This window comes from Cornus florida, unplaced genomic scaffold (genome assembly GCF_030987335.1).
Source record: "Cornus florida cultivar Cherokee Brave unplaced genomic scaffold, ASM3098733v1 CherokeeBrave_3.0.0_Hap2_Chr11, whole genome shotgun sequence".
NCBI classification, from domain to species: Eukaryota; Viridiplantae; Streptophyta; class Magnoliopsida; order Cornales; family Cornaceae; genus Cornus; species Cornus florida.
In genome coordinates, this window is record NW_026775581.1 from 88765536 (window position 1) to 88837624 (window position 72089).

Sequence of the window (72089 nt, forward strand, 5' to 3'; positions counted from 1 at the left end):
ATGCTACCTGCTGGGTGTTCACCGGAATTGTGCTCTTACACCCTTGTTTTGGAAAACCGTTAATGTAGGTTGTTTGTTTAGTTTGGGCTTATCTCTTGTAGGCTCTTTTTTGGGCTTGTTCATTCAGTCCAATGGACTGGTTTGGCCTAATGGTCCTTTTTGTAATTAGCATTATTTTTCATATATATATATATATATATATATTTCAGTGGCTTAAAATAATAATAATAAATAAATAAAATACATAGTATTTAGTTTGTGCTAGCTATTGCAACTGATTTAGAGCATTCAGAGTCGAGGCTAAATTGTTAAAGCTTCGAAGTACCTACAATGCGTGAACTAGCATCAACAAATGGTCATGGAAGATTCTACGGACTCTTAAAAATGTGAGAAAAGTCCAAAGAGTTGACCGTAGAAAGTGACAAAATGTATATATATATATATATTTTGGAAAAAAACAATCATGTGGTAAACATATTTCAAAACAAGTGTGAATCTAGGGTAGATGAAATATAACATGTCAGACTCAGAAATGGAGAAAAACACATTCTAAGGTAAATTTATCATTAGCCAAACATGATGTCTGACTTAATAGCATAGTAAGAAAGCATACACACACAAAAATAATAAGGAAATATTATATATGCAGGGTTACATAAAGACATAATAAAAAAATTCTAAGAGAGAAATGTCCTGCAAGCTTGATTTCATCATTTACATACTAACACTCTATCCCAAAAAAACAAAAAAAAAATAGTTTAAATGCTTGTTTTAGGAAATTGGGTACTCTTACGGTTTTATAACATTAGTTTTAATAAGATAGTAATTATGTTTAATATTATTAATTGACGATTACAATGTTTAGTTTATTATTAATTGACGAAGAAATTCTACATAACAATTACAGTATTGGATATGTTGTTCTTCCATATATCTCTAGTCAATTGTGTATTATAAACTCTAATTAAGAAGACATAAATATAGCTCTAAAGTGAGGTACAAGGAAGACTTGAGACTTTTTGGTGCTAATTGTTTAATACTACTTTCAAAGGCCATGTGTTGTTTTTCTTTTCTTAGTTAACCCGAGTATTTGGAAAGATACGAATTTTTAGTGTCCCTCGACAATTTGATTATTTTTGAAAATTTAGAAAGGCACCTTCGCATTCGGGCTGGATAAGTCACTATAGATGTAGCGGAGATTAGTCACAAAGAACATCTAACAGGACTCGAACCACCAAGGGCGGATCGAGGAATTGTCAATGGAATGGGTTAATATTTCTTTGGGTGTGCTAATATTAGTAATATTATATTTTTTATTTTTTGTGTTGTGCTAAAATTAGGTATAGTAAATTTATTATTATTATTATTCTTTTGCTGTGCTTGAGCACGCCCAAGCCCCCCCCCCCCCCTTAGATCCGTCAATGCGAACTGCAGACCTTAGGCTTGCTAAACACCAAAGTCCAGTAAGAAACCGCTGGATCATATCCGAAGTGAATAGGTGTAACAAGGGTTATTTGTCCCACATCAGATCTGGATGGAAAAATGATTGGGTATAATGGATGGGTATGTAGCATTACCCAATAGTTTGAGTTTTTGGATAAATGGACAAGCTCCCACCCGTTACAGTTGGTATCAAAGTCAGACTCACTCCTTAATTCGGTGTCACACCAAACACCAGGTCCGAAAGGCGTCCGGGTGAGCTACCCCCGGTTAGGTAGGGTGGTCCGATCGCAACGAGGGTATTATAGTACGTCACTGTAGGCTTCTTGCATATTATGATGAAGTATTGTAATTTGCGTTGAAAGACCCTAGAAACACTACAATTAAATTCAACCAAAAAACTTATTAGCTTTTCTTATCGCCAGGGTGTTGTTTCACCAATTTAATTTCTAATGATGAAGTATTGTGTCAATTTTTGTGCGTATAAAAATGCTTTTGCATCATCTAAGAATTTTTTCGATTTACTAATTTTGAGAACCGATGCTTAGGTTTTTATTTATTATTCAATAAGTATTCACACACATTTCATAACAAATTCTCTACTATGCTATGGAGTTTAAATTCCTCCTCTTGAGCGAGGAGACCAATGGCTCATTGATAATTGTCGATACTTAGTTTACCGGTAAGAACATCAATGTTTTCGAATTCACAAAATGACCACATGCTAAAATAACAAAGATTAAGTCTCTATCGAATTCTCTCTATCTACAACATTGTCATGGCCTAACCAAGACGAATAATGCCCTTTTAATTTTACTAATTAATTTTGTTATCGTCCCTTTCTCTACCTTCCTAGGGTTTGTCAATTGGGTGATAAAATGAACAATTAAACCTTCAATATTTTGAGTAGTTGATCAACTTGTCCATTCATGGAAGGGTACAGAATTCATTTCGGTTACGCATGCAATTGCTAGCCCTATCAGCCTGCTGGTCTACGCAATGGAAAAACAGGCAAGTAATTAAACACGGTAATTAAGTGGAGTTGACAAATGCTTTTGCTGCAAAATGAGAGTTGAATCCTTTAAAATTCAATTAATTGAGCTGAAAATTTCAAAATGTGCTAGGTCAAAACTTTGTCGTGTTCTTATATGAATAATAATCAACAATTATTATTATATCCTCAATATATATCTCCCAGATATTGATTTCGTAATCAAAACGTATTCCAGAACAATTCTCAACATTGGACATTGAGAAATACTATATTATAAACTATGACATTATTATATAACATCTGCGATAGACTGTCACTACTTTTCATTTCTTATTAATTAATTAGTATTGGTAATATATAATAAGTCAAACTAGGTGCATGCATGGGGTGTAACTGTAAATGTTAACAACATTTAACTGTTTTTCATTATTTCGTCTAGGCTTTTTAATTTTACGCGGTAACTTTAGTGTTAAAACCCTGTCAGTCATTTCATAGTTTTAATTAACCTAATGTTCTTCGCCGGTTGAAAGATTATTCTCTGTTTATAAAGAATGATTATTAAAAAGATAGTGGTTAAGACCGATACAAGATCCACTCAAGACTTGAGAATTTATTAATCCAACCACTACCATAAGACTTATTCCATGTCCTTCAACAAAACATAAATAAAACACAAGCTTCTGTTAAGAACATGGCCAAAATTAATTTGGATTTATGTTTTCTATATCGATCTTGTTTGGATTTCAGAATCTCATCTATATACTTGGAATTTTAAAATGAAGATTTTGCAAGAACTGGTCTTCTCGGAGCAAAACAAGAAACTATATATATATATATATATATATTGTTCTCTTCTCGATCTGTCTCATTGCTTAGCCAAAAAAACAAAAAAAACAAAAACAAAACAAAATGAAAATGTATTTTTAATGTTACACTCATTACAAGAAAATGGAAATACTCGGTTTCACGTTGATTTAAATCACCTTGAATATTATTAATTAAAACATGAAGAGTTCATTTTGGATTCTATACAATTGCTCAGTCAATTCTCAATGTGAAGAGTAACACGAGCACGTATTTAATTTTAAATTATTTTACTTAGTTGTTTCACATTAATGGAGACGGTGGATTCTTTATATATACATATGTGTGTGTGTGTGTTTGTTGTTGAAAAGGCAGCATCATAAGCAATACACGCTTGCTTAATGGTGACAACTTTAATCTTTCTAGAATATATATAGCTATTATCACAGCTTCAATATTAAGACAACTTTAATCTTTATGGAATCGAATATCACATGCAGCTTCAATAATAAGACAAAATACCCACCTATTAATTCCAATTTAAGTCTGTTTCATCATATGCTTTTGTATTTTTCCCTTAATATATATATATATTGTCAATGTGTACATATTGTGCATACATATATATATATATATATATATATATATATATATATATATAGGAGTGCATATTACTCCTTATATGTATAAATATCATATATTTAAGTATGTTTCAACATATGCTTTTGTATTTTTCCCTTAATATATTTTTTTCTTGTCCAAGTGTGAACACCATTGTACATATATAGGAGTACATGTTACTCCTTCCTGGTATATATAAAGATTATCCAAAAGTACACTGTTTGGAAGTATCTTTGAATTGTAATATATATCGTTGCATTATTAATTCTTTCTATTTATTAAAATATCATTAGTGCCTTTTCCTCACTAAAATACAAATTATGCTCTCAACTTTCAATATTTTTTAACTAATTCCTTTTTAAGAAATAGTAATTGGTACCAAAACTGGCACTCCTATTAAAAAAATTATTTCAAATTTCATGTCCATAACAAACTACTCAACAGCATGTGAACATTCAATGAATACTGTTTTCATGCACTAAATCTATGAATAATAAATAAATTATTTTCATTAATTTTAAATATTTCCTTTAAAAATTCTCAAGAATAAAAAGTAGATCTCTATACATTTCAGACAATCTTATCTAAAATTTGCATCGAATTGATCTTAATGAATAAAAAATAAATGGATTTAAAACTTGAAAAGACTTGAATCTTCTACCTTAATTTTGAAAGGAGAAGAGGCATCACTAAGCCATGAGTCTTATTTTTTAAAACGTTGTTATGAATTTTTTTTCACTTGACCAAGAAATCTTAGGTCCTCGTAGTCACTTGGTGTTTTATACAAACAATTTCTTGTATAATTCGTTATTTCATTTGTCCTTGTTTGCATTATAAAAAAAATTGTTTCTCGATTTTCATTTCAATCTCAAATGAACACAGGACAAAAATATTATTTCTATTTTAGATAAAACGAAAATACAAAATAGCATTGTAAAATTTTGTAGCTCTTATTTAATATTTGAGTATTAAAATAGGAACAACAACTCATATTCTCTCTCTTTTTTTTTCTTTTTTTTTTTTTGGGTATATAAACGGAATTAATTTACTTTAAAGGCCGACGGTGTTGATGATTGCTTTGAGTTGAGATATTCAAACCTTGGAGAGAATCAGACGGTCAAAATTGAAGGATGACCTACTCCACTACTCCTATTGTGCAACCCATTGTATCTTTTCCCCCAAGGACGACTTTTCCTTCTTCCTTTCGCTAATAATCCCTTTTTGAGGAAGTCAATTTCGTCTCCCTTATGGGCTCTATATATACATTTCCACTCCTCATCCACTCTCGCGGCTCTCCCAATTCAAATTAACTACTTCTCTCTCTAGCCTCTCTCTCTCCTTATTTTCTCTCTCTAAACCTCTCCATACATAATCTTCATACAGTATTATTACCAGAACAACTTACCTTGACTATGGCGTCTCTAGATGAAGTTTCAGCTCTCGAATTCATCAAACATCATCTTCTAGGTGAATTCTCTCCTGTTTCCAGCTTCGCCACTGATCTGAGTGACGATGGTTCCATATTCTCTTCGTACAGTGCCGTTGTTAGCGTGAAATCTGAAGTTTCAAGCTCTCAATCTGTTTCTCTTTGTTCACAAACCGCAAGTTGTGATTCTCCGATCACAATCTCCTATCTTAACTCAGATGAGTTTAAAGGGATTAAAGTATTCGATTTTGTTCCCAATTCGATCAATTACGAGCAAAATCGCAGCGATTTCTTTGAGTTTGAGTCGAAACAGCAAATAGTAGACCTTACAACACCGAAATCAGTAAATTTGAGTTTTGATTTGAGATCTCAGTCGAGCTTGAGCGATCGCAAGCCGTCGTTGAAAATTGATCTGCCTCCGGTGAAGAAATTCGAGTGGTTGGAGTTTACCGAGTCGACTCAGCCGTCGATGGCGGTGTGTGAACAAAAACCGTCGAATTCAGATGAGAGGACGCGCTACAGAGGCGTCCGACGAAGGCCGTGGGGCAAGTTCGCGGCGGAGATCCGTGATCCCAAGCGCCGAGGGTCTAGGGTTTGGCTCGGGACTTTTGACACCGCTATTGAAGCTGCGAAAGCTTACGATCGAGCCGCGTTCAAGATGCGTGGAAGCAAAGCGATTCTGAACTTCCCTCTCGAGGCCGGAAAGTCGTATGACACGCTGTCTTCTGCCACCGTGGACGGCGGCCGGAAAAGGTGCAGAGGCGGTGAGGAAGGAGTAGAGCAGAAGCCAGTGAAGAAGGAAAGGTCGTCGGAATCTAACACTTCTTCTTCATTAAGTGGTCAAGCGGCTTGTCCGTTAACGCCGTCGAGTTGGAAGGCGGTTTGGGATCAGAGTGTCAATGGCATCTTTAACCTCTCCCCGTTATCGCCGTTATCTCCCCACCCGCCGTTAGGTTATTCTCAGCTCACAGTCATATGAAATTGTACTTTTGGAGTGTATAATAATTTTCTGAAAATGGCAACCTTAGTTATTTACCACGTAAAAATCTTTTGCAAAATGTATACGTTTGATTCAGGTTTCTCTTTACTTCTGGGATTAAACGATTAATTTATTTAATGAAAAGAAAAATATATGGTGATGTTTTTGAACTAAAAAGGTTCTATTCTAAATCTTAACATGAACTAAAATGAACCTGAACTAAATTGATTCGAACAATTTTATAAGAAATGAAACCAGATCGGACAGTGAAGACTAGGTAATCTACTGATTCGATTTTATAATTTTGACGTCTTTGATCATTGAGTCTAATAATTAATTGGGACCGAATAATTTAACAAATAAATTCAAACAAAAATTTTGCATGATTTGATTAAAAATAAAAAAAATTCCCACACAAAGAAATAAGAAAAAATTACATATAAATGGAGTCAAAGTTTCATATTTACTTAGAGGCTGAGTCAAAATTTCATATTTCTCTAAAATGGATTGCTGAGGTGGCACATGGTTTTTTACTGTTTAGAAATTGTGGTACCTAAAATACCCTTTCGCGAAGGTACTACTTTTTCTTCAAAGGTACTACTTTTTTGAACTGAAGGTACTACTTTTTGGCGTCCAGGTACCATATTTTTTAAACACCCGTGAAGGTACTACTTTTTCTCCGAAGGTACTACTTTTTTGAATTGAAGGTACTACTTTTTTAAACTGAAGGTACCACTTTTTTGTTAGGGAAGGGCATTTTAGGCACCATAATTTTCTAAACAGTAAAAAATCATGTGCCACCTCAGCAATCTATTTTAGAGAAATATGAAACTTTGACTCAGTTTCTAAGTAAATATGAAACTTTGACTCCATTTATATGTAATTATCCCAAGAAATAAAGATCCATAACAAAATTAATAATGACATAATAAGCTCAAAGTATTCCTTTACAACGTATGGTACTTCATAATTACATTATTGTGTCCCAGCTTGAAATTGCGACTGAACTGAATACTAGATCATGTTCCTTAACATAAGAGGCTACACACAGTTCACACTTCACCTCTACCGTCCGCTTTCCTCCACCGTCCACAGCTTTGGTCACACACACAGTTCAGACTTCACCGTCCACCGTCCATAGGTGGATAACTGTTTGTCTGCACACGAGAGGGATGATGGTAGAAAGTCTAGAACACAAAACAGTAGAGAGAGGTTGAGGATTGAAATTTTTTTAAATTAAGATTAAAAACTTAGGATAAAATTTTATTATCGGTTCAGTTCGGTTTTATTGGACTACAAATAAAAAATCGGACTTCTAATTAAAGATTTTTTATTTTTAAAATTAACACGCACTGAATCATAAGAGAACCTGTCCGACTCGGTTTGATTTAACGCTTTATTAAGGTTTTTTTTAATACCTCAGTCACCAACTCAAGTTGAATTCATAAATCATAGATGATATGATGATATTAAAGTGTGGCATGGGAATGGCACTGTGTTTGGTATAAAATGCCTTTTCTTCTTCCGGTTACATATCGGAAAGGTGCTAACCCTTTGAATTTTTTTTTTTAAAAGAAACAAATCAAACTCAATTTTCATCAGCAGTGAAGGGTAACAAGTATTGGTTATAACAATTTAAAATAAAGTTGCCCTACATCCTCATTTCATGGCTTTTACGGTCAAACTAACAGATTTCAGTCATCTCAATTTATCGATTTAATAATTGAATTCATAATGGAGAGAGAGATAGCGATATAGTTACCAAAAAAAAAAATAGTGCGAATTAAACAAAATTGATTTATTAAATAACGTTATTTTGTTTCACCTCTCCCATAATTACACGTGTGTAAATCTCTTAATTACGCAGACGTCTCCTGAATATTATAAAAATATGTATATAAAATGAACAATAACTCCGGTGATAGAATTACATACTCTTCATAATTTAAGCGTTTACTTCATGTCAAAGTTTTCCCCAATATGAAAGAAAACACATTATATTAGTTGAGGTTTCATCAATCACTGTCCCAACTCAAAAATGAAGATATGAGCCTTGATCTTCGGCAATAAAAAACCCAACTAAATCATTTGAATGCATTAAATTCGACCTGGAAATTCAGATTCAGTTCCTAGCTTGACTTGGGAATCTTCAATCCTCAAAGTCAAAGTCATTTGTAGTCCCTTCATGGAATCGGTTTGTTTTCTTCACATGACTTGGTCAATCTCAATGTACGTACACTTGCGGATGCCTACTTATGTTTTTTGCAATTTTGTCTGGCTTTCACAAGTAATAACATATTTGTCCACACGTTTGCTCCAACAGCTAAACATTCCATCAAAATAAATTGAACTTATAATAGAATTAAAAAATTAATATAAGTGTTTTGGTAGAGTGTTTACAGCCTTCCGTTATACTATATCATCGTTGTAACGATTGTGATGAATGATTTCTTTGTGTAGTTATTTAACAGTAGAATTTTCAACTCTTTTCTAATTTTTAGTTAAATATTCTATATATACATAAGATAATAATTTGAAGTTCGAAAATATTTATTTAAGTGAAGGTTGATATTATGATTATGCCATTAATATTTATAACGTTACAATGACATCAATTTTTATTCATATAAAATTGAACGAATGTGTTCAACTGTTAACTCTTTATCATTAAATATACAAATATCATAACTTTTTGTTTAATTAATTAATTAAATTTTTTTTTTTTCTTTTTTTTTTTTTTCACTTTACTCAAAAATAAAAGAAGTCACACGAAACATTCCATATATGCAATTTCATGAATTCCCATGTACCAAAATGTTATGTAGATGTCATTGTTACTTTCATTTGGCTATTTGACTTCTATTTTGCTGTTTATGAACGGCATTCATGTTTTGAAAAGCAATTAAGAGGCCAACTTGGGTTACGGACATGTGAGAGATATAATTGAGTGACAGACACGAGATGTATTTTAGTTGGATGACATGATTTAATAGTGTGTGTTAATTTAAATAAAAGAAAAAATGTTAATGGTATACTGTAATGGGTGCACATTTATATAATTATTAAAAAAATTTAAGTTACAGGTAAGTACTCCCTATTCATTTTTTTAGTCAGATTCAATGTGGGACAAACTCCCTCTTGTAATATTCTTCCTCACTTGAACTCGTAATGCCCTCGTTGGCGTGATACCGGATTAAGAATTGTGTATGATCATGATATTAACTGTAAAGAGCGGACACTTGTCCATTTATCAAAAAATTTAAACTATTGAATAGTACTACATACCTACCCATTTATGCTATTCATTTTTCCATCTAAATTCGACGTGGGATAAACTCCTCCTTGTAACATACACCAAGATTATAGTCCAATTTTATAATCTTCTCTTTTAAAAAACAAAGAAGGAAAAAATTAATAAATGACAACTTATATTCAATACGTTATAGTTATATTGTTCCATTTGATTTCCGTAAATGGTTAGGTCTTATTATTGGACAAAACCGTCAGACATTCTGGTACACAAGACATAGGATCCAAAGTCCTTACGAATATTCTTCAGAGTTGATTTATTGCAGAAGTTACATATACGATGATATGCCTTAAAATTGAATATTTGGTTTAAAGGTCTGATCAAAGAAAATGTTACAAGGAGCCTTTTGAATGGTAGATTTGCTTCGAAGGCACTGCTTGGCAAGATGTGATGTTCAATAATTGAAAGGGTTTGAGGGAGCTCTTGGACTAGTCTCAAAATTGTCCCTCCTTGCACTATTCGTTCAAATAAGGAGGGCCACGGGACCCTCAATAAGCTAGTTGATAAAGAATTTGCAATAATGACAAATTTAATATTTTTTGGAAGTCTTAATGACAAGAAATCAATGTATGAAAAAGATGGACGAAAGGAAAAAAAATTCAGAGAAATTATTTGATGGTTCTAGATTATTGTGGACTAGCTTAATCTAGATTGTTGTTTGGATTTCTTTGTAATTGTAGAGGAAGTTTATGCTTAGCATGCATTAGAATATAAATTACTTGGCTTCTCGAGAAGGATTAAGGGGGTATCTCGACGAAGGACACTGTGCAAAGGAAAGTGCACATATGTTATCCTCTGATTTGGCAATCCTATTGGAGAGGGGAGTCATATGTACAGTAATATATTGCACGAGGCCCTTAGCACAATCTTGAGTCATAAGTCAACCTTTACTTGTTTAACGTAAAGATACGCCACTAAGACGAGAAACTTTATTTACCTCTGACTCTCGCGAAACAGTCATATAAAATATTCGCGGTAGTCAGGTAATATAGTGAACCTATGGCTTAGATCTTCACTCGAGAGGTATTGACTATGACGGGAGGCTATGTAACAGAGCGTGTTAGTAATGCTCAGTGAGATAGTAACATGTTTCGCGACACAATGCTATCCCACCTAGCATCACTCTCATGGTCTAATATACAGATCAGGGGGTTATGATGTTGGTGCGTAACAACTTCTAACTCAAGCATTCATGGTGTGTCGTTATGTCGCAGCATGCTATGATCCCAAAACAGAAAACGGGGAAAGGGATCTGTCGTGGCATGGAGGCTTGAAGGAGGGGTTCGCTGGGTGTGTCACGTAACCATGGTATATGGACCAGGGACCTCAGTGGAGAGGGTGACCACGCTTCAGCCAAGGATGGCTAAAGTGCATGGGTGCTAGTACCGAATAAACTAAGGCACGTGTCAGCATGTGCTAGGACTCTTATAAATAAGGGTACCGGGTGATACAAAGGATAGTTTTTCCGGAAGCTGTATTCCCTTCCATGCACTTATGACATTTTTGCCTAAATTCTCTCCCCTGCCATTACAACTTTCTTCCTTCAATCCGATAAATGGTCCACTCAGGCTTTTCCGAAGCTTTATTTTCGAATCTATAAACCATCCGGCCTCTACAGTATTATAATAATACACTCTTGTGGGGTTATTTTCTCAATCGGAGAGTCTGAATTGAATTGGTCCACCAAGTATTAATAGTCCGGGACCATCTAATAATTTCTGAAAAAATTGTGTTTTTGGGACAATAGCTAATGATCATGTTGCGTAGTCACAAATGCAGTGTAAATGTACTTGGCTCCATATCTGCTCGATTATCACGGTCTTGAATTTTTTTAACCTCACACATAAATAAAAAAATACACTCATACATTACTTTTTATAATATAATTTAATAAAAATGAGTATTTAATGAATTTTGATTATTTTTTTTGAAGTTTTGAAGACCATTTACTACAAACAATGACCTATATAAGACCATTTCATAAATATTTTTTAAAATCTCAAAAATAAAAAAATAAATCTCTATAAAATTGAGATACTGTTATCTAAAAAAGTGCATCAAATTATTCCAGTGTATCAAATATAACGTGAATTTAAAATAAAGTTTGTTTTTTCTTTTTTTTTCGTAAAATCCTTAAATCAATCAAAATTTTAGCACAAATATTTGGAGAAATTTAGTTACACAAAATACATGATATATGAAAAAGGTAAAAGAGGGGTTGTATTAGTTATAAAACTTTGATGTATTTGCTTATGAAAAATAGGACTTTATTGTCCTATACAAATTTTTATGAGACTTATAAAAAATAAAAAACAACCTATTTTAATAAATCTTTCAATTCAACTATTAAATAATTAAAACTCAGGACTCTTTTCATGAGATCAAGAGTCTTGTAGGCCCAACTTTTCCCCATGGGTATAATGGTGTTGGCAGAGATTTGAGAGGTAAGTCCTTGAAGTATCATTTTCGAATCACACTCTTAAATTGAATGGTGCGTGTTTTGTCTAGTCGATACATGTGTTCTAAGAAGAAGAAAAAAATGTAGTCCCAACTTTTTTCCTTTGTTCCTTCCGTAACAAAAGGAATGTCTTCAATTTTAAATATTGGATTGAAAGATATATTAAATAATTTATTTAGCTTTTCACATATTTTAAACAATAATATTAATTAAATGGTTAAATATAGAGTTAATAACTCGATTTTCTGACCAATCATTTTCTAACGATCTTACAGTTTTGTTGTCCTCATTTTGAAGAGAATTTTTTTTTTTTTTTTTTTACGCCTTGCACCGTGCAATGAGTACATTCGGATCGTTCCTGTAGCACTCGTGCAATAATAAACTATTGAACGTGCACAATAATTATCGATCCAACAGCTTTGTTTTCCTTATTTTAAAGAGATTTTTATTTTATTTTTTATATTTGTTATACCGTATAACAAGAATTCAGACCATTTGTATAATACACGTGCGATAATAAACCATAGAATGTGGCGGCAGATTTGATTTCAATTCACGAAGAAGTTGGAACACACTTTGACCAAGCTAAATAATGCAGTTGGGAAGTGGAAAAGTCTGAGTTGACCCACCTGAAATGACCACGTGGTTGTGCTTCAAACCCACAGCTTCCTTTAAAAAATACTCGTAAAAAATAAAAATAAAAAGAGAAAATTACGCAATTACACTTCCTATTTGACACACAATGATTTGTTAGAAAAGTCCATCTATCAACCTGATGATACAGACATTTTAGCTCTGTTTACTACTACTTTTCCACAAACACATTAATTATTATCCTTTTAAATAGTATTTTTATTTATATTTTTATTTTCATAAATAATTATCAGGAGTATTATTTTTCTTATTATTAAATATCTCATACTTTAATTTAAAATCTCAAGCTAGCACTGCAATATTATTTAGCTTTTGAACATCCACTCCAAATTCAAAGTCTACACATTTTCTTCTATTTTTAATACATTTTTTTTTTTTTTTTTTTTTTAACTTTTTATATCTGGAGGAGATCAACATAAGTCAAACAAAAAAGAAAAAAATGAAAAGGCAAAAAGAAGCATAAAAATAATAATAAAAAAAAGACCTAAGCATTAAACTTCATATATGGATTAAACTTTTGAATTAATTCAATTGGGGCCATATTTATTTTATAAAAAACTCTTGCAGAAATTTAAAAAGATAATAATAATAAAATTTTTAGGTTGAGGAAAGCACGTATTAATATGTTAGTAAGGCTGAAATTTAGATACATTAGTCAAAAGTTTGATTAAAAGTTGAAAAGAGTAGAAAAAATTCACTTTTTCTAATAATTCAACCATTTGAATAGAATTCAGATTTAAAAATTCAAACCTTTGCCATGTCCCATGTGAGCATGTCACTTTGCAGCCTAGCTGTCCATGTGAACGCTGACCAAGAAAGTCAGAAATATTGACGAGGAATGTTGTTAATAAGGTATAATTAAATTATGGGTTTGAAAAGAGTTAGATATATGTAATTTTATTTTTGTATATGAAAAATTATTTTTTTGTTTCGAACTCTTGACCTCCATGTCTTAGTGGAAGAGCAGCAACATTTTTATTGCGTCAAGACTCACCCTGAAATCCCACAAACTTGTATGGTGAAATTTAATTGGTCCAGATGACACCACATTTGCATGATGAGATGATATCATTGTTCTTATGATTCTTATCCTTAGATGTCTTCCTCCACTAGGAGGTTTTTCTTCCGGAAAACTCTATTTATTATAGTATATGTATATCGTAAATTATTCTCGTGTGTATATATATATACATGTGTTTGTGGGTTCATGGCTTCATGCAAATTTTATTGATGCTTGATGAATGTATTGAACTGGATTTGCCAATGAGCCCGTATAAGAGTCCATAAAAAGGGCCCATATTATTTTGGAAGCTAGATTAGTTTCTCCTTTATAACGGGAATCCAAGATTCAACGACAAACTCCTTGATCCAATGTAAGAATTTGTATGAGCACAATTATAACTTAAAGCCCATATTTGAATTGAATTTGGGCTTGTTAGCCCATTTTACATCTTAAGCCATTTACTACTCGTATTTAGTGTAAATTATAATTATTCGCGTCAAACATTAATCACAAATAAACATGTTATAATATTTGTGTGAGAACATTAAACACAAATCATAATTGTAGGAAATTGAACTTCATTATTTTCACAAGTTTATAAAGCATAAATAAATAGTTAGACTCGATGCATAATAGCAAACCTCGTAGAGATCAAGTTAAACGTCGAGATCCTTTCTGCGAAACAAACAATGTGCTAAACTGCAACTCCAAACAATAGACAAAACGTGGAAACCGATTTCTCTCTCTTACCTTTTTGCACACATAAAACATTAGTGTATATAATTGATGGGAATATACACTTTATAAAGGATTAGGAAAAACACTTCTCTAATAATTAATTATCAAAAAGTTATTGATAAGTTAACCAAATAATATAATATATATCTATTTACTTAACCACAAACTAATAAAATATGTCATATGTTTAAATCATGTGGGCCATAATTAATAAATAATCCTACATCTAGAAGCACAAATATGGATACACAACTAAATGACAAATTTCAAATAAACAGGATATAGACTCACTCAATTCATCAGTTTGTTCATTTTGAGAAACCTAAGCGCAAGAGCATCATGATCATGCTAAGAACAAGAGGATCATGACATGCCAATAACACTATATCTGTCTTTGTAGACATCATTCTTTAAATACTTCATTAGTAAGACCTTAAATTATATTCTTGTTTGGATCTTTTGGTTGTAAGAATATAATAAATGTCCACCCAAAATGTCCACAATATTGATATTATAAGTTCAACATAATCTCATTCTCTTGTAAGCTTCTGCCTTTTGAAAGGGAATAGATTGCATTAATTATGTGGCTTCTAGTATTTTCTTTGTAGCCAATCAATCACCTTGTTTCTATGATATTTTCCTTGCAGCCAACCACCACTTCAGCATCATTTCTAGGTTCGCATTTATTGTTGTAATAAATACATCATGTCATTTTCTTGTTGTTAGATCTTATAGATATATGTTAATAAATCTGAAATTTTTAATAATTGAATTTTATTAGGGTTGAGATTAAAAGAGCTAATTATAAATTAAGAATTCTTTGAGATTAAAGGTTAATGTAATTTTATATGGATTGTAAATATGTACAAGGCCCAACAGGGCAAACATAAGCAGGCCTAAGCCTTTAAGCATGGGCCAAGGCCCCCAAGGGTGTAATCTACTATGCATAACAACCAGGGGACCAGAGTGAAGCACCTAAGCCTGCCAAGACTTTAAAAAATACGGATAAATTTTATTTATTTTGTCAATATTTCACATACACTCTCTTTACATTTTATTATTTTAGTTACCTCCTATGAGTTTTTAGTTTATGTAACAAATTCTTCCTGCCGTTAGGCGCCTCACGGATTCTTCTGATGTTAGCAAGAGAAGTTTGATAGAGGTCAATTTTGTTCTTCTAATACTTTAAATAACATCTTTAATTAATATACAATTCATAACTAAAACCGTAAAAAAACACACTATCTTTATTAAATTGGATGGTCATCACTGATAGGAATTTATGTGTTATATTGACAAACCTCACAAGAGGTAATTGAAATTTATTTTAAAAATTTATTAAGTGCACTTATTTTTAAATTCGTCAAATGAGTTTAATTTTAAACATAGATTGAAGTTATCAAAAAGGGTGTTATTCTTTTAAGTGATGTATGTATATAGCACGCATTATTGAATTGAGTTATTAAATAATGCTTTAAGAATTCTCGAAAACGGATTTCTCAATTTTGATGTGTTGTTAAATTATAGCATGATATCCTCTAAGACCATCTTTAATGCAAAATATTATTTTTGCATGTCAAATCTATATTTTGAGAGGAATTACAGTGTCAAAATGTTATATTTTAGCAATGCTGCTGTAATGGAGCATTTCATCCAAAATGCTATTTTTTAACACAAGTATCATTATTTTTCAACTACCATTCCCAACTATCAATTTTCAATAACCATTTTTTTATTTTTTATTTTTTTATTTTTGTAAGTATTTGTATTTTATTTAGCTTATTTGCCTTATTAAAAATAAATAAAAAATAATAATCATCAAATTCAACTGAGTTTTGAAATTTAGGTAACTTTTGATTAGCATATATATATATAAACACACATATATATACATACACATATATATACCAACACTGACATATATATATACACAAGCACAACACCAAACTTCAAAATCTACAAGAATCAGAAGTTCAAAACCCATATATTTCAGTTTGACAGAAGCAATAACAATAATATAGTTTGTGTTATATTTGGCACAAGATTTGGCAAAACTATATTTTGACCGCCCATTAAAGAGCTCATGTTAAACTCACCTGCTATATTTTGAAATTGATAGCCCATTTAGTATTGCATTGGAATTGCTCTAGCTCGCAATAGTCCGTTGGTAGTTTATGAAAAAATGATAAACAAATTATCAATGGCCTATTTTATGTTCGCATGGTATATTATCATAAGATGGTGGTAATATATGCTCTTTTAATACAAGTAGATAATGATCATAAATTCATAATTAGATGTTTTTTTTTTTTTTTTTTTGTTAACTCGAGGTGTCCTGGAAAGGCATGAACCCTTAAGATCCCTCAACAATACGACTAATCTTCGAGGACTCGGAAGGGCACCTCCCCATCCGAGTCGGGTAAGTCACTGCAGAGGCAGTGGAGGTTAGCCACAAAGGACACCTAGTGGGACGACTTATAACTATATAAGTATATATATGGGTTAAGTGCAAAAAAAAAATCCCCTCATATATAGGGTTTGTGCATAAATAATTTCTACTTTTTGAAATGTGCATTTAGTGTATAAAATAATTAAAAAAAGATACAAATAAACCCCTCTAACTACTTTTTGATCAAAATTGACATAAAATAAATTCAAAAACCCTATTTTGTTTTTGGGTTAGGTGCAAAAAAACCCCTCTACTATATAAAAACCCCCTATACTATTTATTTGGTGCAATTACCCCCGTGTCTGCATAAAAAGACATTAATACACTCTCTAATATAAATGAAATAATATTTAGAAAAATTAGACAATGTAAAAAATTCATGCTAAACAAAAATAGAATATAACCACTATTAATTTTCATTTAACCAGACCGAGCCTAAAAATTTCAAAAATTTCTATTAATTTAAGACCAATAACTTTAATTTTTGAATTTTTTTTTTCACATAAATTTTATACTAATAGTTACAAAATTCAATATTATCCAATTAAGATCATTAACCCTAAAATAAATATATTTAAGATATTCAATAAGTAATGACAAAACTATAAATAATTAATTACTAATGAATTCTGAACTAAATTAAAGATATATTCAAAAATAGAACTTTATTCTTCTTGATTCTTGATTATTACATTAAAATGGATTTTTTTTTTAATTTTTTATTTACTCATTGTAAAGTTAATAAATTTTCAACAAATAATGCATTTGGTTTATATAGTAATTATGATAAGTTTTAAGGATAATTACTATTCTTTATATTTGGAAATTACAATCATTGTAATTTCAAAATTGCATGCATTTGCTCACTTTACATTTTTAAGGGACCCAAAAGGGTGTTGTGGGTCCTACTTTCTTCAACTCGAGGGCAATGAAATTACTTTTTCGTACAACACTTATCGACCTGGTCTAATATGAATTCTTTTAAGAGAAAATTATGATATTGTGTGTGTATACACACATACGTATAATATATGATTTTTTAAATGAGGATAAAATGTCATTTTTTTATTTATTTATTTTTATTTAAAAGAGTTAAGTGTAAAAATCCCGCTGATATATAAGGTATGTGCAGAACTAGTCCTTACTTTTTGAAAATGTGCATATTAGTACATAAAATTTAAAAAAGGTGCAAATAAGCTCATCTGACTACTTGTTAGTCAAAATTGACATTAAATAAATTTAAAAACCCTAATTTACCCTTTTCTATTCCTATTCTACTCTTTTCTAAGGCACTGCTTCTCTCTTACATGCTTCTCTCTTACACCCCTCACCACTTTGCATCACAGCCACCGCCAAATCTTACGCCCCTCACCACTGTGCATCACAGCCACCACCAAAAACAGAGTGTAGCTGGCAACGCCCATCTCTTAAGATTTCTTCAACAATGAAACAGACTTTGTTGAAATGGGCAAGGATTAATTATTCTGTTGAGATAATTTATTATAGTTAAAAATAGAGGAAAGTGAAGCAAATGGACATTCTTTTATGTATGTGTACACAATATACAGAGTAAAGCAAGCAAGAATTTACATAGGTGAAGTTTCAGAAATCAAACAAATTATTGTAAAAAATAAAAAATAAAGAAATTGATAACCTTGTTTACTGAATCAAAACTTGTAGCAACACATCTACACCAACTGTTGCTCAAAATTTTAACACATCTTCTTGGTTAGGTCGCCGGTAGGAACCTAGAAAATTTTAGAGATCAACGCCGGCAAGATTACAAAGCTTCGGTGACCATGGCTTTGCAATCAGTTCAGGCGATCATTGTGAACAGCTCCTTTCCGGCGTGTTTCAGTTCTATCTCCGGTGAACACCATTGAAAACCCAAAACGAGTGAAGAATTTCAGTGTACAGTCCGGCAAGCTAGCTTCCCTTTGTATCAGTCCGGTGATGAGTACAGAGCTCAGTTCCGGCTAGCCTTGGGTGACCCAATTCAGGTGAGCTCCAAACGTACCGACGGCCACCCTTGGATCGGCGGCGATGAGGGCCTCTGCGACGGACTGATACAAAAATAATAATTAATGGTATCATTATCTCTGTCACTTTTGCAAGCAAGTTTGTTTGTTTGTTTTTTTTTTTTTTTTTCCATCATTTAATGCTGATATGGCGATTTCTCTCTTCAGGGCAGTTTCAATTTAAAAAGGCAATCTCCATTTTCATTCTCTCTCTTCCTCAGTTTGTAATTGCGACGTACATGTGATCTCACTGCACATGCTGTTTCATTCTCTCTTCCTCAGTATGTGCTCTGGACATGGTGAATCAGAGAGAATTTCTAAAATAGTAACATTGTCTGATTTTTTTACTATTATTTTGTTTTATTAACAAGAGGATATTAATATCTTTTTATGTAACGGAAGTTAATTGCACCAAATTAAAAGTATATGGGGTTTTATATCATACAGTAACTTTTTTGCACTATATAGATAGTAGAGGTTTATTTTATTTTATTTTATTTTTTTTACACTTAACTCTTTTTAAAATTTATTTTATGTCAATTTTGACTAAAAAGGATCGGAGTGATTTATTTGTATATTTTTTGAATTTTATAGACTGAAATGTACATTTTTAAAAAATAAGGAGCATTTCTGCATAAACACCATATATCATGGAATTTTTGCACTTAACCAAAAAATTTATATTAGAGAGATATTAATGTCTTTTTATGCTAATAGGATAATTGCACCAAATTGATACGGAACTGTTTTGCTCTCCCTCTCTCTCTCTCTCTGTGTATATATATATATATCCAATTAGGACAAAAACAGGCAACCAACAACAAAATTAGAGAACATAATACTTCTTTTGGTGCAATTGCATAGGGACACTTCGGATACAAGAAGGGGTCATCTCATATTGTGATGTACCTCGTCAGCTCTGTATGGGACACCCGACAAACAATTACTTAGGACTAGTCTCACTTGGTCGGCACGAACTTTACAGCATTTGCAATGTTGGACTTGTGGTCGGGGATATCACACGTGTTCATTTTTTAATGAATGATTCGGATTTTATTATTTGATAATGACAAATCAGTGTCTTAAAAGTTTGTTTTGACTTATAATCTAATATATTCATTGTCCATCTTAGCCTCTTGTTGGCGTTTGAGTTTGGAATTGACCACTCTAAACTACGAAATGATCCAGATCCAACTCGAATACAGTTATTCCAAAGTTATCAGCAAGCTAAAGAAGAACGAAGATTCAAAAACAGACTTAATTTTTAATATTAATCGTATTATTATTATTATTATTGAAGGCAATTTTTGGTGAAACAATAACGGTGCCTTATTATGACACACTGGTTACAGTTTTAGTAAAAAAAAAAAAAAAAAAAAAAAAAAAACTTTTTGTTATATATTTAATCATTTAATACCCCACTATTATTATTAAAATTCTAAATACTCGATAAAATGCAAGTTCATTATTACAAATTGCTAATCCATCTACAAGTAGACGTGTGTAATATCTATTATATAAATTCAAAAGAAAAAAATAAGAAAATTGTATTATATAAATTCAAGAGAGAAAAAAGAAGAAAATTGTATTAATGTCAGTCAGGTCTAATAAAAAATAAAGTATTATAAAAACAGGAAGGAAAATTAAAATTTTTGAAAAATTAAAACAATTGCTAAAGAGAAATTAATTTTTCTTTTTCCTCATATTATTTTTTCATCTATTTTATTCACACTGTACCATAATACCATTCTCTTTTTTGGATTCTATTTTTTCAAAATATATACACATAGATTAATATTACATTAAATATTATATTTCAATTGTTTATACTAACTCCGTCTCACGTTAGAGGTCCATTTTAAAAAATGGGAAGTTTTAAGGAGACATGCATTGTCTACTTTTAAAATTATCAATTTGTCCCTTCTAATTTAAATATATATAATTACAAAGTTTGAAATTTTTTAAAAAGTTAAGGATAATGATAAAAATATAAAATTGATTTATTTAATTTTTTAAAGAGTACAACTAATTTAGGAAATGTAAAAGACAAAAATAGATTACTAATATGGGACGAGGGTGTAATTTTTTAAAATTACACAGTACTTCAAAGCCAAAATTGCCGACAACACAGTACTTAGAAGGAAAAAAACATTCTTGGCGGCGGAGCTTCACAAGCTGGTGTTTCGTCTTCAATCCAATGCAGTCTATGTTCATCTCTATCTCTCTAACTCTGTGGAATGTCCTTTGTGTTTGTTCTCATTAACATAGAATTTTGTGCCAGTATGTCTCTCGTGGCAGGTTATATATTCAAACACTCTGCATGTCATATAATTCTCTCAAACTCTTGGGGAGCATACGTGACTTCAACTGGTTTCTTGTTGATCAAATCCATTCTTTGGATCTCTTTACACAAACGTGGTCGGTTTAAAACTTTTGATTCTGATTTTGTTCTTCCTGTGTTTTTTTAATTTGTTGCATTTTAAATGAATGTTATTTTATTCTGAAACAGTTAAATGAAATATTAGCTGATGGGTTTGGATAATTAGCTTCATTTCTACTTTAATTTTGGTGATTATGATGATACAGTAATGCTGCACCAGTTAGTGTGTGCTCAAATAGTATACATGAATTTGTATGTGTATATATGCCAGACCACTAGAATCAATTGATCTTAGGTGAGGTACTAGATGAACTTTATCTTTCGTGAATATTAATTTTGTTGATTTATATGGTATTTCTAAGAAAAATGTAGATCAGAGAAATGAATAAAAGCTTTAAATTTTGGCTAAAGGGGTTTGTTTAGCTATTCATATACAATTCTGTGGCTTTTAAATGTGAGAGGAATATGAAATGCAGATACGAAATATTTGTGTTTTCATTACCTTTTTTCAGTTAAGTTTCCAAATATGTGGGTTTCTTTTCCCAGTGTTGGCTAGGTTTTGAAGGAGCCGAACCACAATGGACATGGACAAGACAGCAATTGCACTCGAAGCTATCAGCAAAGAAGCTATTGATTTGGTACATATGTTAACATTACTGTGTTTTTATGGTGCACCTAATTATGATTTAAATTGTTCCATAATTTTGATCATTGAGATCATGTATCTGCAAATTAACCGGCATCATTGTCAGTCTAAAATGTGCCACAATTACTTGTTTGGTGATATAATCTTACGAATGCATACTCAGTAAGGCACCCTCGCTTCTTGTCAAATAGCTCATCTCTTTAAGGACAAAACCAGTATTTTGGAATAACCATGTTTTTTTATTTTTTATGTATGTGATGTCGCCAACATGGCTTTTCGGTGTCCTTGCTATGTGGAGATGCACAAATTAGCAGCCTCCCATTTATTGCTGGATCTGAATGAAAACATTATCCTTGTTGAAGCGAGACCGGATAGAGACTTGTATAAGATTTGAAAAGTCCATTTAAGCTTATAATACTTCATTCCAGTTACAAGCATTATGATTAATATGTTTATTAGTTTCTACAGCAGCAACACAGAATGAAAGAAAGGAAAATTTCATTTCTGATAATTTCTTAGCGGCATCCTGTATAATATTAATAGTATATACGAACTGGCAGATTAGATTGTAATTCTTGTTGCAGAATCAATTATATTAAGTGATGACTATTCTATCACCAATATCAGCTTCCATGTCTGAGCTTGAGAGTTCATTGCTATAGCTCAACCTCTAGTACTAATTTGCTAACCTATCATTTTTCCATGGCAGGAGAACATTCCCATCGAAGAAGTTTTTGAAAAGTTGAAATGCACTAAAGAGGGTCTCAAGTCCCATGAGATTCAAAAGCGTTTGGACATTTTTGGACAAAACAAACTTGAAGAGAAAAAGGTATCTTGTAATTTGATTCAGCTCGTGTTTCTCTTGTATACTTGTATTACTTATTTTTATATTAACCTTAAGAAGACAATTTTCCTATTTTTCAGTTTCCACCATGTCTCTAAACTTGTTAATCTGTCATTTTTTTCGCAGGAGAATAAAGTACTCAAGTTTTTGGGCTTTATGTGGAATCCTTTGTCATGGGTTATGGAAGCAGCTGCCATCATGGCTATTTCTCTAGCACACGGAGGAGTAAGTCCACATAAATCTCTCATATTATTTTGCAAATCTCTATTTACGAAATTTAACTACAATTCAAAATTTATGATTGCTGTTATAAAACTTATGTGCACAGGGAAAGCAAACGGATTACCATGATTTTGTTGGCATTCTGCTGCTACTTATAATCAATTCGACCATAAGTTTTATTGAGGAAAATAATGCCGGAAATGCAGCTGCAGCCCTTATGGCACGGTTGGCTCCAAAAGCTAAGGTTTACTTCGCAAAATTTTGGGATTTATTTCCACTTCTTATTCTTTTCAATTTTATTTTGTTGCACTAATAGCATTGCTTTCCTTGCCCTCGTCCTATTTGAAATTTTTTATGTTGCTTTGGTTTGAAATCTATTTGTTCTTGTCAGGTTTTACGTGATGGAAAGTGGAGTGAGGAGGATGCATCTGTATTGGTTCCAGGAGACATTGTTAGTATCAAACTAGGCGATATAATTCCCGCTGATGCACGGCTTCTTGAAGGAGATCCTCTGAAAATTGATCAAGTATGTAGTCATATTAGTTCATAATACCGATGATCAGTAGCTTATAGTTGCTTATGTATTGGTTGGTGTTATTCTGTTTGGAGTTTGTACTGATGAGATGGTTAAGAACTATAATTTAATATGTTAAATGGATATAATTAAAAATGACAAATATTGAAATGTTTTATATCGTTCTCGTTTTTTTACATTATTAGAGCATAATGAGTTCAAATTTATAAACTTGCAATCTAGAACATTTCCCCTTAAATGAACGGACAATATTTTCACTGATTGATCAGTTAGCTATTGCTATTCTTTTCCCGATAGGAGGTCACATGTATCAGACAAACTTGGGCACCCTGCTTAAAGTAAATCCTTTGAACATTAATCCAATGTCCAGTGATGTTAAGCTGTGATATTGCTAATGGATACATCTTTCAATCTGATAATCAACCATTTTTATGATACTGAAATTATTGTTGTTATATTATGAAAACAATCTAGAGTCAAATAATTGTAAGCAAGATGCATGTTTAAATTTAAGTAATGTATAAGGGAAAATAATTCATGCCAATGTTCCTATAGAGGGTATATATGTATAGACTACCATTCATGTACTTTTAACATCTATAGAACACCAGGATGAAGTAAATTTATACAAGAAGTTTAACTTCACTACTGGTCAATACGTTAATGATCTAAGAAGCTTGAAGCAAGCTATCATCCATGTATACCCTATATGTTTGTTGGATAGTACTTCTTTTAAATAAACTGACCTAAATGTTTATGAAAGCAACTTAATAGATTCTGCGAAATTGGCCTTTATGCATAATTACAAAAACTTACACAAACTGTATATTATGATAAAGTAGACTGTAGGTTTATTAGATCAACAAAAAGAAGCAAAGATTAAAAAAAGATTCCAATGTAATGAAATTTGAGATTTTAACAACATGCTCAATAATTTACTCTAAATAGTTAATATTTTTTATTGGCAAGGCTTGAACCTAACATGCTTACCTCCCCTCTCCCAACCAAAAAATAAAGTTCCGCACCTTAGACCTCCCCAGCCTCAACCACCCTTAACACCTGAGCCAAGGCCTAGGGGCAAATAGGATTTCGTAGATGAGAGATTAAATTGAAGCTAACAATGGGTTTTCACTTGATTTTTCAAGATCATTTTAGAAAATCATGCTTTATGTGTTTGCCTTGAGCTTCCGTATTGTAGCCAAAGAGTTATGTTTCAATGTGTTCCCATGGTAATGTTGTGGCATTGCTGAATTCAATAAACTTTGGATTCTTTGGTACACAAAACCAACTGCTTAACTAAAAATTTACTATATGTTTCGTAAATGATGAATGTGCCATATACCGTCCCTAGTTTTTCCCATGTAACAGACATAAACAGTTAAATGTTTGCATAACAATGATTTATTGAAGTTAATTGTCATACTTAAATCTCCAGGGTTTTGATCATGTAGTCTTCATTTTCAGTCTGCCCTTACAGGAGAGTCGCTTCCGGTAACCAAAGGTCCAGGTAGTGGGGTATACTCAGGTTCAACATGTAAACAAGGTGAAATTGAAGCAGTTGTCATTGCAACTGGAGTTCATACTTTCTTTGGAAAGGCAGCTCATCTTGTGGATAATACTACCCATGTTGGGCATTTCCAGAAGGTTTGTTTTAGAAACTCCTTATATCTTGATTATACGCTATAATCTGACGATCCATATACTGGTGGAATTTTAACCTTTTCCTGGTGTTGCTAGCGTGAATTAAATGACCTAACATTAGCATTCAGTGACAAGAAAGATTTATATGTGATGCTTATAGACCAGTAGAAACTATAACACGTGAGGGTCCTGCATGTAACATGTGAGAGAGAATCTATAATTGCTTATTTTCATAATTTTCATTTTTCTTGATGGTTTCAGGTATTGACTGCAATTGGCAACTTCTGCATTTGCTCAATTGCCATCGGGATGTTAATCGAAATAATAGTAATATTTGGGCGTCAAAAGAGGCCTTATCGTGAAGGTATAGATAACCTTCTCGTTCTACTCATTGGTGGCATCCCCATTGCAATGCCAACAGTTCTTTCTGTTACCATGGCCATTGGTTCCCATCGCTTCTCTCAGCAGGTTTGTGAAGCTTTCATTGATATACTGTTGCATATAGTGCCATTGCCTCAAACTCTCTTCATTAATGTATAGATAATATTAATTTGTAGACGACTTTTTTCTTTATATTTTTATTAGATTGGCCTTAACTACTTGCTTGTTATAGATAAGACCAGATATTTCTGGTTGTTGCTCTTGCATTTTGTAGCTAGCTATTTTGTTTGAGAGCTCTCTTAGCTCTTCCTTTTTTTATTGTATCTAGTAAAAATCTTACTTTTCAAAAGAAAAATGCGAACGATTTGAGATAATATACATCAACTTTTTGTGCAGGGTGCCATAACAAAGAGAATGACAGCAATTGAGGAAATGGCTGGGATGGATGTGTTATGCAGTGACAAAACAGGCACTTTAACTCTTAACAAACTTACGGTTGATAAAAATATGATTGAGGTCGTATCTTTGTTCTCTCTTTATTGCTTAGTTTGCCTGACTAACATCGAAACAAACTCTATAACATAGCTTCGCCTATAGAAACTAGGCTAAAGGCATGCTCTTCTTACAATATTAATGTTGCGTGCTACAAGTACAATCCTATAAGGAAGATTTTTCTACACTAAAATATTCAAGAGAATTTGTAAAAATTTGATTGTATTCCTGCTAAATATCTTCCTGATTGTTAGTTTTGTAACTAGGCACAACACTCTAAAATAATTTTTTTTCTTATCTGGAGTACATAAAGACTGCACATGCGAGAGATGCATGGTGTTGTATGTAGAAGAAGAATGAAATCATTCAGACTTCCGCTGCTTTACTTTTTCTTAGAATTAATGTTGATGGATATATGCGTAACAATTCACCACGTGAGAGCTTGTATATTAAGAATCGTTTATGTCTTCCATGTCACTACAGGTTTTTGCCAAAGATGTTGACAAAGACATGGTCGTGCTGATGGCTGCAAGAGCCTCAAGGTTGGAGAATCAAGATGCAATTGATACTGCAATTGTTTCAATGCTGGCTGATCCTAAGGAGGTATTATTTCATACGGAGTACTGATTAGAAAATTTCGGTAACTATTGTCTGAACTTGAAAATGAGTATACATCTGATTTTAGTAGTCCAGTTGGAAGCTGTTTGTTTTGCATAACCTCTGGCTTAATTATATTTGCATCCATTGAGGATTGACTATTTAAGTTTATATTTTAACTAGTTTAGCAGCTTGCTAATATTGAATTGCTTTCCTTATGGCTGTAAAATGTGCTCAAAACAGGGATAATATATTCTGTTAATCTCTTGTTAGGCACGAACTGGAATTACAGAAGTTCACTTCCTTCCGTTCAATCCAACTGACAAGCGGACCGCACTTACATACACAGACAAATTGGGTAATATGCACAGAGTGAGCAAAGGTGCACCTGAACAGGTACAGCGTGTATCACTTTGAGATGTTAAATTTTTATCAGTTCATGACTACTTCAATGTATAATGATAGTTCATGGATTTTACCGGTTGTGAAAACATGAGTAATTGTTTGAATAATCTCATCTCCAATTATTACAACTAGAGGACATGACCAATTAATTAAATTGCCCAATTTTCATCTTTTTCTACCTTAGGGTATAATGAAGATTTCAAGATGCCATTGTCAGAAATGGGTAATTCACTCACTTAGATATATAGTGAGGCAAAAAAGAGGCAGGTTAAAAAGATATCCAAACAAACTTGTAATAAACTAGGAATGTGTTCTTATCTTCCTTTGTCAAGAACTCTTCTTTGGTATGTGTCCTAGGGTAGACGTTCAGAATAATATCATGTCACTTTTGGCACGACTATTTCTCACAATTTTAACTATCCGTGTAATACAGCCACATGCTCAAGTATATTGAACTCTTTTTATGTGTGACTTTTAGATTCTCAATCTGGCAAAGAACAAATCAGAAATTGAGAAAAGGGTGCACTCAATAATAGATAGATTTGCAGAGCGTGGACTTCGATCCCTTGGAGTTGCTCGCCAGGTAATTAAGCTTTTATTCACTCAAGCGTATCGTTAAAGTATTATTCTCCATTGCCTTCATGGATGAAAATTATATATTTTGTACAGAAAGTACCTGATGGTAGCAAAGACAGTCCTGGTGGACCCTGGGAATTTATTGGTCTTCTCCCTCTCTTCGATCCACCTCGTCATGACAGTGCTGAAACAATTAGAAGAGCTCTAGATCTTGGAGTGAGTGTCAAGATGATCACAGGTGTGCATCACAACTGTTTAGCTCCATTATTTAACTAATGCAACTTTTTTTTTAAGGTATTTACAATTTTGAGACTTGGTTATGCTGTCAAGAGCCTTTTAGTTATCAAGAGATCAAAAGGGGTCAATTTATAAGATGAGGTTGTAATTAGATACTCTTGTGTCCCCCCGCAAATGGTGGGTGTGTGGCATGTGGAGTAGATTGGACACATAAATAGAACTACCCTTTGGCATTATTAAAAAAATTTACTGCTATCATATAAAAATGAAAGAAGTTCTTCAAATCGGTTGCTTGGTTGAGTTTGAACTTATCCAATTTGACTCAGCTAAGATTTTAGTTTGATGTAAAATTTTGTCCAACTGGTTCTTTTCAGATAAATCTGCCACTTGCTGCAATTGCTAAAATTACATGCTTCTCAATTTTTTCCCTATGGGTCAATTTTTAGGTGATCAACTGGCAATTGCTAAGGAGACAGGGAGACGCCTTGGAATGGGCACAAACATGTACCCTTCATCATCTTTGCTTGGCGACCATATGGATGCATCAGTTGCAGCTCTCCCAGTTGAAGAGCTCATTGAGAAAGCTGATGGTTTCGCTGGTGTTTTTCCTGGTAATTATATTAGCTATTCATGGAACCTTGTGAATCTCCTTTTATATCCCATTTCTAAATCCCCATACTTTCATGCAGAGCACAAATATGAGATTGTGAAGATATTACAAGGTAGAAAACACATATGTGGAATGACGGGTGATGGAGTGAATGATGCACCTGCATTAAAGATAGCGGACATAGGAATTGCCGTGGATGATGCAACGGATGCTGCTCGAAGTGCCTCTGATATAGTTCTGACTGAGCCTGGGCTGAGTGTAATCATTAGTGCTGTCTTAACAAGCCGTGCCATCTTTCAAAGAATGAAGAACTACACAGTAAATTTTTTTATATGTCATTCCTAAAGGAAGTGAAATGTTTGTTAAGATGTAGTTTCTTGAATATAAATGCTGACGTTCTTCTCCTTTCTCCCCAGATATATGCAGTGTCTATCACGATACGTATTGTGGTACGTGATCCTTGGCTACTATTTTCCAAAATTTGAACTACATGGGAAGTTTAACAAGTGTACCCACTGCAGTAGTAATTTCTAATTGGCATCTTGATTTGTAAACAGTTGGGGTTTTTGTTGCTGACTGCCTTTTGGGAGTTCAACTTCCCTCCTTTCATGGTCCTTGTCATTGCCATTCTTAATGATGGTAAGCATTACTACTCTTTAAGTTCCATTGTCTTTCATGGTTAACAGCAAGTGTTTGCAGTTTTATGACCATTGTATTTCTTGTTGAGCTCTTGATTTGCGTTTTGATCATCTTCTAGATATATCTCACGAAGAACTTGTTTCCAGGCACTATCATGACAATATCTAAAGACAGGGTTAAGCCATCTCCACTTCCTGACAGTTGGAAGCTCAGTGAAATTTTTGCAACTGGGATTGTCATAGGCAGTTACCTCGCCCTGACGACCGTTTTATTTTTCTTTGCTGCTTATGAAACCAGTTTCTTTGCGGTAAATCGTGTACCTTGTCTCACATCTTCTCCTCCACATTCTCAGATATATTTCTGGTGAAGTGAACAAATTTTACTGGTGTATATAAGTGAGAACTGCACAAAGATATCAATTTTGCAAATTTGTCTGGTCAATCATAAGTAATGAAACCAATTTATTTAGGCACCAGGGTGTGTACTTCAGCTGTGTGAAATATTGAAAAAGGGACCAAGATGAACACTTCTAATCCTTCTCATTTTTCTTCCTCAGAAACATTTCCATGTAACAGATTTCAACAAGAACCTTTACAATCTCAAAGATGCCGCCACATCCAAAGCTCTGAATGCACAGCTAGCATCTGCTGTATACCTTCAAGTTAGCACCATAAGCCAGGCATTAATATTTGTGACGCGCTCTAGGGGTTGGTCGTTCATGGAAAGACCCGGTCTTCTTCTCGTCTCTGCTTTCCTCATTGCTCAGCTGGTAAGAAAACTTACTTTAGGTTCCACATATAAAGATAATAGAGAATAATTACATATATTAAATTTTATGGGAATTATGTGCATGCTTCATGACACACTCTTCAGATTTTAAAGTCAAACAGAAGGGAAGAGAGAGAATGACACCTTATCCAAATTTTACAAATGCCTTCCTGTTCTTTTAGCATCTACAAAATATGCTCTTAAATATTATGAACTTCCTTCACCCCATGTTTTTGTAAATTATATTTGAAGGGCGTGTTCTAACTTTCATTTATTTATTTATTTATTTTCATTGAGTATAGTTTCTTTATGCGATTTACTTCAGTTTTGATGCTTAGTTCTGAAATTGATTATGCACTCTCTTTGTAGTTTGCAACTTTATTATCTGCAGTGGTTTCATCGGATTTTGCTGAGATTAGAAAGATTGGCTGGCGTTGGACTGGTGTTATTTGGCTGTACAACATATTAACCTACTTGCTTCTTGATCCTATCAAATTTGGTGTCCGATATGCACTCAGCGGGAGAGCCTGGAATCTGCTACTAAACCAAAAAGTGAGTGAAACTGAATCACAATCATATTTATTTAATTGTTTGTTGCTGAGATAATCCATATGCATTTCAAAATTTAATGATGATTTAGCTCCAATATTCATTAGTTCCATTGACATAATTTGCTTTTAGTGGGGTAAGATTATGATGTTTTACTGTAAACCTATTTTACCAGACGGCTTTCTCCACCGCAAAGGACTTTGGTAAGGAAGCTCGCGAGGCGGCATGGGCAACCGAACAGCGGACCCTTCATGGCCTCGAGTCTAAGGGAAAAAAGTTGTTTGCTGAACCACACACTTTCAGGGACATCAATATCATGGCCGAAGAAGCCAAAAGGCGTGCGGAGATTGCAAGGTCAGTCTCTTTCTTGAATTTCTTACTTAAGATTCATACTCTACAAGGTTACGTAATATCCACTTTCCTGAGTAGACTCCAGTAGTATCTCTCAAATGCGTTAGTTCAAACCATCTCTACTGTAGAGACTAACTCAGGATTATAGTGAGCATCCTCATGCTCAAAACCTGTATGAAATCATGATTCATGGATTATGGGAGAAACTACTAGAAACTACTTGAGGTCATTTGATTTGAACGCTAAAAAACCCCTTGAAAGTATATATGATATTCTCTCATTTTTTTTCCATATCGCTTGTGCTCTTGAAGAAGGGAAGACCACAATTATTTCAACTCAGAAAATAGAGGGTCTGTTTGTTTCAGTTTTTTGAGAATAGTTTTTTGTTTTTTTTTTTTAAAAGTGAAAAGCATAAAACCGTTCAAAAGTTTGTTTATTTGATAGTGTGACGGAAACTGTTCTATGAAAACCTTCTCAGAAAAGCAAAAAACCATTCAAAAGTTCATTATTTGATAGTGTTATGGAAATTGTTCTATAAAAACCGAATTAAAAAAGGTCTAATTTCTTAAAAGTGTCTTTTTAGTTATCTTTTTTTTAAAAAATAATAAATAATAAAAAATTGAACCAAACAGGGCAGAGTATGCCATTACATTTATCCCAAATTTCATAAGCTATAGAGCCTTCAAGTCTGAGAATAGTCAATTGGTGAGGATGATATATATATATATATATATATATATATATGTATGTATGTAAGTTTTTGTATCCATGTAGACAGGACTTCTTCGAAAATAGCATTTTAGTTGCAGAAGCTTGTACAATTTGGATGCCTTAATTTTAATACCACATGTATGCATGTTCCTACACAACCTAAAACTTGTAATTTTAAACTCTTGCCTTGCAGATTAAGGGAGATTCACACTTTAAAAGGTAGGGTTGAGTCCTTTGCGAAGCTAAGGGGCTTAGATATTGATGTCAACCCACATTATACACTCTGATCGGCATTTTGGCCACGACTGTCTTTTTTATTGTTGTTCATTTCGGTATCTGATTTTACTTTTTTATGTAATCTTCCCCTCCTGTTTTTTTTTGGTCCATCATTGTTTGGGGGTTTAATTGTGCACAAAGCTCAGACATTCTGATCATCATCAATAACAGAGCTGTTCTAATTTTCAAGTTAAACCATCTCTGCATGCAGTCCCTTCATTAATATTTCAGTATAATAGTTATGGCTTTTCTTTTTTCGTCAGTTTTTTTTTTTTTTTTTTTTTTTTTTTGGGTAAATAGAAAATATTTATTAATAACAAAAAAAATTATACGGAGTAATAAATAGCACGCATTTAGCATTTGTAAAATGTAATGGCTTCACGGATGCATTGATTGAGGGTACCTTTTTTATTCTGAGCAATTTGGATGGTTTCTCATTGTTGGACGTCCAAATAATTCACGTGGTGAAATTAACGAATGATATTGATCCATCTTTTGTCACTCAAGATGGGAATTGGTTAGAAGATAAGTGTAAACAATTATATATTTTATATATGATCTTGACTTCAACATTTGGTTTATGCAACTTATGTCATTATCTCCCCTGTATATGATTCCTCTCTCTCTTTTTATTTTTTATTTTGTGATAGCAACTATCCTTTGGTGCAATAATATTTTTTTGCGGGGCCAAATATGGACAAATACATCTAAATCCCTTTTACAAAATAGAGAATATAATTGTCCTTGCAAAATACATTATAGAATGAAAGTAATGGAACTAATTTATTGATTGAATATATTTCTATCTTATAATAATTGTTTTTAGAAAAAATGGAGTATTACATTGGGTAGTCGAAATCAATGTACATAAAAATTGGAGAGATTCGAACTCTCTATATTTTATTTTTAAAAAAGAGGAGATATCATTAGACCATAAATTTTGATAATCGTGAAAAATAAGTCACCCACCCATCTATTCATGTGAAAATTTAATACTTCAATTTTTTATTTTGAGAGGTAAAAAGAGATCTATAAGGTACAACCTGATAATTAAGGTCTTATATACTACCTAATCTTGGGCCTTGACAGGAATTTTTAATTCAAATAATATGGGCTTGGGTCCATATAATGGTTCCCCTTATTGGTTTGGGCTGGACCCATGTCTGCCACGGGGGAGACACGTGATTACCATCATAATGTCCTTATCCAACCAATTCTCATCATCACACTGTTCACACCTGGATATCACAATAAAAAATAAAATATTTGATATGCTGATTTTGTAACATCTTTCTTGATATACAATCTGATTTGTAGTCCATTAGATATAAGGTTGTGATAGCAAAACTCAAATAGGTTCAAATGTAGGTTTTGATCTTATCTCATTGTCCGTTGCTGATATTGTATTGCAAGATATTAGTGTAGTCCAATGTAGCTCACGGTAAAACCTCTTGGGATACTCAGAAAGGTCAGCCAGATATCGGCAAATCCCGTGCTTTTCATGCGCTTCACACATTTTTAGTTGACAAAAATTCAAAACTCCACGCGCGTTTCTAAAGTGTGCATATCACATGGTGACTATTAAAAGAAAAAGGTGTTGGTACTAAACTTCACATGGTGACTATTAAATTACAATTAAGCCATCGATGCTCATTCTCTCTCTCTAAAGAAATGAATCACATTCTCATCTCAATTTTAGTGGAGCTCAATCTAATGCTTTTGTATTGCCAGAAAAAAAAAAAAAAAAAAATTAATAATGTTGCGCCTATTCGACTTTCAATTATTAGATAATTGTGAATTATGTGATATATTTTGATCAAAGTTCATAAATTGAAAAAAAAAACTATTCACATAAGTGTGATGATATATTATAAGGAGTTGAAAATTTAATCTCTGAACGTCCTTTTTTTATTTTATTCTATTGTACTTGCATTTTGAAGTCCTTTTTTTAATTCCCTTACTAAAAAAATCCTTCCCATCTTTTTCTACGGCTGCCATAGCCTTCCATTCCCTTTCTCATCGCTACTACTATTTTCACCGCCTTCTACCATTTGATTATCATTTTATTCATTCAACATTTCATATCTCCATTTCATTTTCATTCACTCCATTTTTTTGTGACCTATCAAAATAGGCCTAAGTTCATACACAGTGATCGTAAAGAACTTAAGGTTACATAATCCTTCTCACACAGGTGTGAAAGCAGCTTTCACGTTCTGCGTCCGCTCCCACTTTCGCTCAAATTCTCACTATTTATAAATTAATTCTACCGCTTTCTCTCAAATTCATACACATTGTGATTGTGAAGTCTAACTTAAGGTCACATAATTCTTCTCATACAGGTGTGGCATTTACGCTCGTTTCGCTCTAGTTCTTCCTCTCACTTTATGTGACATGACAGTGTGACACCATGGCTTCCCATTTTTTCACTATTCCAGGCTCCTAAAAGACGCGTTGTACTAACACTGTCATTTTTAAGACTCTCTCTCTTCCTCACAAATTCCATTTCTGTTACTTTCCGAGAAAAAAAAAAAAAATTCCATTTCTGTTACGAGACGTTATTTACTCCCTCGTTTTCTTCGTTTCCATTCGAGCTATACACACTCATCAGGAAGATCTTTCACGTTGATTTTATGCGTTTGTCACTCCCACACAACGACCCATTTCAGACCACAAGCTTAACAACATATCCACATGATTTAATCCCTACTCATTTAGGATAATAATTCACGAGCTCAATCATGTCTTTAATGCCTTGTCTTCATCTAATGTTTATTCAAAAAGTTTCCTAGCCTTCGTTTCATTGTATACAAATCTTTAGTTGCTCCGACAGGCGAAGTATCCCAAGAATTTTCTTGTTCTTAAGCGTGCAATTCAGAGAAAAATCCAGATATTTCTAGAGAAAATTTGAGATAGTCATTGACTACCCGGGAAAAAAAAAAATGAGATAATCATTGTTTATATTAAAATCCTGGCTATTTATACATTCAGATTTTGATTTCATTTGAAGAATTAATTGTAGTGGCAGTGAAGTAGTTGAGATTTGCAAGTTGATTTTAATGGAGATGAAGCTTTTTTATTTGAAGTCCATATCTGGTTCTAAACTAGTTGGTCCAGAGATGATGTTTTCTAGCCCATCTCTGAACTCAAATCAGCTGTTTGGTGTCAAAATCTCTCCACAGTCATGTTCTTGCAGAGGTAATTGTTTTGCTTTCCATTGTTGAATTAGGATTTTCTTTTTGTGCTTAATTGGGTTTCTGAGAAAATCAGAAAAGAAAATAAAACTTGGGTCACTTCCAACAACCATTTTAATCCCATTTTGTTGTAAGATTTCCATGTTTTCTTTTCTTTTCCTCCAGATTTTCAGCTGTACCAATCACAAAAGTATTTGCTTTCAATCATTTTGTTCAGTATAAAAAAATTTAAGCTTAACAATTAACTGTTGAAAGTTCTGAGTGTAGAATTTAGTTGTTATTTTCTGATTGGTAAGTGAAGGTGGTATGGTTTTGAAACAGAACTATACATCAACAGAAAGCAAAATCCATAGTGGGTTTTCAAGAACAGATACACTAATGTTGATGAGTAACTATTAAAGTTATTTTTTGTCCTAAATTTCAAAACCGTAATTGGAATTTATAATTTTACCAATTAATGAAGTCAAATTCTTTAGAACTATTTGGGGCTTATCTCATTGTGTATTTGTGTGGTCAGAGTTGCACCAACTAAATTTGCAGAGTGAATGTTTTTCTTTCTTTTTTCTGGCTTCTTTATTCAGGCATTTCATCAGAGGCTTCTTATTCAAGTACTTCTAATAAAGCAATTAAGTCAGTTGGCCAACAAAATTTTATGGTGGGCACTGATTCATGTCGTATCAATGGAACTAATGGTTCAAGCTCAACTCAGTATTTTAAAGAGATGAGACCACTTGATGCGTACCATGACAAGTATGGAGGAGTCATTGTTAACCCTAAAGGATTACCGTCCGATCCAGATGTTTTTGCCTCTATACTTCATTCATCTCTTTCTCACTGGAAAATTAAGGTAATTTCTTCTTCTAAGTCCTAATGTGCTTCAATTGTCATTTGGTAGTTTCATTTTCTATACAAGAAGCTGAATGTTACTTACAAAGTCTAGCTATTATTGAGATCCAGTGTATGCAACTGTCTTGTCATGAAGACTTCTCTTGCAAATAATTTCATCAGGATTTGTTCTGAATTTTGGACTTCCAGAATCACTATGCTCACGAATTCGTCACTGATTAGGCCAAAATATTCACATACGAGATAACACACTAAAAATTTTTGACTCGTTTTCCTTCCTGAGTAATTATGACTTCAGATGAGCTTCTGTTTTGAGATTTCATACAAGCGATCATTTGTCAAAAGTGCAAAGTGCTAATTTGTTCCGTATAGGTGGAAGATTTCGTAGTTTCCCTACATGAGAATTCAAATGCATGACCAAACACGTTATGCTTCTGTTGTTTCCACTGTTTCTTTTATTTCTGCAGAGCTGCTAGCCATGAGATCTTTTTGCACAACTAGATAAAGTCCTTTTTTTCGCTGTTCGAAATATATCCAGTTTATTCAGGGCACTCACTGCCTTTCGAGATTTAACTGCAGGGAAAGAAGGGAGTTTGGCTTAAGCTGCCACTTGAGAGATCCGAGCTTGTTCCTATAGCAGTAAAGGTAAACCTCCATATCCTTTGTTTTCTCAGAATAAACTGTTTTCAAATTGAAATGGAAGTATAAGAATTTAATAGCTGAATCACTTTCATTAAAGCCGTGTGAAGAGCCTCCACACACTAATGCCTAAACGATTTATTGGTATCGAATACCAAACTACTCTTTGGTTTTTATTATCCATAATTCAGGGCTATCTCTGAGATCAGTGATTTTGATTATAGGAAGGATTCCAGTACCACCATGCAGAAAGAGGCTATGTCATGTTGACGTATTGGATCCCTGACGGACCTTGCATGCTTCCTGCCAATGCTTCTCATCAAGTGGGAGTTGGGGGATTTGTGATCAATGACAAAAACGAGGTGTGCTTGCTTGTTTTAAGACTCTAGGAAAGATTACGCTAACCAAAAGCTGCCTAGCTTAGAGGACACTCACAGTTTTATTTAGTTAGTTTGAATGGAACTTTCTTTTATTTATTTTGTATTGTGGCTACTATCTACCGAATGTTTTGGTATATATAATTTCCTCAGATTTAGTTTTGATTTGTAAAGGAATCCCTCTAGTTATACGTCAATGGAATATTGGCACCAGAGGGAATTACTCAACTAAGTGTTTGAGAACTCTTCTGCTCATTGTCAATATTGCCTAGAAATGGTTTTGGTTCTTGAATTCTCTAAAGCCTTCAAGTCCCTGTACTTTCAGATACCTTCCATCTTTAGAACCACACATCATATGCCATTTTTTTTTTTCAAAATAAGTTTTGGGGTTTGTTTTGATTTACTCGTGGATTATGTCAAACCAGAAAGTTCGTGATTGCAGTGCAAACACCAAAAATCGGGTTGCTCTTTCATGTGTCTGTCTTGATATCTGTCCATAAGAAACAGCCCTAAGATTAGCAAGCCACACAAAAAACCCATGTTTCCTTCTCCGTTTTCCTTTTTTGTTTTGGTCAAGGGGATGTGGGAGAGGGAAGAGGATGTGGTTGGCTTCACCATGCATCATTTAGTTCTTTTTTGTTGGAAGATTTCTGTAAAATGTGTCTTGTGATTGTTTGAGATTTTGAATAGCTGAGGTAGACTATATCTTGCTCTGCATAATTCTTTAGGTAAACCTATTAGGTATATCCTTGATTCTAATCCTTATGTCATAACTTAGATTGCATGTCTCACTTTTCTGTTAACAACCTTTGAATTGCTTCTTTCATAGACCAACCTCATTTCTATCACCTTGTCATAATTTAGGAAATTATTGTGGTCATATATATTGTTTTCGATGAACTGGTTATATTTTCTTAGTTAAAAATGGAACATAAGAGCCTTTTCAATCTACTCACTAATGTCCTCTTCTTTTTATTGTTAATTTGTATTAATGACCTGGTGTTACCTTAATATTGTACATACACTGAAAAATTCTAGTATTGTATAACTAAGAATTCTAATGACCACAACAGGTGCTTGTAGTACAAGAGAAGCACTGTGCCCCATCACTTCTTGGCCTTTGGAAATTACCAACTGGTTTCATTCATGAGGTATATCTTGCATTTTGCATGTTGATCTCACTGGTTTCAGATGCCTCTAAAACAAAGTAAAAATTTGAACACGAAAAGTTTCCATTTGTTTAGGCTTGATATGTTTTAATTGCTTTATATGCTTTAATCAGTCGGAGGAGATCTTTACGGGAGCTATAAGAGAAGTCAAGGAAGAAACTGGTGTAGGAACTTTCTACTGGATAAATTTCTTCTGTATATTCTTTACTTGGATAGTATAGGTCATTCTGCATAATTTTGTAATTGAGCTATTTGTATTATTGATAATTATTATTTCCTTTTGGTTCAATTATGCAGATTGATACTGAATTCTTGGAAGTTATAGCTTTCAGGTAATAATGATACCATTTCTTCTATATCCATATGAAAATTTCAATTGGATATTAAAAGTTTAAAACTACAATATCATCCCAGTTAAAAGAAAATGGTCACGCAATTACTGTATGAGTCACATGTCACTCATAAGCTCATAATAGTAGCATTATCTGTTTCACTAGCTACAGATGAATTACTCGAACCAACATTAGAAGAAAAATTAGAACTTTGGACCAATGGGCATTGGCTCATATAGTATGATCTCTCCTCCCCGAAGGGGCGGTTGAGTCTTTGAGCCCTGCTAGGGGCAATATTGTGGGGATGTGAGTTTTTTTGTTTGTTTGAACTTTCGAAAAAAAACACACTAGAACTATGGAAAATGACACTTATTAAAGACACTTACACTCTGTATAGGCTGTAATACTATCTTGACATTTGAAATGAGTGCTATGGTGTACTTTCTCTAAGTCAAAATGACATGATGTTTTTCTATAAGCTTCCACTGCTGTTCTAATCTCATCCGTGTGACTACAATTCCAGGCATGCTCACAATGTGGCTTTTGGGAAGTCAGATTTATTCTTCATCTGCATGTTAAGACCCCTGTCAACTCATATCATTGTTGATGATCACGAACTTCAAGCAGCCAAGGTGAATACCTTACCTCACAAAACCATCCAATCTACTTCACACAATCCATTTCTCTGTGACTACTCAATGCTCACTACACCACTTAACCACCACTTTTTACCAATTTACCTTCACAAACTATCTAGGATACTTGATTGGTTTACACATGACAAAATTGTTTGACTAATTAGATTATCTGACCGTGATCAGATGCTATGTCAACGGTATTGTTTTCCTTATAGTATTGATTTGAGAAAAATCCATTTGTTGTCACGCAGTGGATGCCTTTATTGGAGTTCGTAGAGCAGCCACTGATCCAGGGAGACTCAATGTTTAAGAAAATCATTGACATTTGCATTGCACGGCTGGGGAAGCGTTATTGTGGGTTATCTGCCCATCTAGTGGTGTCCAAATTTGATGGCAGACTATCCTCATTGTACTATAACACAGTTGATGCCGGAGATTTCAATTGTCAAACCAGTTAAAACTACTCAGACACTACTCTTGGATGCTCCCATGTGCGGAATGTATTTCTTGTTATTCTCCATCTTCCCCTTTTCTAATTGAGAATGTAACTACAGTTGCGTGAAGCTTGACAGCAGTAATTCTGTTTGTTCATATATCATGACGGATCTACAAAATGTAAATGCATCGATCTTCCTAATGTAAATGCTTTGTAATATAATATGTTGCTATTGTACATGTTTGACAGTCGCCTTCCGTTTGCTTCTATTGATTTCCCTTGTTAATTCTACTCAGACTTACTTCCCTTTTGGTGTATTGGAGCTTTTTCATGGAAAATTTTCTGGTCTTTGTATGCTAGCACTCATTGGAAATGCAAAATGCTCCTAATGAAAATGAACAAATTGAACTACCAAATGCGCTAATTTTAAGAAACTTTTAATTAGAATGAATAGACAATGCAATGGACTGATTCATAAATTTAAGGCTTGATCAATCACTGAAGTCCTAGTCAAAACTACTCTGAAAATTGCTTGTTCTGTTAGAGGTGAGCGTCAACTTGGTCCATCTGTAATGTGATTTTCAGCAATTTTACAAGTTGTGAATTTGTTTCTTGAATTCAAAATGTGGAAATGCTTGTCCCATTTGCAATTAGGACCAAAAAATGGTTGTTGCTGGATAGGTCAGTTTTGAAACAGCCAAGTCGGCTCAGTCTCCGGTCTCCAACCAACATTTACTGGTCAGAGGCAAAAGAAACAAACAAACAATGCCATGTGTGGGTATGCTCACAGCCAAAAGAGGATGGTCCAGGCATTGCATTCAAATGGACCCTGGTGAATTATTTATGAGACAAATTAAAGGTCATGTTCAAGTGAACCTTCTGCCTTCAAATGCTGAAGTGAGCATGTATTCTGCGATGTGATGTCTTGTTTTATAAACCAAATTTCTTGCCATGGCTTGTTGCAGCAACTAAGTTTACTGGTTCAAACTTAAAATTCTCTTCCATGACCTTTCCATTTTAAGGTACTTAACCTTTCTTTCTAAGGTGTGGGTAGAAAAGACCCAACTCTTGAAACCATTTTCTTAATAAAAATGATTCTGGGATAATGATTCCGGATCCCAGATCCACTGCAGTATAGCACGAGTGTTGTACTGCATTGAACGGTTCACAGTACACACATGTGATCTTGCACAAACTTGTATAATCTATAGGCAGATATATTTAGGACAATATATCCGGTTAAATGGTAATATATATATATATATATATATATATATATATATATATATATATATATATTGGTCATAAAATACATAATAAAGTATCTTCCTATAAACATAACAAAATGATAAAAGTGTAATCAAGGGGTGGTCATCTTTCTAATATGTGATCCATGAATTTATGAAATTAGAGGAAGATGTCTATAATGGTAACTGGTGATCAAATTAGATCTAGATTTACTACATTGAGGTCATGATTTGTGTTAAAATGAAACCTGCTTATGATGTTAGCTTTATTTGCACGACAAGAATCACCAAGATTTGAAAGTTAAGTAAACTCACATATCCATATCTTTACTGGGGCTTGAACCGTGACTTCCCAATTGAAGAGATGGGTTCGTGCCAATCGAGACTATAGTCTATTTAGTGATATCCTTTCATTTTTGAAACGATCGGTAAATTACGAAATCTCCATTATGTCAATTTGATGATTTTTATATCAATAGCTAAATGGTTGATAGTTTTGGCAAAAGTATATAAAAATCAAACTAATATGAGATATATAAGGGCTATACATACAAAGTATACAACAATATGAAATACTAAAAGAGTAAATAAAACATAGCTGTAAGCTGCTTATTTTGTATTCAACATCTCATATACATTGTATGCGCCAGAACTTCTGCCGAAACCACCACTCCCACATGCCGAAATTCCGGAACATTAGCCATATGTAGCTTGGACTATTGTCGGGAGAGCGGCAATATACCAGGCATGGAATTAATAAAAATTTCAAAATTACCACTGTTTTGCTGGGTCAGTGCTCTCTCAAAATAGCTGTTCTGTTTGAAGTGTTCAATATGAAATAATGTAAACAAAGTCTTAATTTATGAAAGAGCAATTTAAAATTGGTGTCATGATTTTAAAAACTCAAGCTTGCATTAGTTCAAGCCATAACTAGTAGTATGGAAAAAAAGAAGAAGCTATTTTAAATATTTTGCAGTATTTTTATTATTATTAGTATTATTATTAGCATTATATTTTTTGCAGGTAAAATGTTAAGTTTTGTGGACAATTGATTGTATAAAGCTTGCATGTGACGCATTAACCATTGTTTGGAATAGTTCCTACTAAAAGTGAATATGTTTGAATTTGAAGGGCAAGCTCGAAACACTCATCTTAATAATTCTTGAAAATTGAAACAAAATCAAACTAACAACAATTTACGTTTAAAATTATTTCGATTGTATAAGAATGATTAGAATAGATTACTAAGTCATATTATTGGTTATAGATTTGAATGTACAATAATATGACTTAGTATATATAATAGTTTCACTATATTTGAAATTAGAATTCAAACAATTGACCTTTAAACTAGACCAAAACATCTAATCTGGATTGCAGTTTCAACTTGATAGGTACATTTGGCAAAAAGATACCGACGGAAAGGGTATTTTTGTAATTGAGCACAAAGAGAAGGGCCTTTTCTCATCATAGTTCTTCAACTCATTTTCTTTAATCAGTCAAAATCATTCTTGAAGAGCCCTTTTTAAAATTCACTTCTTGTTGAGTTCTTTCTCGCTCTGATCTGAGGGCAACGCCACCCCCACTCTCACACAGTGTTTACACGCACATAACATCTGTAAGCTCTCTCTCTACAATTTTGTATTTATATATGTGTATGTGTATATGTATAACTAGCGTTCAGATTCTATTTCATTTCCTGTTCCCATTCCAATAATCTAGGGTTTCTAGCTTCAATCCACTGCCGTTTGAGTCACTTCAATTGAAATATTCTATTCTCTGTTGAAACTGTTGTATTTAGGGTTTATTTATGTGTTAATATCTTGTTCAATTTTTGAAGTTGAGTTTGTGGTTTAAAGTAGTGAGCTGTTACTAAACTTTTTAGTTATTGCAATTGTTTTAGGGTTCTATCTTCTTAAAAGTTCGCTAGAACCGAATGTTGAGCTTGGGGTTATAGGAGTGTGTATTTGTTGGAGCATTGAGGGGCGGGTGAAAGATAAAATGCGGTTGTTTCCGTCTTGCTCGAGTTCGTCCAAGGGTCAGAGTAATGGAGGAAGCAATCGTGCTATGATGTATCTCAATGTATATGATCTCACACCTATAAACAGCTACCTTTACTGGTTTGGGTTCGGAATTTTCCACTCGGGCATCGAAGGTACACAATTTTGTTTTTACATGTTCTAAATTCTGTAGAAGTTATTGCTGTTGAATTTTGGATCTATCTTCGGTTTGTTTTAGGGTAATTTGAGTTTTGGGTGATAGAAACCAATTAGTATGTTGTGATAATATTATTATACCTATATCTATCTCTATATTTTCCCTTTGAGGGGTATAGTATATTATTCTTGAGGATTATTGCTGCACACGTGTAAGTTTTCTCATATATTGTCTTCTGTAACAAGAATTGAGATGCCAATAAGAAAGAGGTCCATTATCTATTGCTGATCTAGCCTACATGGATTGTTCACGGGGAAAACCAGTGACAAACTACCATGTTACATTTGTTCTACATAAAAGTTACTGCTTTGAAACTTGAACCCGTTTCCTCACCCTTGTTACTCCGAGCTTTATGATAATTGTTGACACTGAAAGATTAAAAAAAAGTCGACAGTGGATAGGTTCAGCCATTTTTTTAGTGTGCTTTTACCAGTGGAACCTCTTTTCAATTAAAAAGGCATGTTTTTTAAGTTTGACACCCATATTTTGTGACGGGTCACTCAGAACTGGAAATGTTGAAAACAATTTGATTGAAATGAGACAAACTTTTGATCCATGGATGCCAAATACTTTTCTTTTAGTATGATTGTTGTTATGGCCATTAACTTATCTGCAGTTCAATTTGAGTGTAGCTATAATCTGCAAAAGGTTGTGCATTCATTTCCATTAAAATCCTAGAACTGGCTAACCTTGAATGTCTGAGGTTCCATGTTCTCGTTGAGCATAGTTTCTACTAATTAACTTCTGGATACCATGGTTGGTTATAATCGTATAAAATCATATCACTTTTTCATTGATGAACTCAATAGAATGTATATCTTGACTAAAATTCTTGTTTAGTCATATTGATATGTGGAACATAACATTTGTATAGATTGATAGATGGTTAAGCAATGACTAATAGAGGAACCTCTCCATGTATTTGAGTACTCAATTCTTCAAATTTTAATGTTGGTGTTAGCTTTGTTGTGGTAATCTCAGGTGGGGCTTCAATGTTCATTTGTGCCATGCTAGGTTCCTCTATTGCTAGATGTAGGCATTTTTCCTACTTAAAACTCTCTGTTGTGTGCAACCGTTTTAAAGAGAATAGGATTGGTGATTGATAGCATCATTAAAATGCATCTACGACGAGTGCTAGTTTATTTTGTTAGGTCTAAAACTTGTGCTTCTGCATTGATGTTAAATTATATGGAATGCCACTCTTGAGTCTTGGAAAATTTAATATTTGTTGCATATCTTGTACTAGCTTGCTCTGTGTGTGTGTGTGTGTGTGTGTAAATTTATATTTATCATAGGGATGATAGAGATGTATGTTTAGGATAGGGAGAATCCCACTTGTGTTTAACCCAAACCCAACATTGGTTTGTGATTAATCAAAATATTTTTGAACACATGTATGATATATTTGTATGTGTGTGTATGAGATCTCTCTGTCTCTATCTCTCCCCCCAGTGAGTGTCTCCTAAAGCTTCTATCCCCAATTAAGAACTCTCTAATCTGTATATGTGTGTTTATTTTATGCTGTATTGGACATTTATTGTCTGAGTTTATTTAATATTATAGTACACTACTGCCCCAGTGCCAATCTTGGCCTTGTTTATAATGGTAACTTTCATTTGACAACTGCATCACATTCTTATATTTTAGATTTATTATTTCTTAAAAGGAAATTGCCCCATTTTTATTGTAGTGTTGTGTCTACCTGAAGATTTTCATGAGATGTTGAAACTATTTTGTCCTGGAGCCCATCAAAATATGTCTGAGATTTTGACTCTGGCGTATTCATGCTTTATCCATGAACTTACACATAATTCTGTTTCCAAAGTGGCGGTCTTTCTAAAATTGAAATAACTTTCATGTGTGGAGTGGTAGAAGCCGAACATGCAGTAGGAGTTCAGAACCTTGATTAATTCAGTATAAACAGAAAGCAAACTTTGAATCCTTTTGATTTGGAACTTACAATTGAAACAGGGGTAAATTTGTAAAATATACTCTCCTTTAATTTCAAGTGGAGATGATCCTTAATATGCTTCTTCTTATCAAATTTGCTACTTTATTTCACTGTCATCATGATTTGTTTTACTTAAAACCATTTTGAACTGCTCTGGAATTGGTGATTCATCAGTGAACGCATCTTCTCTTCCCTTGAGCTTCTTACTCATCATCACTAATCAACTTCCCTTGGATCCCGAGTCAAGCTGGTTCCTCACTTTTCACAACCAATTATTGTGCAAGTTACGGATTTAATTTGGCATGAAGGTTACATACAGACAAGTATGTGCAACATTTTTAGTGACATGGTTTACTTTATTAATCTACACAACATCCAACTGCTGTTATTGTAAATGTTGTTTTATTAAGATTGTCAGCATTACACGTTGACATCATGCATGTGAGATTTTCCATGTTTACTATCAGTTAATGCTTATGTTAGTCACTAGCATTAATATGCTTTCACTTGATTTGATAAACAGTACATGGATTGGAGTATGGATTTGGAGCTCATGAGTACCCAACCAGTGGGGTGTTTGAGGTGGAACCAAGAAGTTGCCCTGGCTTTATTTTTAGAAGGTCGGTGCTTTTAGGTAGTACTGAGATGTCTCGTTCAGAATTCCGGTCGTTCATGGAGCATATTTCTGGAAAATATCATGGGGACACTTATCATTTGATTGCCAAGAATTGCAACCATTTTACTGAAGAAGTTTGTTTACGTCTCACTGGAAAGCCTATTCCTGGATGGGTGAATCGGCTTGCCCGAGTAGGTAAGACTGAATATCCCTTGCTTGCTTTTGCAAAATACTTCTTCTTTGCAAGGTTAATTTGAAACATCATAATTGCTTGTCAAGTTACTTGGTTATGGATGTGTCACTATTCCCAAAATATGAGGGAATGAGTCTCAAAATTGGTTGGCTCTATAATTACATAAAACTAGTCTTTTATTTATAATATTTGTTGTTTTCTTCAGCGTTTAAGAAAATATGAGTGCCTCTAAGCCATATATATATTTTTTTGATAAGTAAAGTGCCTCTAAGCCATATTGACACAAAATCCACATTATAGAGTGTTATTGTTCTAAGTAGGTACAGAAGGGTCCTGAGGGTCTGGTGAATGCAGCTGCTGTGTTTCTTGGACATGTGAATATAGGCCTTGTGGCCCACATGTGATTAGTTTCTCTCTGTATCTAATGCTATGGCTTTTTTGGAGTTTCAGGTTCTTTTTGCAACTGTCTACTTCCTGAAAGTATTCAGGTTACAGCAGTCAGACATTTGCCTGATCATTCAGCATATTCTGGTTAGTTTCCCTCTCTTTTTTTTGTCCCTTTTGTACAACCATTGATCTTTTTTCAAGCCTCTACTTCTCTGGAGTTATAATTTTGCTGAAACTGGCTATACGAGAAATAGAGGATCAAATACATCAAAGCCTATCATATGTTACTAGATATGGTGAACTTGAAAGAGGAAATGAATAGAAGGAATTTATGTATGTGAAATACAACAATCACAATAAAATAAAGTGTGTTAACATTTTGTAGGTTTATGCTGATAAGTACTAATAAGTGGAGGTATTACTACAATAAGGTAGAGGTTTAGGTGGACTGGGCTAAGTGGAAGTTGAAACTGACTTGTAAGAAGAGAGAGGGAACAGTATCGGATATAACAGACTCCTTGAGGTCAGGATGTAGCTAGGTGTTATCCTAGGTCTCGGGGGGTCTGGTCGGTCTGGCCTAGTTCTCTGGTCCTTTCTAAATGTGGGTCAGAGGCTTATTTTTACTTAAACATTGTGAGCAAAGCGGTGATCATGCCTTGCCAGCATGGTGTTCTAATGAGGTCATGTCACATTCCCTTACCACAGTTGAATGGGATGTCACCACATGCATATGGGGATGGTATAACTGTACTGAGCTATTGAAGCTTATGTCCTGCTCCCTATATGTACTGATTTTCCTTGCAAAATTGTCTTTGGAGAAGGCAACAACCTTATTTGAGGAGAGGAAAAACTTGCAGCAAGGCTTAACCTAAAAGAGATCCTTGCAAAATCACTTCTATGCCATGTACAGATGGCTGAATAGCTGCCTCTATGGGCTTGAGGCACTCCTGCCAATATTGTGCTGCCTGGTAATTACATTTTACATTGTGATTACGCGTAGCATTTTTGGGAAATAAAGTTGAATTGATTATAAGAGATTGAACCTGACATGAGTTGGATTCCTGATTATCTGGACTAAGAAAATTGGAGCTCTCTTGCCTGTACAAGCTGCCATTGATTCATAACTGCAACAGAGTATCTATGATGTGGAATCTAGGATATTTTCATTTGATTTGTTGCTGAACTCCTTTACAATGACTCAAATTTTAGTGGAATAGATCTTAATCTATATATGTGTGATGATGGTGTTTGTCTATAAAAAATCTATGAAAAAAGTGAGAGAGAAAAATAAAAAAATTATATAAATTTTTTGTTTCTGAACGTTTATTGAGATATTAAGTCAACAAAATATCTAACCCAATATATATATATATATATAGTGATTTCACTAATTAAAATATTTTGCTAAAACAGAAGATGGGTCAGATTCTGGTGTGTCATCTGTATCAGCGGAGAGTGAAGAGGAGGAGCTGGATCATCATCTGCTGACTAAGCCAAATGCTGATGTGGCATTTCTAAAAGAAAAACCAGTGAGAGTAGCGAAAGAGCAGCTCTGATTTATATTCTTTTGCTCCAATTCATTAATATCCTGTCCTGGGTCTTCTTGTTTGTACTTGTAGTATATTATCTATAATGTCAAGTGTATCAGTAAAAATCTGTCTCAATTAAATTGATGATTCCCAAGACCCAGTAGTGTATTGACCACTGTTTCTAATTGTATGATATGTTTGGCTTTCCAAATTCTATATGAAATGATGTCTGCTTTGCAGTATAAAACCGATGTTTACAAATTATTAATTGCTGTTTCTAGTTCTTAAAAATTATCGAGTTCCTGTACTTAAATTATTTGATGGAGTTTGAGATCCCAGGTGAACAAAATCTGATAAAAAAGGATGAGGAAAAGCAAGATGTTAATTCACTTTTCATTCAAAGAATTTGCAGTGTAGTTGAGTTCCCAGGTCAACTTTTGTTTGGATTGTTAGCGTGGGGTGTGATTCGTGGTCATCTGTAGACTCATGCATTGCTTATGAAAGGTTTTCATACGCAGGAAACAAACACAAGTTGTAGATTTATAAATAATTTGCATTGATAAATAATAACTAATAAGTTAGAAATATGGTAGTCGATATTTAATTGCTAAAACTTAAAGACAAATGGTGAAAAGCAACACAATAGTAAGTAAAATATGCAGTCATTTCAGAATATAATTCATTCTAGTTTTGAAATTTCACATAGGGACAATTTTTAGGTCCTCGTTGGTGATCACCTACCTACACCATTCTATCATATTGTCAATTAAAAAAATAAATAAAAAAGGAATGAAAATTAAGTGAGCCCATTTCATCTTTGGATGTCATTATTTCCTTTTATTTTATGTTCACCAAGATATGTCATAATAAGATTGTGTCACAAATGTGCTGAGGATTGTATAGGTCATTACTGGTGAGAACTTATGTAATTTGTCTTGATTGAACATGAGAATGTAAATACAAGAGTAGAGAGCTAACAGTTTTTCTCTTTCCTAAAAATTTGAAAATTTAGGCTAAATTCAATTAGTGGCAACCCAAATAAAGGTGCTGCGAAATGGATAGATTGTTCAAAATAAAGAAATGTTAAGAGAAAAAAAAAAAAGAAAAAAAAAACAGGGAATTAAAGGGATTCCCACACTGTTTTGGCTCGCTTTAACTTTTTTGTGGTCCAATACTCAAAAAGTGAGTAGTGTGGACTATTTTCTTTTGACAATTTGGAGCCCAGTTTTCTAAGGCCTCCACCAAAGCGTCGTGGCCAAGCTTCAGACACAGAATAAATCATTGTCGAATACTTGACTAATGACGTGACCTAAATCCCATGGCTGTGTGAACCATAGACCTCTAAGTGTGGAACACCATCTCTGTGTCTGTCATTTTCTCCAGCACCGTTTTCCTTTTACATTCTCTTTCCTTCTACTTATTCTTTCCTTTTCTTTCTTCCGTTGATTTTTTCTAGATTACTTTGTGCGTGGTATTTTGAATTGAACTTGCATATATAATTCATGTCTTAATTGAAAAGAAAAGTTACTGATTGAAAACAAAGTTGATACGAAAACCAAAAAAAACCCCATTATGGAAAGGTGGTGCACCTATGAGCAACTGGTGGCAAGTATTAAAGTTTAGTTGCAAACTGGTAGTTCCCACCACACCACATTCCCGTTTTCCTCCCTACCAAACATAGAGTTGGAAATGGAGATTCAACATTCCTACCAATACCATGAGCGTCCCCTGACCAACCGTAACGTGTGTTCTGTTGTCTGTTCCGTCTGTGGCCTACTCATTTCAGGTCCGGCCTACTGTTGCACCAAAGATGACTGCAAGTATTGCATCCACAAATACTGTTTCGAATTGCCGTCTAATATCAGACACCCCTTTCATCCTCAACACCTTCTCACCCTCGAAGAAGGAAATGATGACAGCTTTTGCAATGCCTGTGGAGGTGAAACAACGGACTTATTCTTCCAGTGTTCTGAGTGTGAATTTGATCTTGATGCTGATTGCGCTTCGCTTACACCCACAAATATTAATAATCACGGAGGAGGTAATGAGCACCCCTTGATTCAACATCTTGGCAAAGTGCATCCCTTGATTCTCTGCAATATGAATAAGAATTTTAAGTTTTACTGCAATGCTTGCACGCTCCCTTTTGAGGATTCGATGATCTATGTCTGTCTTGACTGCAATTATTTGCTGCACAAATCATGTGTTGAATTGCCACCAACCATCAAACACCCCTTTCACCCACAGCACCCTCTCACCCTCTGTTCCAGAGCGCGTAATTCTTATAATCAAAAGTGCAATGCCTGTGGGAGCCTAATTATGGAGTGCTACTTCGGTTGTTATGAGTGTTTATTTCAACTTGATGTTAGATGTGCTTCAATGATGCCCGCCAATAATCATGATGAGTACCATATTCAACATCTCGGCCAAACGCATCCCATGATTCTATGTAACATGAATAAGAATTTTAAGCTTTACTGTTCTCTGTGCACACTCCCTTTTGAGGACTTGATCTATGTTTGCCTCGAATGCAATCTTTTGCTGCACGAATCATGCTTTGAATTGGCAGCGGAGATCAAACACTCTTTCCACCCACAACACCCTCTCAACCTCGTTCTAAAACCACTGGAATTCAATAAGGCGTGCTCGGCTTGTGGAGACTCAATAGATTGCTGCCATTACAAATGTTTAAGAGATGAATGCTTCTTTAATTCTACTTTCTCTATGCATACTAGATGTGCTTCTTCACTAGTGCCCACCATAAGGTCTAAACTTCACAATCACCCTCTTGCTTTCTTCAACAATATAGGTCCGGACATACCCAAAAGTGAGTTCTTTTCCTGTAGTGTTTGTTCTGGCGACATCATCTCCTCTTTTTTTCGTTGTGTGAAATGCAATTTCAGTCTCCAGGCGCATTGTTATCCAACATTACCGCAAACCATCAAATATGAATGTCATCGACATTCCCTCACCTTCACCAATTCTCCAATCAAAGACTACGAGGATGAAGATGAGGAGGACGCAGAATTCTACTGTGGTTTATGCAAGGAAAGAAGAAACCTATTTGAACCAACCTATTATTGTGTAGAATGCCAGGGAGATGGAAGACACTATGTTGCTCATTTTGATTGCATGATCTCTGAGGTATGTCCACAACCCATGTTGTTCTTTTATGGTTTCACTTTCTTTTCGATCACTCAAAAATCATGCGGATTACGCACAAATATTTTATAGACAAATGTACTCCGTCATATAAATTGAAGAGTAATGTAATTATGAGGTCTCGCTCATGACACTTATCACGAGCTCTCTTTATGACTCTTATAGATAATTTCCCATATTATCTTGATCTGTTTTTCTTATTTATTTATTGACTTAATGTTTGGGTCCTTGTTAGATTTTACGAGCACTAGAGGAAGAGTGGGCCTTGACTCGCAATCCCGGGGATAAGGAGTTGGAGACTTCAACTGATCATGTGGTTAAAAAGAACATTGAAGAAATGGTCAGTAGTAGTGATGTTGTGATAACAAAGATGGAGAGTAGTGATGAGGGTGCAACTACAGAAAAGGTAGAGGTTGGAGATACCAAAACCCCTGCCCTTGTCGAACTAGACAATGAAATCTTGGTGCTTCGAAGAGAGATAGAGGCACAAAAGGCAAAACTAGAGGCACTTGAGGAGAGGCGTGCACAACTTCATGCACTTGAAATGTCAGATTTTGGTAACAAATCAGATTGATAGTTGGACAGACAGCAAAACATGACATTATTGCTATTGTGAACATGACTTTTTTCTATAATTTGTATAGATATTAGTATTGCTATTGTAAATTTGTAATTATCAAAATTTCGCTAATGACCAAAAGGGGGGAAAACAACTTGACTTACAAAAAGGGGAGACCTTGACTCTATAGGCGTGTGGAAAGGTTTTGTTGGCTGTCTCATTTCACGATTACTTGATTGATGCTTTTCATATCGTAATTTCTTTCCTAAAACGGACCTACTAACATTTGAATCTCCAACATTTCATATTCTAAGCGAATATAGTTTTTTTGTAGCTGCAAAACAGGTTGGGATGGATCCCCAGCTTATTCAGAGGTTGAATGTTGCTGCTCAAGATGGAAGTATCGAGGAGTTGTACGCAGTGATTGGGGAAGATCCGGATGTATTGGAGGAAATTGATAAGAAACAGTTTGTTCAAACTCCTCTTCACATAGCTGCATCTGCTGGGCGTGCCCATTTCGCCATTGAAATTATGAGCTTAAGGCCATCGTTTGGTCGGAAGCTAAATCCAAGTGGGCAAAGCCCTCTGCACCTGGCTGTCCCCTTAGGCCTGGCTGGGCCACTCACACAAGCGCAAGATGAGACTGAGAAACGGCAAACTGAAACTGCTATACGGCTCATCAATATCGACAATGAGCTCATCCGTGTCCAAGGGAAGGAGAGAGTGACTCCATTGCATTATGCAGCTGTAAGAAATAAATTCCATCTCGTGGCTGAATTTCTGTGCGCTTGTCCACTGTCCATCGAGGATTTGACAATCCGAGCTGAAACTGCTTTACATGTTGCAGCCAGAAACGACAGTCTTGAAACTGTTAAACTCATCTCCGGATGCCATGGCCAGAGTTGCGGTGATCGAATTATAGATTGGATGCTGAATTCTCCCCTCCCATGGGTTAGGGGATTAACCCACAATGGGGTACTGACATGAAAGAACGAGGATGGTGACACCGCGTTGCATATTGCAGCATCTAATGACCGACCTAAGGCTTGACATTTTCTCTCTTTAATTTGCTCAACTTTAGCATTTAGTACTATAGTTAATACAGTTTTCTATTTTTTGAATTTTTGAGAACTATTTTTTGAATAATAAACCAAGTACGTCCTTAATCTCTCGCAAAAGTAATATATTTGTTTATTTTGAAAATTGACTGTTTTAGTAATACAGCTTTTTGTGAATATATAATTATTTAATTTCAGGTTGTGAAGTTGTTGATCAGGCGCAACTCAGTGTATATGAATGATAAGAATTTAGAGGGTAAGACGGCGCTTGATTTAGGCGATGGACACCAAGAGGTGAAAGCTATTTTAGTGAGAGCAGGAGCTTCAAGCGGTGCTAGTAATTCGAGAAGGACCAGTGGTAGTCTTGCAGACTATATGAGTCGGGGGAGAGTGGCTCGTATTCTACCAAGCAATTTGTCGGGGGAGATGGGCAATGTCATACTAGTGGTAACGCTTGTACTAGTGCCGGTGTATTCACTCCTCCCGACAAAAACAACAACAGTAATACCATTACCACCACGAATTATGATGATGTGCAGCTGGGATTAAACAATCATTCCGGTATGGAAACAAAAATTATGGTATGGAACTCAATGGCATTTTTCACCTCAATTGCAGTGATTAGTTTTACCCTCCCGACAATTACAGATAAAAATCAATTTTCCCTGGGGACTACTCTTGTCAATGTCACTAATCTGCTGCAACTTTGTCTACATGTATTGACAAGCACATACCTTGTTTTGGTGGTTTCACTTGGCGACTCTCTTGCCACTTCGGCGTGTCTTGCTATGTTAATGTTTTTTTTGGTCCCTGTCAATCTTAACTTTGCCGTTCACACTGTGGAATTGAAGAAATTCTCAGCCATACCAGTTAGCAGGGGTAACCCTTCTCGATTCTTCGAGATGCGTCGCCAAATGGTTGGCCTGTAAAAGTTTCCCGGCGGGATAATATACGTTGCTCCTTGAGAGCATTGCACTGTTGTTATTTCATGCACCTAATTAAATATTTTTCTAATTACTCGATTTCTTGCTTGATTAGTTCAATTAATTTCAAAGATGCACGTGTAGCTTAGTGTTACTTTTTCATTCTTTTAAAGTAGTTGTTCCACTTCTAATTAAATCCCAAAGACAATTATACAAATGAGTTCTGTTTACTCCATTATTTTTGCTTAATGGAAAAATGACAAATGGTGAGTTTTAACGAGCTTGCCATATTGGATTAATACTCTAATTATCCAAAAGAAGAAGGTGTGACATGGAATTATTGACATAATCTACTAATAGAGAAGAGGTACATGGCAAGTTCCAATGGAACTTGTCACGCCGGAGCGTAGCTTTGATAAATTTCCTTTGGAATATTAAAACTACGGGGAATTGTTGATTGAAAGTGGAAAGTCCTATTAGGACTTACCAACTTTGGATATAATGTCCTAAAAGTATAGGAAGGTGACATGGAGACACTATCATGAGTGCAACCTCATATGAATATTCAAGTCAAAGATCAACCAACCAATGGTTTATTTACACGTGGCGAGTTCTACTAAACTTGCCATGGTAGATCAATTCTTTTAAGAATTGATTTTATGGGAAGTCCTATTCTTATAGCAAAACAATTATATGGATATTTTTTCCATTTAAATTACGAAATTAAGGTTAACTAAGCAGGACGTGGGGCTGGATTTCCTCCTAAAATCTAGGGGGTTCTCAACAACTATGTCTGACTAAGTCAAGCAACGAGGAAGTAGGGTGTTGTTTCCAGAAATATAAAATATATTCCCAAATATATATGTATATTTTATATAGCCCACGATGGGATAAAGGAGTTGCTATAATTTTGGGGGCCACGACACCATAAACTCTGAATATGGAAAAAAGTTTCAAGAAGAGAAGCTACAGTGTGGACGTTAATCCACGTTAGGAAGAATGCTGAAATCTAGGAGTTCATGGCGTCGTGGAGTCTAAAGCCGCAAAGGAAAAGGAGTATGGGTGATGATTTGCATCATGGAGGTATATATATTCATACATATGTGCACATTCATGATGAGGAAAAGTGGTTAATTTTGGATATGATGCCATGAAATGAAGGAAGTCCAGCTGGAAGAGGTTACCTAAAGCCAAGGGAACGTGTTCTATATACATGAATTATATATAGAAGTTGTATAGAAGGAAGGATTCTGCAGAAGGAAAGATTTTAAAGAACGTGGGATAAATGGCTAAACAAAGTACATCAGTTGAAAGTAGTGGTCTTGCACATAACTACTACCACTAACTGAAGTGGTTGTCGGATAATTTGGATGATAGGGCCACTAAAATCGTGCTTGAAAAAAGAAGAACAAGAAGACATGGGGCATGTGTCAGTTTATGGAGAAGACAAGTGGAAGACCCACTTTAAAACTACCCACGATATAAGTTCATGGAAGAGAAAAGGGACATGGTTCAAGTGAAACATCAGAAGAAATCTACAACAAGAGAAAGGAGGAAGAAGATGGTGGCAGAAATAAAAGGAACTGCCGAGAACATGGGACAGTTGGCAGCGTCGGACCAGGCCAAGTGGAAGTTGCTGAAGTCGCCACGTCTTAGTTATTGCATGTAAGGAGGTTTATAAATAGAGCACTCAAGGCTAGTTTGCAAACCTTGCCTGTCACGTCCCACAATTCCAATAAAATCCCCGATTTATTCAAAATCAGATACATCAAAATACACCCAAGATCACAAAAAAATGACCTCCTTTATACAAAGTTGTTTTCCTCAAATATACAAAAAATTCTCCAAATAAAAAAATAAATGCCTGTAACGCCAACTCTTCATCCTAAGCCCGAATATAACAATTCCCGTCCATCTTCGGTACCTGAAACTGGATGGTGGTGAGACAAAAGTCCCAGTAGGAAAAACCATAACAAGAATCTCATGGAGGTTTAATAAAACAGCTTCACAATATAAACATATATATTTAATACATATGCATTTAATTAAAAATATTTAATAAAAACATTAAAGCAAAACCTCCCCACACTCTTTCTGTCTCGAAACTCTCTGTCTTTACTCTATTTTTCTCTCTCAAACTTCTCAAATTTTCTATTCTGTCATTGAATGCTCACAAGTCACAAGAACGCACCCAATATATAGACAAAATATACCGACCTCAACTCACCAACTGCTATCCACCGACTCCATCTCCATACACACGTCAATCTGCTCACCACACACTCAAAAGTAAAATGTTAGACAACATCATGTCTTTCAAGCAAAACAGCCTACGTGACCAACCTGCTCCTCCTTTCTTTTCATTCCTTTAATCCCACATACAAGCACCCAAACAGCCCACGTGAACTGTACCAAAGTTAAAGAAATTTACCCATTAAAACCACAAGTGGGACCCGCGAATTACCAATACCATTACCCATTCACCAACTCCATCAGATCACACACACACACACACATATATATATAAACTCATCTTACATCCAAATCAATTTCAAGCCACGTAATAAAAAAAACAAAGTCAAAAAGTCTTACTCATTTAATAACTAAGTGGAGGCCACCAACATCACAATTGTTTTTTTTTCTTCTCCTTTTTCCATTTCTCAGCCTACTCTATATACATATATAATGTACCTCCATATAACATATATGTATATATATAATATAACAAAATTAAATAAAAAAATCAAAACCCATTAATCTCTCTTTATTGCACCACACCTAAAACAAATTCCTTATTTCCCTTCCATTTCGTTGCTGCCCACTTCCTTTATTATAAATATAATACATATATATAAATATATATATTAAATTACAAATCTAAATTAAATTTCAAAGCCGACCAACCTTAATAAATAATTAATTTAGATAGTCGAAAAAATAATAAAATAATTAAAATCTCAAAAAATCGAGTCATCACAATCTCCACCACTTAAAAAGAATTTCGTCCTCGAAATTCAAGTCCAACTGTCCGTATACCTGAAAACACCAATAACCACGCTTCCGCTGCGCCACTCTGATTCCAATAATCACAAAACCAAATCCATAAATCCTCAACCCAGGCGATGTGAGATACAGTGATATGTAGGACGTTGTGGTAGCTGATAGTGCTAGTCACCCGCCCACACACTCCGTAACCGTTGTGGTAGCTAGTCGATGCGTCACCCGCCCACCCACTAAAAAAAATAATAACAAATCTGGGCTACTTGCCCAACCACACCAACTAACCATTCTAGTGGCTGCCAGTGACCGCCATCCGCCCACACACACCCGGCTACATCACTACCACACTCACACTTTGTAATACCCTTAATTTTTAAAGGATATTCCTGGAATTTATTTTATTATTGGTTGCATTTTATTTAATTATTTGTTTAATTGTGTTAATTAGAGTTTGAATTATTTGTTAATTGTTTTGTTTTGTTTGTTTTATTTAATGATTTTAATTGTTGTCTTTTGATTGTTTGTTTAATTATTTGTTATTTGTTTTGTGTTAGTTTGGTTGATTGTTTTAGTTAATTATTTTTGTTTAATTATTTCAATTTCGTGGGTTATTTTAATTGGATTAAGTTTAAGGTTTTATTTATTGCATTAGGTTATAGTGTTAATTGTATAATGGAGTTCGTATGTAGCCGACACTGTTTTACGACGTAGGTTTTGTTATGGGCCAACGGGGAATATAATTAGGGCTCTGTCTCTACACGTACATGCAATAGGGTTTTACGTCTCTATATATAAATAGAGCAGTGTATGGATTTAGGGTTCTAGAATACAAAAGCATTGTCACGTACCCAAGATACAGAAGGAGAAATAGAGAGCAGTTGTGAGAGAAACAGAGCAAGGCTTGAGGGGAATTTTACAGAGAGGATCAAGGAGGTTGAGTAAGGTTTAGAGATGGAGTTATAGGAGGCTAGACAGTGTTGCAGTAATTGCCGGAAAACTTAAAGACGACGCCGAGATTTCATAACTGAAATCACAGGCAAGTTCTTCTCTTTCTCCTTCTCTTTGGCTCGTGTTCTGTGCACCTAGATAATCTCTAGGGTTTAACCAATCAATAACTGGAAGATATATGTTTAATATATGTCATGTGAATGATCTATTTATGTTGAAAATCAATCTGTTACAGTTCATACATGTCTCGTTTCAGTTTTCTGTTCTTTAAGCATGTTGCTCTGTTGTAACTTTAGTCTTGGGAATTGCTTTTAATCTCTGTAAATGAACCATGGGGATGTTATTGGGATTGATATAAGATCCTTAGGTTCAGTGGTAAAGGGGAATAGAGGGTTTGGAAGAGAACTAAAATTTTCTTAAATTAATTTTCAGTGTTGTTCTTCAAGCATACTAATTTAATGGCTTCGTTTAATCTCTGTAATTGGTTTCAAATTATTGTAATAAAATCTTGGGGATGCTATTAGGCTTAAATATGACTCTTAAATTAGTTCTAAAACCCAACAGAAAGATTGCAACTGGCCAGAGTTGGAACAGAGGTCAGAACGAAGCTGAAACGGAGGGGAAGCTCGCATGGGGAGAGAGAGCCGGCTCTGGAATGCCAAGAGCATGCTCCCACCTATTTAGAGCCGGCTCCAAGGTGGTGGTAGAGCCGGCTCTATGCTGATTTAGAGCCTGCTCTATTTTTCTAGAGCAGGCTCTTTCATTTTTTATGCGTTCAGTGTTTTTTTGGCTACTGTTTGGGCACTTGTGGTTCTTGAACAGTTTTAAAAATTTAATGGGCTTTTTAATAAATAATTTATGATGTAATAAAGGTCTTGAATTTCATTAAATACCCTCTTGGTATTAGTGGAATTAACGGTGCGTTATTTATCAACTTTGCGTACGGTTAACGGCTGGAAGGAAATTTATTGTCTAATTTTGATTTGACAATTTAAGGGGCTATAATATGATTCTAAATTAAATTTTAGATTTATGATGAAGTCTTTTATTTAATAATTTGGACTTGTGGCTTAGTGTGTGGCCGGTGCTAAAGGGTAAAACAGAAAATAAGTATACAACTTAGTACGCTGTTACCGGATGGAAGGAACTAAATCGCTTGAATTAATTTAGCGATTTATTGGACTATAATATTATTATAGAACTGATTTTAAAAACATGATAGGGTCATTGTTATATCAAATTTGAACTATGCATGTTTTGGATGTTAATTGTTAGAATATTAAATTATTTAATGCAGTTACATGGATTAATACTGGTTTTAATTGCTATATTGTTAAACTTCTTTCTGCAATTATTTGGTTATTAGTTTTGGATTGTAAATTACTAAAATGTTATATATATGATGTAATTTACAAGGATATGGAGGATTGTATGCACCGGTATGGGACGGTGATATACTAGGGATGGTTTAGCTCAAAACGCCTAAACCTAACCTAACGGATTTAAGGAATGGATTTATAAATGTTGAATCCTAATTTTGGTTAAGACATATCAACTGCAACAAAGTTGAGTGGCTTCCTGGATTAATGGACGGTGGTTCAGTCACATCAACTGAATAAGTTGAGTGTCTAACCAGTTGGTTTGTTGTATGTCAGTTTATTAAATATTTGAACTACATACCCTGGATTTGGATGGACTTTATATATATGTTTATGGTACCACGAGCTGGGCTTGAGTCTCAGACTCGTTGGTTAGGGTACGTATATGTAGTGGATGCGTAACTGGTTATAATAGGTTAAGGTGTACCCTGTTAGGTTTAGGTACTCATGCCCACCTTTGGGTGCGTATTCGCATGTTGTCTTCTATTCAGGTTGAGACCCCTATTATAGACTAGTGAATGTCCCTTAGTGTGGATATATTTTTACGTATGGACTAGATAGATATTGTGAGGTGTCTACGGTGTATCTGCGTATCGGGTCACTGTATGGATTGCAGTTAGATTAGAACTTGCTCGTGGGTCTGACCCACTCCTTCATTATTCTTTTCAGGTACAGGACGGTTCCAGCCTTAGAGCTTGATCGTGCTTGTCGAGGACAGTCTCACATCCATCTGATTACGTAGGACTTCTCTCGATATTTCTAGCATTATCTATTTTCAGTTTTCAGTTTCAGTTGAATTTTTGGTTAGGGGTCCACCAATGGATTCCCAAGTTGTAACCTTGGAGTTTTGGAGGATTGGAATTTTATTTTTCAGTTATGTATGGAGGGTTTTATAATTAAATGTTCTTTCAATTTTATTTCCATCTTTATTATTTCATTTTGTCGTCTGTGTTCGCTTTAAAATACTTTAATTGTTTGATATTCCCTTGGGTTTGGGCCTGGGCCTGATCAACCCGTGTCTCGGATCCGAGGGGTATCACACACTTCTGACTGGGAATAGCTCTGATACCATTTTGTCACATCCCACAATTCTAATAAAATCCTCGATTTATTCAAGATCAGATACATCAAAATACACCCAGGATCACAAAAAAATGACCTCCTTTATACAAAGTCGTTTTCCTTAAATATACAAAAAATTCTCCAAATAAAAAAATAAATTCCTGTAACGCCAACTCTTCAACCTAAGCCCGAATTTAGCAATTCTCGTCCATCTTCGGTACCTGAAACTGGAGGGTGGTGAGACAAAAGTCCCAGTAGGAAAAACCATAACAAGAATCTTATGGAGGTTTAATAAAACAGCTTTACAACATAAACATATATATTTGATACATATGCATTTAATTAAAAACATTTAATAAAAACATTAAAGCAAAACCTCCCCATGCCATTCAAGGTATAGAGAACCTACACTGAAAAAGAGTTATCCTCACTGAATCATCAAAGCTTCAAGCTCCAAGACCTCCTCTGTAACTATCGAACCTCTCTGTCTTTATGCTAACTATCATTCTCGGCTCACTCTTTCTGTCTTGAAACTCTCTGTCTTCACTCTATTTTTCTCTCTCAAACTTCTCAAATTTTCTATTCTGTCATTGAATGCTCACAAGTCACAAGAACGCACCCAATATATAGACAAAATACCGACCTCAACTCACCAATTGCTCTCCATCGACTCCATCTCCATACACACGTCAATCTGCTCACCACACACTCAAAAGTAAAATGTCAGACAACATCATGTCTTTCAAGCAAAGCAGCCTACGTGACCAACCTGCTCCTCCTTTCTTTTCATTCCTTTAATCCCACATACAAGCACCCAAACAGCCCACGTGAACTGTACCAAAGTTAAAGAAATTTACCCATTAAAACCACAAGTGGGACCCGCGAATTACCAATACCATTACCCATTCACCAACTCCATCAGATCACACACACACACACACACACACACACACACACACATATATATAAACTCATCTTACATCCAAATCAATTCCAAGCCACGTAATAAAAAAAAACAAAGTCAAAAAGTCTTACTCATTTAATAACTAAGTGGAGCCCACCAACATCACAATTGTTTTTTTTTTTTTTTTTTTTTTTTCTCCTTTTTCCATTTCTCAGCTTACTCTATATACATATATAATATACCTCCATATAACATATATGTATATATGTAATATAACAAAATTAAATAAAAAAATCAAAACCCATTAATCTCTCTTTACTGCACCTCACGTAAAACAAATTCCTTATTTCCCTTCCATTTCGTTGCTGCCCACTTCCTTTATTATAAATATAATATATATGTATATAAATATATATATTAAATTACAAATCTAAATTAAATTTCAAAGCTGACCAACCTTAATAAATAATTAATTTAGATAGTCGAAAAAATAATAAAATAATTAAAATCTCAAAAAATCGAGTCATCACACTGCCTGCCCAGTATATGTGATACCCCTTGGATCCGAGACACGGGTTGATCACGCTCAGGCCCAAACCCGAGGGATATCAAATAATTAATATTTAACCGAACACAGAATACAAAATGAATTTAAGAAATAACAATAATAAGCTGAAGGAAATACTAAATTAAAAAAAATAATCCTCAAACATAAATATTTAACTCTGATAATCCAAACTTCATAAGTTTACAACTCGGGAATCCATCTCTAGTGGACCCCTATTAAAAACCTAAATCGAACAAAAATAAATAACTGAAGATAAAAGCCCAATTCTAATATCTAGAAAGAAGTCCTACGTCGTCGGTAGAATGGAAGATCGTCTCTGCTCAGCTCGAATAAGCCCTAAGACCTCAAACGTCCAATACCTGAAAAATGATAAGTGGGTCAGGTCCACTAGCAAGTTCTATACTACTACTATCCAAGCAGAGACCGATACGCATGTACATCCTAACTAATCCAACAATAACTAAATAGTCCGTAGATACATATATATATAATCACACTACAGGACTCTCATTGGACTACAGGCCCGTCTCAACCTGACTAGTAGGCACCATGCAAAACGCACCTGAGGTGGGCATGACTACCTAGACCTAGCAGGGTACGCATCCAACCATCATAGCCAACTATGCATCCCAATGCATATACACTCCCTAACCAACGACTCTGAGACTCTGGTTCACATCGTGGCACCATAAAAATATATGTAAAATCCGTTCCAAACCAAAAGTGTCACTCAACTATTTAGTGATCTGACACAAAATACAGGTAGGATTTAACTTTTGTAGTTAATCTATCCCTTAATCTAGAGTAGGTAGGACTTAGCGTTTTTGAGCTAATCCCCCTAGTATGACACCGTTCCATACTGGTGCATACAAACCATCCATCCAGTGTTGATCATTCAGATAACAGTATAGTATATCAATATCAATATATCCATTACAAATCTAGCAAGAATGTGTAAATAACATGCTTATACGATACTACCAGTACTTGATTCTCTAACAAATATAAATTGTCGAGAATAAATGTAACCGTCCTATAACCCACAATAAGTATAATAATAATTATAACAGAATTAACATGCTTACATATAACCACTCCACAACATCCCATAAGTTGATATATATAATTCTTTGAAAAATATCAGCTAGTTTCTTATTAAGCATTAACTAAATTTATAATAGTTAACAAGCTTAATCTTATACCACTGTCATATGATTTAAACATAAAATTTCTAATTCAATTGCTAATTTTAAAACAAGCAACTTGAATTATCTGCATCACAGTAAAATTGATCTCTTTCCTAAGAGTTTCCGGCGGTTCCCTATTTTAGCTTCTTATGGAAAATTATGAACTACCAGGTCATCTAAAAATTTAATACAGGTTTAGACCTTACTGAACACCTTTAGAAACACTCTATTTTTAGCCTAGAACGTAAAGAATTCAATCCCCGTAGCCCAGGTCTCGCAGAAAATTAAAACTGGAAGCAAAATCAAAGGAGCCGGCTCCACACAAGGTGGAGCCGCCTCTATAACAAGGTAGAGCCGGCTCCACCTTGTGTGGAGCCGCCTCTAGACTCTAAAGAGTTGGCTCTACCTAAGGTAGAGCCTGCTCCTCTTTTTGGTGAGCCTGCTCTTCTTGAAATAGAGCAGGCTCCTTCCCCTATGTGTCTTCTTTTCCTATTCCGGTGGTGTCCGGCAACTATGTTCCTCCAACCAAGTTTATTACTGATTAAAACTAAGTTCTAGAGAGTTCCAAAGTTGATTAAATTCATTACTTATTAATCAAAATCATATGGAACAATAATTACGCAAAACAGTTTCTAAGTGGATTAAAACCCATACAAGAACATATACTGTTTCAAGTATCTAACCCTGCGACCCAGATTAATTTTAAGATTTCCCAATTTGTTTTAGAAATAATAAAATTCTTAATCCATCAATTGACATCATTTAAATCATGAATTAGGTAAAACAAAACTGTAAAACGAACAATTTAACAGTTCATGAACATATGTTTATTAAACAATGCAAGCATGCGAACCAGATTTATTTTAGACCTTTATCTGTACCTGGAATTGAGTTAGAGATGCAAAGAACACAGGCCAAAGAGATTGAGTTAGTATTAGAACCTGCCTGTGAGATTCGGTTCAAAAATCTCAACGTCTTCTCCTAAGCTTTTCCGGTGATCCCTTGGTTTTTCCTCTCTGTTCTCTCCTAGACTCCTCTATACTGCTCTCCGTATATCGTAAATAGGGTTCTAAAGCCCTAAACCGAACGTAATATGTAGTTTTATTGGCTTACTCCAAAACCCTAATTTCAATCAAATCCTAAACTGAAAACTTGGCCCATGTTTATTTACGTCGGCTACTTACGTGACCTCTTAAAACCTAACTTAATAAAAACATAATTAACGTAATTCAAATAATATAACCATGAAATAAATAAAAATAATAATTAACCAAATAACAATTACAAAACCATTTAATTACACACAAAAAAATGAAATTCACAATTAAATAAGATAACTAAATAAAAACTCACAATTAAATAAAATAATCAAATAAAACCACCACATAACACAAGTAATTTAAATAATGCACAATTAATAAATTAAAACGCAATTCAACAATAAAAAAAATTCTAGGACTAACCTTTTAAAATTAGGGGTATTATAGTATACAACACATTAATTCAGCATCTTTGCTATTCATGTATCTATCATTTCAACAATGAATTTACATTATGTCTAAACCTAGCACTTTGCTAGTCCATGTACTTTCCATTCCAGCAATGAATTCTCATAATGTTTTTATTAATGAATTTACATATTTTTTTATGTTGAGTCCAATACTTTGCTATTCCATATAGCATTCATTTCAGCAATGAATTCTCATAATGTTTGAGTTAAGTCCAGCATTTTTTCCGTTTCTACTAGCCGAGCACTGCATTTCCATGTCTTTAAATTTCCAGTTATGCACTTAAATTATCTAAATTTCCAGTCATGCACTTCAATTATCTTAATTTCCAGTCCTGCACTTTAAATTACCTTAATTTTCAGCCTTGCACATTCAATACCGTCTTCATTTCCATTAGCCATAGAATAATTTGAAGTTCTTATTCAAAGGCAAAAAAGACCCTTAGAAGGTGGTCATTCCAAACCTTCGTACAATCGCCTGATCCCTACAAATTTCTAACTGGATTACTGTTCGGATTTTTTACTTAGGAATTACTGCAGTTCCTGGCATGCCCGCACACCACACTATTCTATTCCACATTCCAACCGATCCGGATAGCGGAACCGGCGCTTTCCCGTGAGCCAAACATATTGGCAAGCCCGGTGGGACATCTAGACAGATTGTTCAATGGCTGGTGGAAGAAGGCAAGGCAAGTCTGTCCAAGACCCTACCGAGATTGAAGAGTTGTAAGCTAGTGAACTTTCACGGTTTGTACCTGATGAAAGTGACATGGTGGAAAAGTTTGCCCAAACAATGGCAAATGGACCCATCGTGGATAATATCCGCATGATGGCTATGCAACAAGATAGGTTTGTACAAGACCAAGCAAGAGTCACTTAAGATTTAGCCAGAGTTGTGCAAGATCAATCTAAGGCTAGTCGAGATCATGCAAAAACCGCTTTTGCTAATGAGCAGATGCTAGAGGAAATGGTAGACCGAATCTCTCAAAGGTTCGAGTTTATGTTAGAACGGACCCTTGGAAGCTCGAACCAAGGTTTGGCCCCTCGACCAAACAAATCTAAAAAGACTCAACAGTCGGCTTTCCAACTCATTAAGCCGGCTACTTTTGTTGAAGGCAATCCCTCTCAATAACATGCAAGTACATTCCTTCCAACTCTGCAGCAGATGCAGTCCCTTTTAATGTCATAGACGTACATTCCAGTTGCACCTGTGACCACTCCTGTGGCACAGATGACCATTCCACAAGTGGCGCCCATGCCAGCCATTCAGCAAGTTCAGAGTACTCCACTTGTGGCATTCCCACAGCGGACATGGAATGATCAGCCTGGCCAACTGTGGCTATACCACATTCCTCAAAAACATCAGAATGGTCCACCTGTGAATATTCAGCCAGCCGCACCTGTTCCTCTAAGGCCACACATAGCCATTCTTGTGGTGGTTGGGGGGCAACCTTTTCCAAGGGAGCCACTTCCGGACCAAGGAGGAAGAAATTGTAATGTTTATAAATTATATACATATATATATAAATGGTAAAAGAATTTTTTATTTAAGCTGTGGGACCTACTCTCACCTTTAGTCATTACAATGACTAATGGGTCATTACAATGACTAATGGGTCATTGCAGACCCATTCTGCATTCTGTTTCTTCTCTCTCTCTCTCTCGGCATTTTTTTTTTCCCTCCATATTTTAGGCTTGATCTAGCTTTATCTTTTTGGAATTTGGTAAAACCTTGTGAAGCAAAGTCGGAGAGCTTGTCGAGGCTGTCAATTTGATAGGAGCCAAACACCATTTAGCCAAGCCTAGGGATTTTGAAATTAGGGCTTTGATTTGGGAATTTTGGGGGTTTTCACTTCTATTAAGGTAGGGGTGCTCTAATCCACTATTTCTTGGATTTCTTGTGAATTTTTCCTTTTAATTTGACTTTAAGCATGTTTAATTTTACTTTCTTTTGATTGTGTTTGTTAGGGTTATTTGTATTTATGGTGATAAATGTGTGTTATGTGTTAATTGAGCTTATTAGTATGATGATTTTCAATTTGTATAGAAGCATGCTTAGTGTTGGTTTGTTTCATGATTTTAATTGCTATGAAAATTTATGTTATAATTATGAAAATAAATGTCTAGAGCTTCTTATCAAGAATGTCATGATGATGTGGATGGAATGTGTATAAATTTTAGTATTGAATTGGCATTTAAAAGCATAAAACATTCATGCATCCATTAAGAAAGAAAAAGGGAAAAATGTTTTGAAAGCAAATGAAACTATTTTGGGGAAATGATTTTGAAAGGTGTTTGTGAAAATCGGACTCCTAGGAGACGCCTAGTGGTCCGTGTTGTTAGTGTGATCTAGAGGGAGCTAGAGAGAGACTCTAGTGGGGTTGAGCTACCTAGGCCCAGACGATGCCATGGAGGTGCTATGTGGTCGGAGAAAGCTAGCCAATCCTTCCCTCGTGGCGCCATAGAGGTGCTATGGGCTGGATTGCATTAACGGTTTGGAATGGCAAAAAAGAATTGTTTTGGGAAATGGGGAGCGACATTGGTATGACATTGTATTTCACTAGCATATTTAATGTATTTGGGTTTCAATGACATTATAGTATGCTTGTTGTTGTGATTATTGACGTGTATTCCGTATAACATGATCCCACCTACTTTTTATCTATTATTTGCGTTGATTCACGGGGTCATAAGAAGTGTGTCTTAGGCTCTTCCTACTGAGCTTATGCTCACCCCATTATTTTTAACATTTTTCAGGACACGAAAAAGAGGTGGCGAACGATGATCCATCACAATTTTAGATGAGCTTGGAGATCTATTTTATTTTGCTATCTTTTGTATTAGAATCTAGTATTTTGTAAATGTAATCTGAACTATTTTGTGAAACTTTAGTTTAATTGGTATAATGTTGTACGTTATGGACTTTTAAATTTTAGCTACATTTTATGGACTGTAACTTGATGTAACTAAGGTGTGTTCTTTGTTTGGATAAGATGGAAGAACGAGACTTTTTATATGTATGTAATCATTTTGGGAATGTGGTATAATATTTGTATTATGCGTTGGGACATGATAGATTAGTTTTAAGGTCCAGTGAGGCCATTGCATTTTTATGTATTTCAACAGGTTGTAGAGGGATTTTTTCTGCGGAGGTCATGCCGAAATTTTATATATTTTATTATTATTACTATTTTGGTATCTTTTGGGTCGTTACAAATTTGGTATCAGAGCATTTTATTAGAAAATTTAGGGCATGACAAAAACCGTTGGAGGAATAATCCTTTTGATGCCAACCCACTGTCGATGGCAGGTGGGGGGCATCAAGGAGCCAACCCTCAAGGGAGGCCAGATAACAACCTTCCACAGCCTATGGTTCTTGATAGAGGCCAATTTGCAGAATTCCTCTAACAGGAATTTGGCCTAACTCGAAAGGGTGGAAGACTAGCATACAGAAAGCCTAATCCGAAGTTTATTGATGAAGTTGAGTATCCAAGGAATTTTAGAATTCCAAAATTCACAACGTTCAATGGAGAGGGTGAAGAGTCCACATTGGAACATATCAGCCGTTTCACTGTCCAATGTGGAGAAGCAGCAGCTAATCCATGGCTGAAGGTACATTTATTTCCAAATACACTGACTGGCTATACTTTTAGGTGGTATTCCAACTTGCCAGCCAACTCCATCCAAAGTTGGTAATAATTTGAGGCCTTATTCCATACTTAGTTTTATAGTACCGAGCCTGAGGTGTCCATGGCAGATCTTTCCAGACTTCATCAGTTACCTGGAGAGTCGGTGATCAACTTCCTTTCCAGATTCAGAAGGGCCATATACAAACGTAATCTGTCCTTGCCACCAGAAGAGTATGTGAAAATGGTTGTTAATGGCTTGGAATTTAAACTTCCTAAGAAGTTTGAAGGAGTGTAATTCCATAATTTATTCAATTTGGCCAGCAGAGTGGCTAAGTACGAAAACCTCCTTTATGAGGAGCAAGACCGTAAGTCTTCTTCCAAGGGCACCTATTATCGCGATCCTAATTATGAGGTGTTTGCCACTAAAGTAGAGGGAGATTTGAAAGGTAGTATAGCCAAGCTCAACATAAAGAAGGCCTATACTTGTGAGGCTTTGGCAAAACAAAATCAGCCACGACCAACTTGCAGGCCGCCTCTGGTTCCAAATGGAAGGGGGCAGACCCTTCCAAGAGCTACTCATTTGACATTTCCAAAGCCAAACAAATCTTTGATTTGCTCGTGGGTGACAAGTAACTGATCTTCACAATAGACCACAAGATGCTAACGGCCTCTGAAATGGCCAAGAAAGAGTATTACAAATTCCACAATTCGTGGAACCATTATTCCATTAACAATTGCGTAATTTTTCATAATATTTTACAGAAAGCAATTGAAGATGGCAGGTTGAAGTTTCTAGAAAAATCTGAGGTGATAGGTGTTGATGGAAATCCTTTCCTTAAGGTTGTTACAACAAACGTTGCTTCTCTAGTCCCGGAGCATCCCAAAAAGAAGGTGGTCTTGGCAGATCCAGTAGCCAGTGGAAAGCTGAAAATTCCTAAAGCGGCAGCATCCATGGAGAAAATAGTGGCTAAGTTGGAAAAACAACTCCGAGAGGCTCAGATTGACTTAATCCAGCAAGGTTGTTGCCCCAAGTGTAAAATTCAGAATGAAGGCTGCCATAGAGATTTTCCAAAAGAAAAACAGAATGAGAAGCTGTTTAATGATGACCGAGGTTAGAAAAGGAAGATCCATGACCGGCTGACTTTCCAAAAGGTGAAAAACACAGTCACTGTAACCATTCCAGAGAAGGAAAGCCGAGTCTATGCAGAAAGAAGGGCAGCAGAAAGGAGATCAGAATTCCTTCCAAAGAGTTTGGAAAGGAGTAGGGTTCCTTATGAGGCAAGACCTCATCCTAGTAGAAGGTATGAAAGCAACAGGTGGCATAATAGAACCTTTGAAGGTGACAGGTATTCCAAGCCAAAATTGGCCTCAAAAGTATGGATTAGAAAGGGGAATGAGTATTTCCATCCAAGAATGGTTAAGCCTCCCACCTCACAAAATGAAAGGTGGAAGAGGCTTAATTATCCCAAGTTTCTTGTTCATAATGATTCCTATTTGACTCACACACAAAAGTGAAGGCAGCAAAGAAAGAGGGCTGATAGAAGAAAATTATGGGAGAAGGACCATGGCTAGTCCAACTGGCCAAAGAAGATAACCAAGCCATCAGACTTATCAGAACATCCAATTGAAGGAGAAGACAGAGATCTTGATGATTTGCTAGATCTTAATTCAGAAGTGGGAAATTCGTTGATGACAAATGGCCCGCTTATAAAAGATGAGACAGATTTGGAAATTTTCAACAGTTCCAGCAGCAGTAAAAAGATTTGTTTTGGTAGTTTTTCGGGTGAGTTTACTTGTAATATGGTAGTGGTTCTTCTTTTATTTTTTAAGCCACAGCCAAATCAACCAACTTTAATGGAAGGAGATGTAGTAGACACAAGTCCTCCCGTGGAAAGCCCTGGATAGTCTAGTTCCAGGCCATTCATAATGGAGCCAAATAATGGTATCCAAATAGAAGAGGTTTTTGAAGAAGAAGCTGAGCATCTCCAGAAATTAAAAGGGGTTGTAATTGAAGAAAATAGTCCCACGAAACCAAAGAAAATTGTGTTGGAAAAACCATCATATGGTATGACTCAGTAGCTTAAACCTTTATATATCAAGGTATTGGTGGAAGGGAGGCCCTTGGCAAGAGTTCTGGTAGATAATGGTTCATATTGAACGTTGTTCCAGTTAATGTCATGCATATGCTTGGAAAATCACCTGAAGACATCATTCCAACTAATGTATCCATTGGTGGATTCAAGGGAGGAATAGTGAAGACACAAGGAATTCTACCGTTGGAATTAACAGTGGGAGATAGAACTTTAATCATAGCCTTCTTTGTCATTGAGTCTACAGTACTCTATAACTTGCTTTTAGGTCACGAATGGATTCACCCGAACTTTTGCATTCCATCTTTACTCCATCAAATGTTGATATTTTGGGATGGAGATGAGGTAAAAGTAATGGAGGCTGATAACCAGCCATTTGTGGCAAGAGTCTACCATGCAGAAGCTGAGTTATATAGTGAAGAATTTGTTCCAATCAGATTTATTGGAAAGAATAGCAAAAGTTGTCCAAGGAAGGCCACCATGAGACGAACTCTCACAGAAGAGGACGTAAGGGAACTCTTTTAAGGAACACCAAGGCCAACAGTTCTACCTAAGGCCAGTGTTCAGCACTACATTTCAGATAAAAGTTTTTATGGAAGAGAATCCTAAAGAAGATAGAAAACTTGACCAGGCATTTATTTGCTGCCTTGCCAGGTTGAAAGCATACCTAGCCGAACTACAACTGGAAAGGACTACAACCGCCAGTACTTCATTTTCTACTAATGTTTTGGAGATTATGAAAGATACTGAAGACAAGTTAGATGCCATCCAACTGATAGACTTGAAGGCAGCACTAATGAAGTTAGATGATCTTAAGGCCGAAGTGCAAGATCCTTTGTTGGAAGTTAATCTTGGAACGGAACAAGATCCTCGGCCTACCTACATCAGTAAGCTTCTCGAACCAACTTTTAGAGAAGAGTTGATTTCTTTACTTCAAGAATACAAAGATTGCTTTGCATGGACGAATGAGGAAATGCCAGGACTTTCCAGAGAATTGGTAGAACATAAGCCGCCAATCAAGAAAAATTTCAAGCCTTTTAAGCAGACTCCAAGAAGGATGTCCCAATAAGTTGTTCTAAAGGTCAAAGAAGAGATAGAAAGGTTGCACAAGGCTGGTTTTATAAGAACCGCCAGGTATGTTGACTGGATTTCCAACATAGTTCCAGTTATTAAGAAGAATGGCAAGTTAAGGGTATGTGTGGACTTCCGGAATATAAATCTTGTAACTCCAAAAGATGAATACCCTATGCCTGTTGCCGACCAGTTAGTAGATTCTACTGCCAAAAATGATATTCTTTCATTCATGGGTGGACATTCTGGGTAAAACTAGATTTATATTGTAGAGGAAGACATTGCTAAGACATTCAGATGTCCAGGATCCATTGGAACCTTTGAATGGGTTGTCATGCCATTTGGGTTAAAGAATGCCAGAGCAACATATCAAAGGGCCATGAATGCCATTTTCCATGACCTGATCGGCCATTTATTGGAAGTCTACATTGATGATGTAATCATCAAATCCTCAACCAAGGTTCAACATCTCCATAATCTGAAGATGGCTTTTGAAAGAATGAGGCAGCATAAGTTGAAGATGAATCCCTTGAAGTGCGCTTTTGGGGTTTCAGTTGGAAACTTCCTGGGCTTCCTGGTCCATCAAAGAGGTATTGAGATAGATCAAATAAAATAAAGGCAATTATTGAAGCAAAGCCACCGGCTACAAAGAAGGAACTACAAAGATTTCTTGGCCAGGTTGGATATTTAAGGAGGTTCATTGCCAACCATGCTGGAAAGACTCATGCTTTCTCCCCATTGCTAAAATTGAAAGGTGCTGAGGAATTCAAGTGGACAGAGCAGCACCAGCAAGCCTTTGAAGGTTTGAAAACCTACCTGGCCAACCCTCCAGTGATGATGCCTCTAATCAAGAAGTGGCCTTTAAAATTATACTTATCGGCCACCAATGAATCCATTAGAACTCTTCTAGCTCAAAACAATGAATGGGGGAAGGAGCAGGCCATCTATTATCTAAGTAGGGTGCTCACTCCAGTGGAATGTAGGTACACTTTCATTGAAAAACTATGTTTTTCCTTATATTATGCGGCTATGAAGTTGAGAACCTATATGTTGCCAGTAGCTGTGTATATCATTTCCCAAACAAATTTGATTAAGTATATGCTTTCGAGACCTTTGATCACTGGACGTATTGGAAAGTGGTCATTGCCTTAATGGAGTTTTCTTTCAAATATATTCTACAAAAGGCGATCAAAGGAAGAGCGGTGGCAGAATTTCTAGTAGACCATCCTTCCACCAAGATTAATTCAGAAGTATATGACGAGGTGGATAATCTCTACCTTGACTATACCCCTTGGACTCTCATGTTTGATGGATCAACCACTCATGAAGGAGGAAGAGCTGGAATGGTCATCATTTCACCCAAAGGAAAAAAAACCACATTTTTTTTCTTTTTGGATTTCAAGTGTACAAATAACCAAGCTGAGTATTGAGGCACTAATTATTGGGCTGGAAATCCTGCTAGAGCTAAAGGTATATAAGGTCCAGATTATTGGAGATTCCAACTTGATACTTAGCCA

The 72089-nt window shown here is 34.8% G+C and overlaps 6 protein-coding genes across 10 annotated transcripts; all 6 read left to right on the forward strand.

The window, feature by feature from the left end:
- The first annotated feature begins 5120 nt into the window (after nt 1–5120).
- LOC132286241 (ethylene-responsive transcription factor 5-like) lies at nt 5121–6423 on the forward strand. The gene has a single exon (XM_059788511.1). It carries the CDS (start codon nt 5272–5274, stop codon nt 6262–6264), a length of 993 nt encoding a protein of 330 aa, XP_059644494.1. The 5' UTR covers nt 5121–5271; the 3' UTR covers nt 6265–6423.
- A 15429-nt stretch (nt 6424–21852) lies between these two features.
- LOC132285979 (plasma membrane ATPase 1-like) lies at nt 21853–32273 on the forward strand. 4 transcript variants are annotated; one of them, XM_059788223.1, is made up of 21 exons: nt 21853–21912; nt 22630–22749; nt 22891–22989; nt 23093–23230; nt 23378–23512; nt 24986–25165; nt 25424–25630; nt 25940–26059; nt 26519–26638; nt 26906–27028; nt 27516–27620; nt 27707–27851; nt 28297–28461; nt 28540–28778; nt 28877–28909; nt 29018–29099; nt 29246–29406; nt 29656–29868; nt 30237–30419; nt 30592–30770; nt 31672–32273. In XM_059788223.1, exons 1-21 carry the CDS (start codon nt 21853–21855, stop codon nt 31763–31765), a joined length of 2901 nt encoding a protein of 966 aa, XP_059644206.1. In that variant the 3' UTR covers nt 31766–32273. The 4 variants fall into 4 exon arrangements, with proteins under 4 accessions (XP_059644206.1, XP_059644207.1, XP_059644205.1 ...); XM_059788224.1 differs by having other exon boundaries at nt 29686–29868; XM_059788222.1 differs by having other exon boundaries at nt 21859–21912; nt 22891–22990; nt 23076–23230.
- Nucleotides 32274–34236: 1963 nt separating this feature from the next.
- LOC132287165 (nudix hydrolase 8) lies at nt 34237–39674 on the forward strand. Of its 2 annotated transcripts, XM_059789687.1 has the most exons (9): nt 34239–34952; nt 35530–35795; nt 36374–36439; nt 36658–36795; nt 37884–37961; nt 38093–38143; nt 38277–38311; nt 38835–38943; nt 39201–39674. In XM_059789687.1, the coding sequence occupies exons 1-9, from the start codon at nt 34814–34816 to the stop codon at nt 39405–39407; spliced, it is 1089 nt and encodes a 362-aa protein (XP_059645670.1). In that variant the 5' UTR covers nt 34239–34813; the 3' UTR covers nt 39408–39674. The 2 variants fall into 2 exon arrangements, with proteins under 2 accessions (XP_059645671.1, XP_059645670.1); XM_059789688.1 differs by lacking the exon at nt 38093–38143 and having other exon boundaries at nt 34237–34952.
- Nucleotides 39675–42111: 2437 nt separating this feature from the next.
- Nucleotides 42112–47816, forward strand: LOC132283084 (deSI-like protein At4g17486). The gene is made up of 5 exons (XM_059784976.1): nt 42112–42250; nt 42536–42787; nt 45324–45611; nt 46060–46140; nt 47410–47816. Exons 2-5 carry the CDS (start codon nt 42634–42636, stop codon nt 47550–47552), a joined length of 666 nt encoding a protein of 221 aa, XP_059640959.1. The 5' UTR covers nt 42112–42250; nt 42536–42633; the 3' UTR covers nt 47553–47816.
- Nucleotides 47817–47898: 82 nt separating this feature from the next.
- LOC132283083 (uncharacterized) lies at nt 47899–51275 on the forward strand. The gene is made up of 2 exons (XM_059784975.1): nt 47899–50669; nt 50923–51275. The coding sequence occupies exons 1-2, from the start codon at nt 49215–49217 to the stop codon at nt 51259–51261; spliced, it is 1794 nt and encodes a 597-aa protein (XP_059640958.1). The 5' UTR covers nt 47899–49214; the 3' UTR covers nt 51262–51275.
- Nucleotides 51276–51597: 322 nt separating this feature from the next.
- Nucleotides 51598–53233, forward strand: LOC132281501 (ankyrin repeat-containing protein BDA1-like). The gene is made up of 3 exons (XM_059783201.1): nt 51598–52221; nt 52503–52751; nt 52844–53233. The coding sequence occupies exons 1-3, from the start codon at nt 51598–51600 to the stop codon at nt 53231–53233; spliced, it is 1263 nt and encodes a 420-aa protein (XP_059639184.1).
- The last annotated feature ends 18856 nt before the right edge of the window (nt 53234–72089 follow it).

Coding starts and splice junctions, on each gene's coding strand:
- LOC132286241 (XM_059788511.1), top strand. CDS start 5,272: ATGGCGTCTCTAGATGAAGTTTCAGCTCTCGAATTCATCAAACATCAT.
- LOC132285979 (XM_059788222.1), top strand. CDS start 21,859: ATGGACAAGACAGCAATTGCACTCGAAGCTATCAGCAAAGAAGCTATT. Junction 27,029..27,515: donor GCAAAGGTGCACCTGAACAG/GTACAGCGTGTA, acceptor TGTGACTTTTAG/ATTCTCAATCTGGCAAAGAA. Junction 28,910..29,017: donor CTATCACGATACGTATTGTG/GTACGTGATCCT, acceptor ATTTGTAAACAG/TTGGGGTTTTTGTTGCTGAC.
- LOC132287165 (XM_059789687.1), top strand. CDS start 34,814: ATGGAGATGAAGCTTTTTTATTTGAAGTCCATATCTGGTTCTAAACTA. Junction 36,440..36,657: donor TTGTTCCTATAGCAGTAAAG/GTAAACCTCCAT, acceptor TTTTGATTATAG/GAAGGATTCCAGTACCACCA. Junction 38,944..39,200: donor ACGAACTTCAAGCAGCCAAG/GTGAATACCTTA, acceptor GTTGTCACGCAG/TGGATGCCTTTATTGGAGTT.
- LOC132283084 (XM_059784976.1), top strand. CDS start 42,634: ATGCGGTTGTTTCCGTCTTGCTCGAGTTCGTCCAAGGGTCAGAGTAAT. Junction 42,788..45,323: donor TTTCCACTCGGGCATCGAAG/GTACACAATTTT, acceptor TTTGATAAACAG/TACATGGATTGGAGTATGGA. Junction 46,141..47,409: donor TGATCATTCAGCATATTCTG/GTTAGTTTCCCT, acceptor TTGCTAAAACAG/AAGATGGGTCAGATTCTGGT.
- LOC132283083 (XM_059784975.1), top strand. CDS start 49,215: ATGGAGATTCAACATTCCTACCAATACCATGAGCGTCCCCTGACCAAC. Junction 50,670..50,922: donor TTGATTGCATGATCTCTGAG/GTATGTCCACAA, acceptor GGTCCTTGTTAG/ATTTTACGAGCACTAGAGGA.
- LOC132281501 (XM_059783201.1), top strand. CDS start 51,598: ATGGATCCCCAGCTTATTCAGAGGTTGAATGTTGCTGCTCAAGATGGA. Junction 52,222..52,502: donor GGGGATTAACCCACAATGGG/GTACTGACATGA, acceptor ATTTAATTTCAG/GTTGTGAAGTTGTTGATCAG. Junction 52,752..52,843: donor TGGGCAATGTCATACTAGTG/GTAACGCTTGTA, acceptor GATGATGTGCAG/CTGGGATTAAACAATCATTC.